Here is a 70,086-nt window from a genome sequence, read left to right on the forward strand (position 1 = left end):
ACCCCTTCATTACCCCGCTCTTCCTTTTCCCCCTCCCTGCGGCCGCTCCTGCCCTCCCGCCGGCCGTCGGCTTCCTCTTGTAATCTGTCCCCGCTGTGGTACGGCGGTGCGGATCCTGCCCGCGTCCATATGTCCGCATCCATATGGATGTGTCCCGCAGGCAGCAGCTGCCGGCCGGGAGCGGGGTACCGGGGACGGGGTGGTCCCCGGCCCTTCTTTTGCTTCCCCTGCCTCCCCTGCCTCCCTCCCTCCATCCCTCCCCTCAGTCCCGCGGGGCCCACGGCTATTGCAGGGCGTGGACCGGGTCCTGCGCTTGGGACGCTTCTACGGGGAAGAAAAAGTTTTTTCTCTGCCCACAGTGATGCTCGCTGGGGCTGCAGACGGTCGGGTTCCCTTTGCATAGTACCTCGACAAAGCAGAGGGGTTGGAAAAGTAGGGAGGATGCTTTGGGCACCCTGGGACTGCACAGCCGGGAACTTCTCCCGCGTTATCTTCTGCACCCCAGAGAAGGCACATGGCAGCGACCGAGATAGGTATTTCCTGGGGTAAACCCAGGAACAGCCTTCTCTATTTCCCCTGTGCCAGAAAATCCCAGAAAAAGCTGCCTTTATTTCCGCTGAGCCTGGAAATCCCGCACACGGAAGGGAGTGGGCTTTAAAACCGAGGGCTCCGTGACAGAAGGAAGGGAAAGCCAAAAGCTGCGTGCGAAGGGAGCTGTCGGGACCGGCCTGCTGTGGTCTCTCACCGCTTAGGCAGGGACCCGCCCGCAGCTCCCCACGCGTGTGCGCGGCCGCTTACTCCCCGCGGGGGTTTCGGCCCGGGCCCGAGCTCGGGGCGGCTGCCGGGGGGCGGCTCCGCCGGGCCCATTCCCTATGGACATGGCTGTGCAGCACTTTTTTAATATCGTTATCCCGGAGTTCATACAGTTCCGCCACAAATTCCTGCCTGCACGAAGGGCTGAGCCGAAACTGCGGCTGATTTCGGCCGGGCAGGCCCCCGCGCACGGGGGGAACCTCACGCCCCGTGAAGCCCGCTGACATTTGTCTTTTAATTGTTCGCCGTGCTGTCCGTGGCAGCGATCCCGAGGTTAGCTATTGAATCTCTTCCTAAAAAGTCCTTTCCTGGAGGAGAGCGAGCCCAGCCGGCTTTGGCTTCCAAAACATGTCCCGAAAAGGGGGGCTGCGAGCTCGTGTGAATCCCCTGCTCTTTCTTCCAGCACCCCAGACAAAACCAACCTAACCAAGCGGGCAGCATTGGGCTCTTTTCCCGCGATTCCACTTTGACGGTGCCAACTGCAACTGGTGGCCAGCTGGGTCTCTGTGCAGAAGTAAATTAACTGGAAAGCCTCAGTCGGTGCTGCGGTGAACTGGAAAACGGGCCGGGGACCGCCCGAGCGCTGGCGGCAGCCCGGGGGCACTCCGGAGGGCCGGGACCGGGCTGCGGGGGAGCGGGGCCGGCGGAGTGGCCGCCGGGGGAAGGGGCTGAGGGTGTGCGGGCGGTCCTGTCTCGGCGGAGACCCCCAGCCGGGCTCCGGCCGGTCCCCACCTCTGTGATCCGGACCCCACGGCATTTTGATTTCTCTCCCGCCGCCCCGCAAAACCCGCGGGGAAATCGTAACGGCGTGAGCCGGCAGGGCCGAGTCAGCTCTGTGGGAAACGACCGGCCTTTGCCTTCCTGCCTTCACAACGAATCGGGAAAGATGGGGGTGGGGACGGGAGTGTCGGTGGACGATGGGCAGCCCCTGGTACCTCGGTCAGGGAGAGCCGGGGCAGCCGCGCCGAGGCAGCCGGAGAGCGCCGGGCTCCTTCCCTTCTCCCGGCCCCGGCATTGTGTGAGCTGAAAGAGGAATAAAACCCTGCTCTACTTTTTTTTTCTTTTTTTTTTTTCTTTTTTTTTCTGTTTAGAAAATTATTCCCAAATAGATTTTTTTTTTCCTCCAGAATAGCTGGCCCTTTTTCTCTCTAATGTCAGTGATTCTGTTTGCTCTGCTGGTCCTTGGGAGGAAAAAAAAAAAAAGGCGATTGTTTCTGGACTGTTTAGATATGGAAATGATCGCGCTGGATAATGAGTTTCAATTTAAAACAGTTGTTCTGGTATTGGGTCTATTTGTTCTAGACGCTTAGCCGGGCTCTTATTTTATCCACTGTTTTCTTCTTGGAAAGCAGTTTCTTTCCCATAATAATGGTAACATTCTGTCGTTAATGAAACCCTGCGTCGCCCACTCTGAAAAAGTTGAAACAGCCTAATTTAGGCTGAGCCGAACTGCTCTAGTGGTCGGGTGGAAACTGCCTGCCCGCTCACGTCCCCAAACAACCAGCGGCTTATTTTATCTGTATCCTTCTTGAACTCCCACAACAAAATGGTCAACTTCCATTAAAAAAAAAAAAAAAGGCGCCCAAACAACAAAAAATCTTTTAACAAATCGAATATCAACAAAAAACCCTACTACTAAGAATCAACAACACACCAGGAAAATTATCTCTTCTTTTTTTTCCTCCCCCTGTACCGTGGTTTCATTATTTAATCTCTGATAAAATGAGATTATCTGTACCCTTTAGTGAAGGCAGCAGACGTCTTTAAACTGGTTTAATTGATTTATCGTTTTGTTGTTTTGTTTTGTTGTTTTTTTTTTTTTTTTTAACAGAAAGTGCATTACATTTAACTGGTCTTGCAAAGGGCTTTTCTTCTCTTTACAAACCGAATTATTTTTAATATAAATTAATAAATGTTAAGATGCTCTATCACGATATATCATCGTTATCAGCTTTAAAAAAAAAAGAAAACAATTTACATTCTCTAGTATTCCGTATGATACAAAAGAAAACACACTTTAAATTCAAATACAGCAACTAAATGAATTTTATATTTTGACTGACAGTGGTTGTGACAATTCCCACCAGCTACTTTTTCAACACGCGGTTGATTGGAAACGGTGTAAATGAAAGCAAACTCTGTCCCTCCGCCCTCTCCTCCCCCTCCCACCCCTCCCTTGCACGACGACCGCAACAGAAAGTGTTTCAAAAATACTAATAAATAGCACGCGGGGCCGCTGCAGTTTCGGCCCGAGGGAGGGACCGGTGGCGGCCACGGTGGCTTTTTCCTCGGCGGCCCCGCTGCCGCCGTCCCGGGGGCTCCTGCGGTGCCCCCGGTGCTGCCGGGACGGGCGGGGCGGCTGCGCCCTCGGCCCCCGCTGTACAAAAAAAAGAAGGTATTTTACATTTTAAATATTCACAGTAAGGAACGCCTATGGTCGCGGTTGACTCACGGTTTATTTACAAAGAGCCGGCAAAGACACGGCCGGGAGCGGGGCCGGGGGGTCGGGGCAGCCCCCGCCGCTCCCTCCGCCCGCCACCCTACAACAACACGCGGCGCCGGGGGCCGGGCGCGCCTGCCGGGGCCCGCTGCCCGCAGTCCTCTCTGCTCCCCCTCCGGCGTCTCCTCCTCCTCCCGGGCGCGTAGAGTCTAGAAAAATAGATCTGTACATCTCCGAAAGCGGCGGCGGGCGAAGCGGGCTAGACGGAGGCCTCCCCCTCCGGGGGATGCAGCAGCAGCCCGCCGCCCCCCGGCTTGTGTTTCTTCAGGAGCTGCGTTATCTTCTCGTCGTCCGAATTTGGGTCCAGGGGCTTGTTGTAGTCGTCGTCCTCCTCCTCGTTCTCCGAGGCGCCCTTCAGCCGCTCCGTCTCCGAGTCCTGCTTCTTTTTTGCCGTCGCCATCTCGGCCGCGTGCTTCTTCCGCCACTTGGTCCGTCGGTTCTGGAACCAGACCTGCCCCCGCCGCCACCGTCACCGTCACCGTCACCATCACCGGCACGGCCACCGCGGCGGCCGGCCCGGCCCGCTCCCATCCCGCCCGCTGCCCGGCCAGTCCCCGGCGTGCGGCAGCGGCTCCCGCTCCGCCGCCCTTCAGGCGATTTCCCCGCAACGAAAGCGGCCGAGCCCCGCGGCCCCGCGCTCCCGGCAGCCGCCGACACCCGGCCCGGCGCGGGGCCCGCCCGGCGTGGGCCAGCAGCCGAACCCAGCTCCCCCGGGACCCGCGCCGGGCCCGGGCCGCTCCCTGCCATCCTGCCTCGGGCGGGGAAACACGCGTTTGGGGCTGATTCCTTTCCCAGCTGCCCCTGCCCCGCCAGATGTATTTACTCTCCGGCAGGACGCTGCCAGAGGAGGGGGGCATTTTCATTGTAGAAACTGCAATAATTTATTCGCAACCATCGGGACGTATTTGCAGTGACAAAGGAGGCTCTGCGGATCAGACTGAAAGCGTGAGCACCGCCGAGGGGCCCCTCGGGCCCAGTCCGCCGAGCAAACGCCTCTGCATGTTCTTGGGGAGCTCAGCCCGCTCTCCCAACTCCTCACACCTCCGCTTTGCCCAAAGCCCCCAGTTTTTAACCAAAAGAGCGTGGGTGCGACAGTGCGACACCCCAACATCACCCTTTCCCTGGCTTTCTCAGTGCTCTGACCACCCCCGTGGTGTTCGCGGCTTCTCAGCCTTGCTTGGGTTTGTTTGGTTCAATTTGGTTGGTATTTTAAATGCCTTAAAATAACCTTCTCGGCCCCGCAGTAAGGCAACAAGGGGAGAAGCGCCGGTGGTTGCCGGGGAAGCCCTCGCCGTGTGCCCGCGGGCTCGGCCACGCCAGCCCGCAGCATCTCCGGCCGGTTCGGACGGATCCCGTCTCCGCGGTGGAGCCCTTTTGTTCCCCGCTTCTCCAGCCCCGCACCGCCCGGTGCGTGAGCCGCTGCTCTCACCTTGACTTGGCTCTCCGTCATCCCCAGGGAATAGGCCAGCCGGGCTCGCTCCGGGCCCGCCAGGTATTTCGTCTGTTCGAAAGTCTTTTCCAGAGCGAAAATCTGCTGGCCAGAAAAAGTGGGTCTTGTATGTTTTCTCTTTCCGTCCTTATCCAGCAAAATTGAGCCTTGATCTGGCGAAGGGAGGGGGGAGAGAAAGGGAAGGCAGGGACAGACAAGTTAATCTACGGATTTGGGAAAGCGCTTCACTCTCAAGCGGCCCCAGGGGACCGAGGGGTCTCTAAGCGGGGGGTGCGTGTGTAAGAAAACTACTGCCTAAGCAAGGCTCTGGCCTTTCGGCTCTCCCTGCTTATTTTTCCTTTAAGGATCAAAAATCTGAGCGGCCAAATGATTTTTTTTTTTTTTCTAAAAAAGCCACGGCCGGTGTGAGCGGGCGGTAACAGAAAGTCCTGCTCGGGGAAAGTTTGTGCGCGCCCCTAAAGCCAATCCCGGCCCCGAGAGTCCCCAGCAGCGGCGGCGGCGGCAGCGCGGCCCCTTCCCCTCGGAAGGCGCTCCTCTTCTCGCCGGCGACAACCAGCGACATATTACAGAGTTTAGCGCTGACCAGGGGGGGGACGGAGAGAGCAAAGCGAACTTAAGAATCGAAAACAAAAAAAAAATCGAGGCAAAGCCAGCCCCCTCGGCTACGGCCGGGCCCCGGGTGGAGGGGCAGGAGAGTCTCACAGCGATGCCGGAGCGCGGGGACTCCCCAGCACCGCCGGCACTCCCTGGGCCCTCTCCCCCCGCTGCCCCGCGACGCTGGGTACTCACGGGGGGCGCAGGCGAGGCGGGCGTCCCTCCAGGGCGGGCTCTGCATCACCCCCGGCCAGAAGATGGGCGTCCGGCCGGGCAGCTCGGCCAGCGGCTTGGGGTAGCGCCCGGCGGCCACGGCGGCGGCGGCGGCTGCGGCCCCGGGGCTGAAGTAGAGGGCGGGCGGCGGCGGCGGCGGGGGGCTGAGGCTGCCGAAGCGGGGCAGCCCGGCCAGCAGCCCGGCGGGCGCCGCGGAGGAGGCGGAGGGCGAGGCGGAGGCGAGCGCGGCGCCCGGCAGGGGCATGGAGGGCCGGCTGAGGATGTCGTTGATGCCGTGCGGGGTGGCGGCCGAGAGCTGCGGCGGGGCCGTGCCCAGCGCCGAGAGTCCGCCCGCGGCGGCGGCGGAGGCGGCGGGCGCCTTGAGGCCGGGGGAGCCGAGCGGCGGCGAGGGCGAGGCGGAGGCGGGCGAGGCGGAGGCGGAGGAGGAGGAGGCGGGCCCGGCGGGCAGGGGGTACGCGGGGTACAGCGGCGCCTTCATCTCGGCCATGCTGTGCAGGGCGGCCAGCGGCGGGCTGCCCAGCAGGAAGGCGCCCTGCCGGGGCGCGCCGTCCATCTGCCCCAGCGCCAGCATCCCCGCGCCGCCGCCGCCGCCGGCCCGGGGCGGGGGGCCGGGACGGCCCCTAGCGCCGCGGGGCCCCGGCGGCCGGCCCGGGGGTGCCGCCCGCACCGGCGACGCGCATCCAGCCCGCGGGGGCCGCCGCCTCTAGCGGGGAGCTAAGCGCCCGAGCGGCGGCCCCGCCGTCCCTTCGGGCATCGGGGCCGCGCCTCGGCGGACGCTCCCGGGGCGGAAAGCGGCGCTGCTGTCGGACGGCGGCCGTACGCGGGTGTCTGCGCGGCGGCCGTGCGCCTACGCGGATATACCGCCGCTCCCGCTGCCCGCCGGCGGCCGGTGGCTCACAGCGGCGCGGGGACCGCGATCGCCGCCCCTGCCTCCTCCCCGGCGCCCCGCATCCCTCCCGGCGCGGTTCCCGCTGGCTGCTGTCGGGGCTGCGGGCGCGGCTCGGGGCGCACTGCCGCGCCGCCCCGCTCCCTGCCTCCTTTAGCGGGGGCACGGCCGGCAGCGGGCGCGGCGGCGGCGGCGGCGGCGGGGCGGGGGCGGGGCGGCTGCCGGCCCTGCCCACCCGCGCCGCGCCCGCCCCGCCGCCAACTTCGGGCTCGCCTGGCTCCCCTCTGCTCCTGGCTTTTCTTTTATTGTCCCCTCTTCTCTCTTCTCCTTTTCTCCTCTCCTTTTTCCTCTTTTTCCTTTCCATTTTTCTATTTCCTCTTCCTTTTTCTTTTCTCTCTTTCGCCTTCTTTATTTTTCCCCTTTTCCTCTCCTTTTCCTCTCTTTTTCTTCTCTTTCCTTTCCCTTTCCTTTTTCTTTTCCCTTTACGCTTTTTCTTCTCCTTTTTCTTCTCCCTTTTTCTCTGTTTTACTTTCCCTTTTTTCTTCTCCTTTTCTCTCTTCTTTTAAATTTTCTTTCTTGCTTTCCGTTTTCCTTTGTTTTCTCCTTTCATTTTTTATTTTTTTTAAATTTTAATTTCTTTTTCTACACTTTATTTAATTTTCCTTTACTTTCTCGGTTCCCTTTTCCTTTCTCCTTTTCTCTCTCTTTCTCTTTTTATTTCCCCTCTCTCATTTAACTTTTCGTTCTGTATTCCTGTCTTTTCCCCATCTTTTTATCTATTGGTGTTACTCTTTCTTTCTTTCTTTCTTTCTTTCTTTCTTTCTTTCTTTCTTTCTTTCTTTCTTTCTTTCTTTCTTTCTTTCTTTCTTTCTTTCTTTCTTTCTTTCTTTCTTCCTTCCTTCCTTCCTTCCTTCCTTCCTTCCTTCCTTCCTTCCTTCCTTCCTTCCTTCCTTCCTTCCTTCCTTCCTTCCTTCCTTCCTTCCTTCCTTCCTTCCTTCCTTCCTTCCTTCCTTCCTTCCTTCCTTCCTTCCTTCCTTCCTTCCTTCCTTCCTTCTCCCTTTTTGCTTTCTCTCTCTCTCAGTCCATCTGTCTCGGTGCCTTGGGAGCGACTCCAGAGAGCGGAGCCGCTCGAGTCCCGGTCGGGCTAGGCCTGCCCCGGCTCTTCCTTGGGATGCGGGTGGTGTGAACTGACTCGGCCCTTCCCGCACGCTTCTGGACCGTGTGGATGCTCTCTGTCCCCGCTGGAACCAGGTGGTTTTGTGCCGCTGGGCACTGCTCAGTGCTGTACACCCGAGGCCCTCGGTACCAGCGAGCCCCCTGGACACTTGTGCCCAGCGTCCCCGGCTGCTCACGGCTCTTCCCGTAGCCTAAGACTGGAAGGGAAAAAAAAAAAAAAATCTCATGTGTCCCCTAAAAAGCATTCCACGGAAGAGTGATACAAAATCACCCTGAAGAATTTTTACCCTGTACTGACTGTGCCCGTGTGTTGTACCTGTGAGGAACTCTGTTTTCCTCGAGCGTGGAAAAACGGGATGGTGTGAAAATTAATTTCATTTTTATTACGAATCTTAGCTAAAGCGGAGGCATGTTGGTCCTCTACCTGAAACTATGCTTCCTTCTATTTCTAAATAATTCTTTGTTGCTCTGAATTGCTTTGGTTTAAATTCTAAAGCTGCGGAATACACTTGGAGAAAGGACGCGTAGGAGCTTGTCTCGCCTTAACTTTGGCACAGCCAGGCAAAGGGCACCTCTGGGAAGCTCGAGTTAAATATCCGAGTTTGATTTTTTTCCTCTCTATTTTCGTCCTTTTGTCAGTTCGCAAATATTCTAAAAGCAAAACAAAAAAAAAAAAAAAACAACAACAACAACAAAAAAGAGTGCTCTCCTGCTGGTTGCAGAGGAGCCAGCGAGTGCTCGGCCGCGGCAGCTCCGCACGGCCGGCCCTGCAGCCCCAGCCGCGCCCGGGTTCGGCTCCGGCGTCGGGCGTGGAGAGGGGGGAGCCTCCTCTGAAAGAGACCGATTTGCATCTGAATTGGCGGGGAGAGAAATGTTAAACCGCGTTTGGAAGTGCTGAGGCAGGCGCGGGGCGGCCCCGCTGCGCGTCCAGTACCCAGGGGAGCCTCTTTTCCTCCCTTCTGCAGAGGAGACGGTGCGGGGGCAGGGGCTCCCCCCGGCCCGGACCCGCTGCCTCCCTCCTCGCAGCGCCTCGAGGGAGCTCTGCCAGGGCCGGGTACCGGCAGCGGCGGCAGCTTCGGCCGCGGGTCCGCGCTGGCGAGGGGGAAGCGGGCCCTGAGCCCGCAGCGCGGTCCTGCCGGGCCGGCCCGAGCTGCGGTACCGCCCGGGGCTGTGCGGGCGGCGGGCGCTGCCAGCCCCGAGCTCGCCCCGGCGGTACCGGCGGTACCGGCCCTTTGCCCTCGCTCCGCGCCTCCTTCCCGGCCCGGCCGGGAGTTCGCCGCCCCGCACCCCTCGGCTTGTCTTCTAGCGGATGAAAAACAAAACAATCCCTCCAGCACAAGCGCTTTTCCTCCCTTTCTACTGTAAGGAACTGATGGCAAATTGAAAAAACGAGCGTTTAGTTGGGGGAGTCCTCACGCAACTTCTTTCTTAAAGACAGCATCGCCGGTGGGATGGCGCCCATAGGGCTGCCCTTGCGTGAGAAATGGGTTCTAAAGCAGACACCAGAATTACTTTCTCTCTGTCTTTAATAACCGAAATATTCGAAAATATTAATATTTGTTTTCTTTTCCATACTCAGCGTCTGTTTTCCCGAAGCTAGGGCAGTCAGTCCCTGAGCTAAAGTAGTCAGGCGAAGTAACTCAGTAGGCAGCCGGGGCTGTGCTGCGCCGCTCAGCAGCTGAGCAGCGGCTGGGGGACACCGTGAGCGCCCCGGGCAGCGGTGGGAGTGAAACCCACCCCAGAAACAAACTTCACTAACGGGGTGAGCCAGCGGCAGCCTGGAAACGCCGCAGCCGGAGCAGATGGGGATTGCTGACCGGACCGGCTGCAGCCGGGGCTGCTCACCAGTGCCCGGCTGCGTTTCACCAATTTCACGGGGTCTCATGCCAAGCGCCTCGCCGCTTCAGACAGAGCAACCACCAAATCCGATAATGAACGAGAGAACAGCCGCCAGGGCGGGCGGAGAGGAGGAGCGAGCGGCCGGCCCGCGGGGCAGCGGGGAGCGGGGGCGAGCGGCATCCCGGAGGATGGAAAGCCGCGAGAGGAGGGCAGCTTCCTCAGAATCCCCTCGGGGCCTCGGGGGAGCAGCCCGCAGAGCCCCGGCGACGGCAGGGTAGCAGGGACAGTGGGGTCCCGGGCTGCGAGGGGCGGGGGATGGGAGCAGGGAGGGGCTGAGGTGTGATGGGGAGCCCGGCCTCCCCGGGAGGAGGCGAAGAAGAGATGTGGATGAATTCACAGGTACATAGAAGAAGCGTTGTCAGGAAAAAAAAAATCAAAACAACAACAACAAAACCGCCCCTGTAGTTATTTGTTTCCTCGTTCGAGGCGGAGGGAGTACGAGTACTGGAGCAGCTGTGTCTCCAAAATTCACTTCGACCGGAATGGTTCCAACGTATCTGAAAGGGAAAAAACCCCAACCAAACCATGAGGACGCCTAAAAGTAAAAGGTCGAGCGTGCTTTGGCTTTGCAGGGTCAGATGTTCTTCAAGCTGGCGAGAGAGAACCCGCACTGCAGCGCCGTGCCGCCCGCGGGGTCCCGCTGTGTGCTGCCCTCGAGGGAAGGGCTGGCTCTGCCCCACAGAGCTCTTTCAGCTCCCCAGCAGCGGGGACAGCAAGCACCACCTTGCCCAGCTTTTTCCCTAGTAAGTCATCGTGGCTGTGAGGGGGGTCTGTCGGAACTAAATCAAGCAGTCGCTTTATTTAGCAAATAAAATATTTTGCCACTACCATATGTTCCTCATTGCACGCAAGCAGCCGGTTACTTTCCCAAAGTGGTGGATAGGTATATAGACACCTTTTTGTTGTAAAGCCACTGATTCATTTGTTGCCTGCCCTACATCGTGGGAAGGAACTGAGCCAGGAAAGCATAATGTTCTTCTGGGTGCTAATTCGAACTCTTAATCAAGATCTGATTACCAAAAAGGAAGACAGAGCATAAAAGCGCTATAAAGATTTAAATTTTTTTCTATCTTGGCCATAACTCTCCCCACAAATGTGTCCATTATGGCATTCACTCTAGCAGGAAAATTGTGGTGTTGTCGCAAGATTCCCTACAGCAGAGCTGCTGCCAATGATGATGAATAATCTCGGTCCATATGCTAGCTCTATACATCTCTACAGCACCAGCCTGCTCTCATCCTCTTTCTGCTTCCTCAAAAACACGGGATATTTGAAGAACAGTAAAAGCTAATTAAAAATAGTTAATAGGTTAATCAGACTTGGTCTTATATTTATCTAATGCAGAGCACTGATTCTTTAGTGATGTAGCCTGAGGCATTACCACGAGCCAAGAAAATGAATCAGACATTTAATGGAGATGGGGAAACGGAAATTTCTTGTAAGACTACAAAATCGCACGCCAATAATACACTAAAATATAATAAATTTATCATTAAAATTCCACGCATGAAATGCCATCCTGTGTCCTCTTGCAGGGCGATAAACTGAGACAAAGCCGGCCAGAAAGATTTTCGGGAGACGGGCCTTTGGGTCCATCTCACCCGCCTTTTAGCATTCTTGTCCCAGAGTGTCTGCCCGCGGACCTCTGGTGACAGCTAAGGTCCGAGGCGTCACTTCGCGGGCGACCCCACTGCGGACTGCCTGGGTCGCTCTTCAGGGTGCCGAGGACCATGAAACGCTGCCAGCTCTCTGCGGGGGTGTGCTGGAGGCGTCGCGCTAGGACTGGCACCGCTCTGCGTTACTTACTTGTTCTGACCGCGCAGGAATGGAATTTGCTCGGGGAGCAGCTTTTCCTTCCCAGCCGGTGGCGGATGCTGCGAGCTCTGCCTTCCCCGGGGGCTTCCAGCCACTTCTGAGGACACGCTCCCGTCACTTGGCCGCGCTAACGCTATGGTCCGCGCACTCTGTCCGAATTTCTCTTTGCATTTACACTGAAGCGTATCCAGAGTAACTGGGAGCGGAGGCTGAGACTGAGTGGGAACAGGACACGGTCATTGCGTTTTTAAAACAGCTGCGAAGAGGAGGGTGCTGCAGGCTGCTGCCTGCACTCGCCTCTGTTACCACTTCAATATTTCTTAATATGCTTTGCTTAAGTGAAATGTTCAAGCATTTTCCGTACCCTCAGGAGGGCAAAATATTTTTCTCGTTTCTGGAACATTGAGAATATTTGCTGCTGAAGCGGAGCAGTTACTTTTACTTTTGATTTGCGATCGTTGGTTCAGCCTGACCCCTGCTGGGGGAAAGCCAGGAGGAGAGTTACCGAGCGTCTATCCAGAATCCACAGGTTCACCGGAGACCATTCCTGGCGCAGTCCTGCTCCGAGCCCTGTTCCCGCTGCAGGCCCGTGCCCTGCTCAGGTTCTGCCCACGCTGCCCGCTCCCCTCTGGGCAGTACAAGCCCCACCTGAAGTTTGTCCAGCTCACACCTCCAGAACCTGTCAGCACCTCCACTGGCACACTGCACGGTGTAACATCACATAGCGATTTAATATGGCCACAGGGGTCTGCTGGAGCTGCACCCACCCCTCTGCTGGCATCCTGGCTCCAAAGCCCTGCTAGCAACAGCCCTGTGGCATCACTGATAACTAGCCCTCCGTCTATTCTAATTAGTGCACAACAGATTTCTCAATATTCCCGTGTTTGTGTATTCCTGTGTGGTGCTACCAAAGGCTGCAGCCAGCACAGATGTGCCCGTGGTGTGACCTGGCACTCAGATAAGGCATTTCCCTCTAACTTGCTGAGGACTGAAGTTCCTGTGGTAGGGATGATCCTTCTCTCCATCTGGGAGCAGCAGCAACGGGGCTGCTGCTGCCTCTGCACAGCTCAGTCTGTGGCGTGCTGCCTGGTGAGAGGCCTGCTCCATTTCCAGGTGGGAACTCCGTGGGGACTGGACGCATGTAACTGATCAGCCCCAGGCAAGGAAACGATTTTGGAAACCCACTGTTAACAGTGATGCCAAATTGTACGTGCTGTAGGCCAGGTGTGCAACAGCAGGGACGAGAAACACTGGTGCTCCATCTCCCTCATTCATCTTTGCCTAAGGACTCTGCAGGTGCCACTCTTCCAAAGTTACCTTCCTTTCCCCTTCCATTGCGCATTGCTGCGCAGAAACGTCCCACTCTGCAGTGTGTGTGCATGTGAGATGTGGATAAAGATGCAGTTTAGATCCAACAGAAGTTCACCTATCATCCCCCAGCCCTGGCTGACCAGTGCAGACTCCCAAGAACCTGCAGGGCAGTGAGTCCCCCCACAACTGTTGGATATGGATCAAGGCACTGCCCTGGCATCCACGTGAGGGATTTGTTGGTGTGGATAACCACATATCCCCTATGGCTAAAACTAATGTCTGGCTTTACTTCGGTCCCACATTAGCAGCAAAAATGTATGGAAATCTAATTGGCAGAGCTGGAGCTTTTATACAGTTTCTTTCACTCTGTGAGACAAATATATGTACACTAGGCCATCGCTGCTATTGATCTTTAAGCAGCCCCATGGAAATCAGCAGTGAGAGCTTTGCTTAGAAATTGTTGGCATGGGGTGGTCCAGTGTCAGGGAACTGAAAATCATTAAACTGATTATCTAAATGGGGGTGGGAGGGGGAAAGCAGAGGCGGTGGCTATCATTATGTGCATAATTTTATGGTTTTTAGAAAATCGTATTTCAGCATTTTCTGACACATCAAAAGCAGACAGGGCCACATTGATTAGCAGATTCAGCCCAAAGGACGGAGAAAACCACTGAGAGCGGTATACTTCGTACCACGACTTTGTTTAAGAAAAGATGTCGCTTTCTCCGTTTCAGTCTCAGTGTATCCGAAAGGAGTCGAGGAGCATCGGCGGTTTCAGGAGCACGGGGAGCTCGGGGCGCAGGGCTGGGACGCGGCGCGGCTCGGGGAGCGCCCGGCGATCCCGGGGCTGGTTCCCGGCGCTGCCGTGCTCGCTCCGGCAGCTCCACCTAGCGAGGAGTGCTCCCAGCCGCTGGAAACCACAGGAAGATTCAAATCTATTTGTCCAGCCAGGAAGGGCAGTATGCATCTGCCTGCCCCGTGCCGGTGGAGGCTGTTGTGCAGTCATGGAAGGAGCAAGAGCATCTCCCTGGATGGGCCAGGGCTGGAGCCTCCACCGTTGCTTTTGGTGTGCACAGTTCCTGCTTTTGGGACTTCCTGAAGCAGGAAAGAGTTACTCCCCTCCCTCAGAGGTGCAGTGTCATCCAGCCCGGCAAACTCCACTTTACTAGCCCCAACAACAGCACGGGAGTTGTTAAAGGGAATTGCGAGTGCTGTGCCATAGAACTGAGGGGACGTGGTGGCTTCTGTCAGGCTCGACCCCGTTCTCTGGTGGAGAGGATTAGGTGCTGCACGCGACAGAGGCAGCAGGCTCACAGCTGGGGATAACACTGTGCAGGGAAGATCAGGATGGCTGAACCTGCTCTCCAGAGGTGCAGGGGAGCTGCTGAGGAAGCAGGAAACAGATGGTCAGATTTTTCTGTGAGAAGCTGAATCCTTAGGGGAACTTTTCCGTATTTTAGGTTTGGTTTGGTTTGGTTTTTCCCATGCTTTTCCCTCTCTAGTGAAGAATTGGATGCAGGAGGACAAATCAGAGATGGTGCTGAAGGCAATCTTGCCCCCGATATATTGCAGCTGTGTTCATTACCAAAGAGTGGGAGCAGCCTTGCCCTCACAGCCATGGGTGTGATAAAAGAGTGAGTTAGCTGGTAGGGGGTTGGTTGAAGTTTGCTGTCTGTGCTGTGAGGAGGGAGGGACAGGAGGTCATGTAAGGGACAGAAAGGGTAAGATATTGTACGAGGGCCAGACAGGTGTAGGTGGCTGTGCTAGGGGCAGGAAGGAGTGAGCCAGAACTGCAGAAGGAAGAGAGGAGAGAAAGAGCCAGAGCTGTGTGGAGCTGCCCATGGGAGGCTAGATAGAAAAGGTATTAGAGACTTTTAGACAACAAGGAGCTTGGAGCCTTCTTTGGTGTCAGTCATACCTCCTCCATCATCTGGGCAAGTTTGCCTTCAGTACTATCTCTATGTGTCCCCCCACAACAGGAGATGTAGACCAGTAAGAAGCCTGCATCCAGAAGAGGCGATTTCCCACTGTGAGAGTTTGAATCCTGGTTCTTGCCTCAGTTTGCAGTGGCAATGCCAAGAACTCTTGGTATAAAGTATATTGCCATTTATTGCTTGACAGAGGAAACTGTCGTTTTTCTACAGGTTTCTCAGTCATCTCTATCAGCTCCTGCTCTGATTACATTCACACTTTCCTTTTTATCTCTCATAACCAGTGATTTCAAGTCATGTTCTGCAGTTTGCATGAACCTCTGGTGGCACTGGGGACAGGACAGCAGGGAATTCTTGGCTGTAATAAGATACCCAGGTAATTTCTTCCAGTACTATCTTTGGCTAGGTGTCATGAGGGCATGAAGGATGCTGTTCAGAAAGCACCGCGCTGGTACAGCAGCTGGCTGAAACTGAGTCTTCTTGTCCTGACAAACAGGGAATTTCTTTAGTTTGCAATTACATGGGAAAAAATGACCTAGATCAAAGAGTGAGTGAGCCTGAAGATACGCTTCTGGACTTCTTTCCCTTGTTCTGGCTTTACACTGTGAGCTTTAGGTAAGCAGACATTTGTCTGGCACAATGATAGAAGCAGCAGAAAGCCACATTCTATGGTTGCTTTCCATTCCCACTTTGGGTCCTGCTCTTCTGGCAGGTGCTGGGTGAGGACCTGCAAGTTTGGTCAGAACTCCCATAAGAGCTAAAAATATTAAAAAGCAGAACTGGTGCCTCTTTGGGGCAACTAGGACCCATTCCTCCTGGTGTTGCAGACCCCTCCTTCACTGTGATCAAGGCAGCAGCCAGCTGGGGGGGCTTGGGGGGCAGGCAGTAGGCTGATGGGGCCCAGATGCCTTTGCCTGTTTAGCACACAGAGCAAGCCTCCAGAAGAAGCTTTCCAAGATCAAGTGCTTTCCCAATAAATCTGACACCTTCGGGTAAGAAAAAGAGGCATAAGAAGAACTTCCTAGGAGCTGCCTCTGCATGTGTTGGTGACTTAGGGAGGAGAAAGGTGAGATCAGTAATGGGAGTGCTGTGGCATATATCCAAAAGTCATTGGTCAAGATTTATTGAGAGGCTTTCAGCCACAAACCTGGAAACACGGAGAAAAAAAAGAGAAGAGGCCATAAGTCTCTGTCTTTTGGAGTCTCTCACTTTGTCTTGGCTCCTCAAGTATGGGGAGGATGCTTCTCTCAACATGTATCCCCCTAGTAAAAACCTCAGGATCTCATATAGCACAGTTCCAGCCCACAGGGTTTGGAGAAAGATGGAAAAGATGTATAACCAGCTGGTAATTTCTAGTGTATTTTTGCACCCATACCACTGGAAGGTAACTTTCAGAGAATTCACCTAAGTGAACATGTGGGAGCGCCTTTGTAAAGTACGAGATGTACTTCAGTCTGAAGACTACCACAACAAAGTGGCAGCAAACCAAGACTTTACAGGGCAACCTTTCCAGATCATGACTGTAATATTTGGCTTAATTACATCCTGTCGGCTGCTCACCGCTTATAAAATACACTCTGAGTGTGCCATAATGCTCCTCCTGTCCCTTGAGGTAAGGTAGTTAGATGGTATTGCTGGCAAAACAGAGTAATATTTCATAAACTGCTAAAAATCAATGGTGATATGCCTGATCATACCTTAGATGAACTTTTCTCATGAACTGAAATGTAATGGAGTGGGTAATCCTGGAGCTCAATTAAATGAAATGATATAAAAGTTGTTGAAAGTGACACAAAGAGGAGGGGAAGAAATCCAGTGGCAGAGAGCAGAGACAAGTGCAGGCTGTGCTCTGTGCACCACAAATCCGGTAAACAGGAAATACTTCCTGTGGAAGTTACTCTGACCTGATATTGCTGAAGCTGTTAAAGAGCTTTTGCCTCGACCTAAGTTGCCAAAATTCCCACTGATGGGACCAGGGCTCAGCTTCATGTGTCGTGTGGGGGAGCCCATGACTTTTGCCAGAGGATAAAATGGGGATTGCTCATAGTGTGGTATGAAAGCCCATTCCCTGAGAGTCTGTCCATCAGAGAGCATCATGGTCTGCTCAGTTACATAGGAAGAACCAGAGCGACCTGGGATTGAAGAGGGAAGTTTGGGCACAAACACTGCTCCCCTGCCATCATACAGAAAGGATTCTCTTGCAGCTGGCTGTAAATTGCAGGCAGTTGTGGTGTTAAGGCTGGTGCCAACCATATATGTGTTAACATAAATGGTCTCCACCTCCAGGGAAACCGCTGGAAAGTGGCATGAGCACAATCAGTTTGCTTGGCCAAGTTCCTCCTGTCAAGGAGGTGTTGCTAGACAGAGTGATGGGAGCTGTGTAGGAGGTAATCACTTTCCTCTTCCTTTCTCCTGCCCTTTCTGCTGCAGGCTGTGGGTTAGGGCTCCTGGCCTTGTCCTGTGAGGGCTCAGGTGTCCCAACACCCTCTGAGTCTCCACCAGGCTGGTACTGATCTGAAGGTGCTGGGGAGCTACCGTGCATGGGGTCACCTGAAGGAGCTATTGTGTATCCACTGGGGCCTTTTTGAAAGCATCTTAGGAAGCTTTTTGAAGAATGGTTTGCTCTTCAGTCCTGCCCAAAGCACACAGAGGGTAAGCTAGTTCCTCCAAATACTTTAGACTGAGTCTGTTGGGAGACAGCTGATTCTGCCGTTGCTACATTTTGTGGGAGTTGTCTAGAATGGAGCCAACTCCTTTATTTTCTCCAGCAGCTGCTTGTGTTTTGACAGAGTGGTGCCATTTGTCCCTTTAAACAATCTAGTGGTTACCCTTTTAGCCTTTCCCAGTTGAAACTGTAAATGTATAGTCCTTACCCCTGGCAAGTCTTGTTTCCTCATCAGGCTTGTCTCCACCTTTTTCCGTGCCCACAGCTCCTTGCAAAAAGAAGACATGCAAGTTACGGTACTCCGAAGGGAGGCTTGTATGAAAAGAAAGGATCTGAATGGATAATGTAACATACAGTGCACATGTGATTGCACAGGGAGGGTGTGTTGTAATTTCATGGCATGTTCAGACAGCCTCAACAAGCTCAAGAATTAATTTCATGTCTAATCCAAGAATAGCAGCAGCTTGCTGAGTGCCCACCACATATGAACCCTGTTTTGTTGTTTTTTTTTTTTCTTCTTTTTTTTTAAGTACAACCATCTCTGGGATTATGGTAGAATAAAGGAACAAGAATAACTCAGTAGCTGTGCAATACTCAGTCACTTGGACCAAACAGAAGGTGACAGCTGCCTAGGGCAAAGGTTTCTGCTGCCAGAGCTTTCACAGCGGTCACTAGATTATGTTCCTCAGACTTTGGTGCATAACTTGGAAATAATGAGGTCAGTTTGTTTTGTTGCTTTGTTTTTTCTGGCGTACAAGTGGCCTATTTTATAAAGTTCAAATGTACAACTAATAAGCAAATAGTCGTCCACAAATGCACGGACTACAAGGTTTTTATGCCAGACTAGCAAATGTAAACAGATTACATGACATATTAACTAAACACAAAAGAACAATTCAGTGCTGTCAGTGGATTTAAATTACTAAAATACAGATATGTATGCACTCTTCAGGATTCCTTGGCAAAGTATCACTGGCTTTTGACCCCTGTTAAACCCAGTAAGACAGTATTAGAGCTCATGCTGTATTCATTTGAAGAGGAGAAAAGCAGCTTCTTTATTGACTCATACAAGCCCATGTTTCAGTGCAGCTTTCCCTTTTTCTAGCATCTGAGTCTAGCACCTAGAGCTGGAGGAGGATTCATCCCAGAGTGCACAGGTTGTGTAATAACGAGCTTCTGACCTGGAATTTCAGCTTTGAGCGTATCCTAAACACCTGGGCTCCCATGCACTGTCTCAAGGCAGCACCAGGCAGTGTTTTGCAGCTCTTGGTTTTGTCAGGGGAGCACAGAGTATTAATAGCTAGCCTTGTGCTTTGGAGAGCAATCACAGAGCCCGATTAAGGCTGTTGTATTGCTGTTTCCTCTGCTTCTTTCTGACTTGGGGTTATCCTCTTTAAAATGATTTAGGGATGCAAAAAGATTATAAATTGATTGAATGCAGCACATTACAATATTGTTCATAATTGATATTATTTAAGAGGATACTGAACTGTTGCTGACAAGGCCTGACATTGCTATCTGTGCTGACCAGTAGGTATTGACATTTTCCACTTGTCTCACCTCTGTGCATTAGTAGGAATCCATTAAGAAGAAACCCCAAACCCTGCAAACCACTTCTGTTTCCGAGACTGCGGGCAATAGGGATCCTCAGTGTTATAACTGCAGGCATACTGTTCTTTCCAACACGTGTTTTGAGCCAGATACTTTCCGTTCCCCAGCCTCTGACCAGACAGGGAACCAGTTCCTTCTATTTCCTTCTACTGCAGCAGCCATGAAGCAGCTCTGCTCTGCCTCTTCTCCATGCAAGGGGCTTACTGCTGCTCAGTGGAGACAGCAGCAGCTCCATGCCGGCTGCCTTTCCAGGAGGCTGGATGCAGCTTGTGTAAGGGCTTATATAACTCTTTTAATGTCAGGGCTCCGGCTTTGCGTCTGCCTGCAGAAAACTCCTCCTTTTGTACGCAGGTCTGGGCAGAGAGCAGAGGCAGCTCCGGGCTCAGCCGCCAGCAGGCGAGGCAGATCTGCCTGCTGTGGATAACCGGAGTGCAGGGGGCAGCATAGCCGGGGCAGGTGATGTGTCCTAACTCGGGGCAGCTGGGGGAAGTGCAGGGATTTGCTTGTTAGAGGCTTCCCTGTGCTGCAGATAATGTTGAATAGGTAGTTGAGGTTTGGGTTGTTTACTGGCAGCTTTGAGCCACTAAATTCATGCGGGAATACAAGGCGAGATAGAGCAGCACAAACCTCTGAGGTCTCACACATCAAGACAGTGAAATCCATTCAGGAGAGGTGACAGTATTTGAATATCAGGAGAGTTGTCAGCTGATGTGCTAATCCCTCTGTCCTGGGAGCATATGGAAGTTTCAGCCACACATTGTGAAACCATGCCCGGTCACAACATTTGGAGAAGTGATGTTACATTCCAGCCGGTGTAGTTACTTGCCCCAAAGGAACCTGAGTAACAGGGTGTTGACTTGGAAAATTCCCATCCGACCAGTCTAACCGGGTGCTGGGCTCCCATGGCTGCAAGGTGCTGCAGCTGAGAAGCGGGACAACCACACTGCCAGGATCTGCTTCATCCCTAAGCCCCCTGCCCCACAGCTCTTCTGGGAGCACCTTGCCTCTTTCCTCTGAGCTGGAGAGGCTTGAAATGCACAGCTGTAATGCAGCTGGTTTTTCTGTCCCTCCTCGCATTTCTGAGCACTTCGTGGGTGAAAAGGTGCATGACAGGAGCAGGAACACCCGTCTGGGAGAGAGGAGTGAAGCTAGGGCTGGATTCTTGCCTGATCCCACTGGGGCCTAGTCCTTGTTTTTAATTGTCTCTCTCCCAGTGGCCCTGCCCAGAAGATTGTTCACTCCCTCACCCCACTGTTACCAGTTGTTCATTGCTTGCTGTGCACTGACTCATCTACTTGAATTGCTCTACCCATTATTATGCATCGAGTACTTCACCTTTTCCTTCTTTGATATTATTGCTACTTTCTTCCAACACACCATTTGCTAAACAAATATTTTTTTTCCTCTGAGCTTTTCTAAACAAATTCTTTCCCCTTCACGGTTTGGGTTAAGGATGGAGCACAGATGTAGAAAAAATGGAGGTTCTTACTCTTCTCCTAGATGGGATGTAAAGATCTGCCTAATGATCTTTGTACAGGCATTGAAGCATGCTCTCTGTCTCATGATTTTTTTTTCTGTTGCAAAAGAAATCTAGTCATTCTAGCCCTGTAGTTTTCACTCCAGTTTTACCAGGAAAGGCTGTAACAAGGCATGTACTTCTTCAGCTAGACCCAGCTGCTCCACAGTGGAAATAGGGCAGTTGGTGTTCACCCCAGTCCAGGCTACTGACCAGTGTGTGGGACCCGCATGCTGGGGGAAACAGCCTGTGTGTCTGCTCCACACGCTGCAGCAACCATGGGTGGCAAAGCCGTGGGGACCAGACAAGCCACTTCTTATTCTCCCTACACAGAGAAAAAAAATGTTTATGCTTTACCCCAGACAGCTCCTCCCATTTGCAGGGTCAACAGGGTAAATGCACATCTTGCACTTGAAGTAAGGGGAACTGGTTTCTTCTGAGAGCTTTGCTGGAGGGACGCTCGCAAGGGGAAACTCAATAGGAGAAACATACTGAAAGAGGAGAGAATGGAAAGGATGCCTCCTTATTCACTGGGGTCCCCTCTGCTCACCCTGTATGGTTTAGGTTTCTGACCTGCTGGGGATCTGTTTCCCACCCTCTCCTATTCCGAGCAAGGAGAGCTGAATTTTTGCAACTCAATTTACCCCGTAATATTTCACTTATAGAGAAATACACCAAAATTGTATTTAGCAGGAGCAAAGTGTTGGAGAGGCCTGGCTGTATCACTGACCTGAGGTGAGCTGCTGCTTTCACCTTTGTCCTTAAGGGACACAATGCCAGGAACTGCTGTGTTGGCCTGTCTGGCCTGGCTTTGGGTGTCTGCTTTGCCTGGTGCTGGACTGGCCCTTCTCTTAGCACAGCATGTTTTTGCAGATTTTTGGGGGAATGCTGCAGATATACTACCCCTTGACACTGTCAGCAGTGCCCAGGTAAAATCTTTCACATAAATGGCTGTTTTTCTGGAATACTGGGGTGTCCACACCTCCTGGCAGCAAGACTGGAATTGTTTTACTAATGTCATAATCCATGTCCACCCACAGCATCAGTTCTGAACCGTGGCGTTTACATTAAAAACATGCCAAGCATACTTTGGGAGGGACATAATAATAATCTTGTTTATGTAATAAAACTAAAACAAAATAAAAAGAAATAAAACCAATCAAGCTTGGTGAAGCCAGTCACCATATGGATAATGTAAATGACAGCAGGAGTGGCTCGACACTGCCTTGCATGATATGCTGGCCCTGTGTTTGCAGGCACAGTAAGCCAGCGTGTGGACATTGAAGTGACAACTAGACTGAGTGTCTTTACAGGAATGCTCCCAGGCAGCCAGCTGTTACCATGGCCAGGCCGAGAGTAGCCACACAAACATGGTGCAGTGGCACAAGCACCGACACAGGGTGCTGCAGGAATTCAGCACGTGTGGCCGGCCTCGCAGAGCGCTTTTCTCGTAGCTCCTAGGCAGGCGTGTTTCGTTTCTGTGCAGGCTGGTGGCACCGCGCCCGGCAGGGCACATGGCACAGTGGGCCAGGGACGAGCCAAGCACCGCACCTGCCTTTATAAATGCATACAGAGCAGGAGGGCATGAGCATCCCAGAAGGAAACAAAGCACTCTACAGCTACCCGGCGATGCCCGCATGGGCGCTGACACCGGGGCTGCCTGGAGATGCCTGTCTCAGGCTCCCTGGGGATTCCACCGGCGGGCTACAGGCACGCAGCGTCCCGCGGCCATTCTGGCATGCAGGAGAGAACAACCTGGAGCTCCGGGCCCGCGTTACGGGGCTGTGCGAGTGCCCACCGCCGCAGCCGTCCGGCCTGGGGCGGACGGGCTGCCGCGGCCCGGGAGCCCCGCGGGCCCGGCCGCTCACTCCCGCCCCCGGGGGCGGTGCCGGCGGCGGGGGCGGAGCGCCGGGCGCACCTGGGCGACACCGCCCTCCCGCTCCGCTCCGCCCCGGCCGCGGCGACGCGGGCGCTCCTCCGCTCCCGGGGCGCCGGGTCCGGCCGCGCCCCCGAGCTGCGGCGGCGTCCGCAGCCGGAGCGCCGCCTCCGCGGTGGTGGGGACAGCGCCGGGCTCCGAGCGGGAGGAGGAGGAGGAGGAAGGAGAGCCGGCGGGCGGGTTCCGCGGCGCGGCCTCCGCGCCCTCCCCGTCCCGACCGCGGCCCCGCCTGCGCCCGCTCGCCGCCGGGTGGGCGCTGCGCTCCCGCGGCGCGATGTCGGCGCGGCGCCGGCGGAGGGCGGCTGCCGAGGAGGAGGAGGAAGAGGAGGAGGAGGAGGAGGCGGCGGAGGCGGGTAGCGACAAGGTGAGGACGCGCGGGGGCGGCGGCGGCTTTTGGGGCAGGGGGCAGCGCTGCCTCCCCCCACGGGCCCGGACCGTGTGTGGAGCTCCGCGCTGCGCTCCGGACCCGGCAGCCGGGACCCTCCCGGGCTGGAACCCGGCCGCGCTCTCGGGTGGCGGGAGTAGAGAGAGGGCCGGGTGCCAAGTTAGGGGTTGCGGGCCCACGCGTGTTTTGCCCCATTGCCATTCCCCCATGGCGAGACCGAAACGGGAGCGGCCGGGCTCTCTCCGGGCCCGCAGCGAAAGCTCAGCGCCGTAGCTGCGTGTCGTGTCTCACCTCTTGACGAGGGAGCTGATGGCGTGGTGTGACCCCAGCCGGGTGCTGAGTACCACTCGGCCGCTCCCTCACACCCCTCACTCCCCCTGCCCGGTGGGCTGGGGAGGAGAGTCGGGAAAAAAAGGTAAAATCCGTTGGCTGAGATAAGAACAGTTTAATAATTGAAGTGAAATAGTAATATTAATGAAAAAGGAGATGACAAAAAGATGATAAAACCCCAGGAAGTGCAAGTGGTGCAGAATACGATTGCTTCACCACCTGCCCAACAACGAGCAGCAATCGGCCTTTCTCAGCCAATACCCCCCAGGAGAGCCTTCGGCCAGGTCAGATCAGCTGCTCTGGCCATGCTCCCTCCTGGCTTCTTGTGCGCCTCCTCACTGGCAGAGCACGGGAAACAGAAAAGTCCTTGACTTGAGCTAAGCACTGCTCAGCCAAGCAAACACATCAGTGTGTTATCAACATCATTCTCCTGCTAAATCCAAAACACAGCACTGTAGCAGCTACTAGGAAGAAAATTAACTCTATCCCAGATGAAACTGGGACACTGACCCAGGCAAAGAGTGTGCTTCTGTGTGGTAGGGCTAGTCCAGTAGCACTGGAACTAACTCAGAACAGTGATCTGCTCCATTTAAAGGCTGTGTCAGCATTTCCCCAGCAACTCTCTCTGCTTTATGGCCTGTTAAGTGATAGGCATTCACCTCTGGCCTGGAAAGGACTTACAGTATGACATTTCTGCTAAGGCAAGAGGTTTTTGAAATACTAAGTCTATGCATCAGGTTCATTACAGTGGCAAAACAGCCACAGTGCTGTTCTTTTGTTTGCTGTGGAGTTAAGGCTTATCTCTACAAAAGCTAAGCACATCACCACATCACAGTTGCTAATTGTCTGAATAAAATGAAAGAGAAGGTCTCATTTGGGTAACTGGAATTAAAGTTTTTTAAAAAAAGCTTTCTGACTGCTAAATTGAGGTAGCAATACGTGTCTTTTTACTTGAATCAGTTACTCTTAAACTTGCATGGATGTCGATGTTGCAGAGTGTGTAGTCTGCCTTAGGCATTGTGGCAAGGAACTGGAAAGTGAAACTCAGGACTGTTTATTCCTTGCTTTGGTTGCTTTAACTAAAAGCAATGAACTTGCAAATTTGTAGTGCTGTATTGAGGGCTGTAATCACATAAGATAGTGTTTAGATTATAGCTGTGCACAGTATTTCTCTGTAGATCAAAATTAACTTTTAAATATAATTTCTCATCACAGTGTGCTCGAAAAGCTGTTTTTCTGTGGAGATACTCTGGTTTGCTTTGTTTTGCAGAGTAAGTTTATTTCTGAGGTGTGCAGTGAGCTGCCTTCAAAGAATTCTTGCCATTCAAAGCCTCTGCTACTCAGACCTCCATAGGGTGCCCCTAATCTTGGTTTACCTGTGTGATTTTCAGAAAGGAAAATGCTGTTCTAACTTACAGGCCTGCTGTGGTTTTACTCTAGCTGCTCGACAGCCTAGTGTTTCATCCCATTTGGGATGATGTTGGGCAGCCAGGAGGCTGGTGCTGTGTATGCAGCCAGGATGCTGGTTACAGGAGATGGATTTCAATGTGCATACATTTGTGTTCACTTGAATGACAGAAAAGGAAAGCCTTTTCCACTGCACAGGAGACTTTCTCATGGATTATTTGTGGGACCCTCCATGTTCCCGCTGGAGTTGTTTAACCCATCTGCAATGCGCCCAGCACTGGTGACCCTTGTCGTGGCTCACAAGTGACAGTAAGGATTGTTTTTACATATTAAGCTGGCTTTAGTGCCATTGTGGAGATGAACCAGTATTTTGTATGGAGGTTTCAATCAATGGGTCACAGTTTGGGACTCTGTTTTGAATATGAGCACACATGTAATGTTTGCTGCAGGTGATTTGATGAGCAGCATCTGGTCATCAGGATTCACAGGTGTCACATTATACAGCTTCCTAGATGGTTATCACTCTGCTCTATCTCCTGCCTGGACTTTACAACAAGTGGATACTTTTGTTGTCCTCTGGCTATTTTGAGATGCCCCATTTGGTGTGGTGATCTTGTATTTGGACTCAAAACTAGTTCTTTGGCTGATAACTACTCAGGATAGCCAGGCTGCAGTGGGTTTGCACTGCTTTCTCGAAGGCAGCTCAGGAACATCACCCTCTTCATCACTTGCAATGAAGGAGAAAACTTGTTTCTTTGGATTGTATGTGCTTTATTCTTCTTCTGCTCTTGTTGGCCCAGACCAAGACTTCCAGATACATAAAGGCAACATGCACCTTTTTTTTCCCAAGTAGAGAAGCCCTCTGTGTTTGTTGAAGAACTCCAGAAACACTAAATACTTCTGAAGGTTTTTCTGTATTCTACTTGGAGCCCTGTTTTCTGTGTGCTATCTGGTACTTTTCATGTTACACTTGCTATGTCCATAGATGCTCATTTCCTACTGAATTTAAGCGAAGCTGTTGGGGGTTTTCTTCCTCATCTGCATACCTTTTTGTCACTAATTGGAAACAACTGGTAGCTATTTCTATATTGATAAAGTTTCAAAGAAAAGTTAAATTCCTTGGTTTTGTGTGAAGGAATATGGTGTACCCTTTCTGAAAGCTTCTTGAAGTTCCCAAGCTCTGCAAGTCTTCGTGTCTCCAGTTGCTCACTAGCTTGTTGAGCTGGTGCCATTTTGCAAAATTGCTGTGAACATGCCTTTGCCTTATAGGGCCCTGCAATTTCATTAGTTTGTTGTTTTCTTTGTATTGTGCCGTGGCATGCAGGAGTGATTTTTTTGGTTGTCTCTTTCTTACTTCCTGCTGCTTGCCCTGGCTGCACTTTTCCTAAGAGTATCTGGTCAAAGTGCCTTCATAAATACTCTGAGAGCATTGGGGAAAAGAGAAATGACTTGGCATTCAGATACTTAATATGTATAAATCAATTAAAAATTTACAGGGTGATCTGCATGTGTTCGTGAGTCTTTTAAAATTTCAATTATTTGCATTCTTTGCTAAAAAGTAAGAGATAGTGCTTTCAAATGCTTCCAAAAAAATTAGTGTATCATACAGTTATTCCTCTTTGTACTGTACAGAGTTGTCGGAGTAGGACAGGGAGGGGAAAGTGTGATCATATTGCATTGCTGGCTGTTAATTATTTGTAACTACAACAAGCTTGGAATCACTGAATGCTGTTTCTCTTACGGTATTGAAAAAGCTGTTTCTGTTCTGTGGGACAGCCCTTTCAGGGAATCAATTGCCAGATAAGTTGCCCAGACCTGTGAAGCTCAGTTTGGCACTTGGATCTTTGATGTCCAAACCCCCACAAACCTGCTGGGAGATAAATTAAATTCCTAATTACAGTATAGCCTATAGATCTGTCTGTCTGCCATGGATCACTTAGTTACTTCATTGGGATTATTTCTCTTGGAGTACCCCGAAAATGGATCATTTTAATTTTCACAGAAAAGTCTGACCTCTATGCTTTCTGCTACAAGCGTGGTAATTATAATAAGGGCAGACTACTTCCAAGCTTCTGTTTTCTTGGAAATGGCGGTGAATTAATACTAATGCAGAGAGCAAAGGGTCTGTAGTTTCCAGTCATTGATTCAGTATGTGTAGGTCTCTCCCCTGTGTTTCTGCATATGTCAGGCTTTAATAGTTTGGAAACAAAGGTTTCATTATTCAGGATCTTACGATACTTTGATTCTTGGCTTCAGAGGAAAGTATCAAGGTACACCTAATTAAATACTCTACAATGTGTTCTAACTGAACTGTTGACTTTACTATGGAACCTGTGAGAGAGACTGCCAAAAGATCAAAGAGGAGAAAATTTACTTGGAGTAACACTTGGGCTTATAAAATGACAATAACTAAATGCTTTTGCTCATTGACTTTTTCACATAAATTCTTGGACAATGGCTTCATTTTTTTCAGTTGCTCTTCATGGAGACGCTACATTCTCAAAGAAGAACATATTTGCTGTCTACTTAGGAGTTCCTTGCGGCGTCCTGGAAAAACGCCGTACAAGAGGAACATTGCGAGTGCCTTTGTAACCAGAATAATTCTGCTGCGTGGCTTGCTTGGCACGTATTAATTGTCGTGGAGGGCGTGTGGTACAAAACAGCAATTCAGAAGTGTGAGGCCTTTTAGGTGATGAAAGATAGAGATGTCTATTTTTTTCTCCATGACACACAGCTGTATTTCATGAGCTGTTGCAAAATAGCCGGCAAGCAGACATCCACATGGAAGTGTAATTTATGGCGAGGTGTCACATGTTCTGAATTCCTGGTATGGAGACTCAAGCTCTTGACTAGCTGAGTTTCTCCCTTTGTGTTTGTGGTCTTGTACAGAAGACCTACCACAAGGATGAAATTCTTGTCTTTTGAGAATACCAAACTTAAACCACTACCCCTTACAGACACTTTGCGTGTGAATCAAGCAGGCAGGAGTGGCACACTCTCTGTGTATGAACAGTTCTGTCACCTACAGTTTGAAAACTCTAGAAAAAAATCCAAACCCCTTGGATAAAACTCTTAATTTGGAGTTGAAAGGTTTCCTAGGTACTTAGGACAGTACAATCTGTGCTGGTTTCAATTAGCCTTTGAAAACCTCATAAATACCTGCTCACAGTGTTGTACCCGCGGCATTTCCCATGGACCTTCACAAGTCCTTGATGTTACAGTGTACTAAGCTTGGCCACATCTCAGATCTGAAGAGCAGGAGAAGGAAGGGCTGCTTGGGTTTGTGCTAAACTTCAGAACTGCTTCTACAAGGTCAAGCTGCATTAACAAGGCTCTTGATGATTTTTTTTTTAATGCTTTTATAGTGATTAACTTAGTGTTTCCTTCCGTAATGACTGTTGTTATTTGTGGCTGTAAACTGGAATGTTTGTAATCAATCACGTAAAATAATTTAGAAAATGATTAGCAAGAAAGTCTCGTCCCCCAGTGATGAGGTTCTAAGCACCTAATGATGCAGAAGACAATTAACTAGCTTTTAGTGAGCAATGTCCTCTTTGGCTCCTGATTTTACAAATTAAATGCCTTATTCAGGAAATTGTTGTGGCTGTGATAACAGTTAACTGGAAAATAAAGCACTCATGGTAATTTTTGAAGTATGTTGCACAGGGAAATTGAAGAGAGTTGAGGTGTTGATTCCCACTGGTTATTTTAGAAATGTAAGGTGAAAAAAAGCACCAAGTTTTAAGCAACTTGCAGATTGCACCAGCCAAACTCCCATGAACTACTGAAAATCACATCAGATAAACACTGAGTCCTTCTCCAGGCTGGTTAGGTACTCTGAAGACAGCTGTGCCCTTGTGAATTCAGATGTTAGAAGTAGCAAATTTAAAATATTGCCGATAATGAGATGCTTATAAGTGATAGTTGTGTGCTAAAGATCAGAGGGATAAAACTAAGTGTGATTTTTTTTATATATATTGTTTAAACACAATTGTTTTCTGCAACACCAAAGTGGAATAAAAAAGTTTGCGGATATTCTTAGTTCTGAGTGCTTAGAAGGGAGAACATCTCTGCCATCTGCAAGCAGGGATTAATATTAAATACGCTAAGTCATGGTCTTAGGGCCCGGATTACTGCCCGTCATCTGCACGGTGAGTGGTGTCTCCCAGGACTGTACTGACAGCCTGCTGCACTCCAGAGCAGCTCACAGGGGTTGGAACATGCCTTTAGGAGAGAGCTGTGATCCCCCCCAGTTGCATCTATAGCTATTTTCCTGGGCTATGGTACAACACTCTGAATAGCAGGGTTGTGAGTGTGGTAATTTTAATTTATTTTTGTGCTTTTTCAGATGTTCCGCAGACTTTTTGAAATTTGGACCACAGCTTGTTTGCTCTTGTTACTTGTGTTAATTATAGGCAGAGTCTGCCTAATAATTATTCAGCTGTGGGGTTTCAAGGTCTGAGGAAGCATTGATCACCTTTTTGAGAGAAGTAAATGCTGTAAAATCGAGAATTTCATCTTGGGCATGTGGGTGGTACGTCAAATGAATGAGAAAAACCCGGGCCTAACTTAAAAAAAGAGAGAGGCAAGTACCCACTTGCCTTGTGCATGTGTATATTGTCAGCTCACTGCCTCGGGTTCTAAAAAGTTAAAAGCCCTGTCTAAGTGGAAAGGATGGTGTTTTCCCTCGGATCGGAGTCCCTGGAGAGCCAGGGGAGGGTCCGAGTTGGAGCCTGCCTGCAGCACCCTGGTCAGCTCCTGGCCCCTGGCCCCTCCGCAGCCAGCCCCGAGGTGTGGGCTCGGCCCTTGGCTTTGGGCGACCAGCTTTGGAAAACCTTATCTTCTGCCTCGTGTTGTTTGCAGAGGCCAGGCACTGGGACAGAGGCTACACCGAAGGGCAGCTGCGGGGAAAAGGCCACGGATTTTAAACAGAGTAACCATGCTGGGGTTGGGTGGGATGGCTGGGGGTGTAGGCATCTAAATTCCGTGGTGTCTTGTAGTGTGGGCAAAAGAGAGGCTATACCCGTGCTGGCTTAGAAAAAGTGACAAAAATACTCAGAACAAGGGAGGAAAGTAATATTGTTAAGGAAAAATAGGAAAGAAAAGCAGAAGTTTCTAATTAATGGAAATAAAGGAGAATGGAAATAAAGCAGAGAGAATGGAGATGAGGATGTTGGAAAGAGGGGGAGATGGAGAAATAGCATATAGCAGTGGTGAAGAAAGTTTTAAAGCACAGTGACTTAACAGTCCTGAGAATTGTTAAGAGCTGATGAACTTGAGGCAGCAGGGCAGGCTGGAAGCTGTTTGAGATTGTAAGAAGGTGAGGCGAGTCAGGGAGGTCAGGAGGAAGTTCATGTCTCAAGAGAGCCAGACACTGAGCTAGAGATTGCTCTCTGCATTACTGCTGTGCCAGGGCTGAGTGCAGATTTCCAGCTCCCTGGAGCTGTGATGTTTGCAACTTTAGAACGAGTGAAGTCACCCTTAGTGTTGGCTTTAACTAAGAAAAAAATAGTCCTGACAGTGTGCTCTGAGAGTTGGTGACAATTTGTACATTGTCACCAAAATATGTAGTGCCTGTTTTGCATTCGGGTTAGACACACAGTCTGTCTAGATGGTGTCTTCTCTAGCAGTCCTCAGCGAATACTGAAGGAAGAATCATAGTGCTGCAGTCGCACACAAAATTATTTTGAGTAATACAGTGTCCATGGGACACTTGGTCGCTTCACAATTTGGTTTTGGATTGTTCTTTTCAAGCCTGAGGGTTCAAGCCCTACCTTGTATAAAGCTGCTAGCAACTTCTTCTCATTGGATAAAGGGATGCATGTTTCTTCATGCATTACATCTCCTTTCTTTTCTTCTTAATGTGACATTAAGCCTTACCCTTATTCCATAGAAGGGTAGTTGGAGATGTAGATGAGGGAATGTGTTAGAGGCTTGGGGATTTCTGGCAAACTTCAGTATTCTGTGTCAGCTGTAGTATTTCTGGAAACGTATCCATGAAAAAGTGATGCCTAGAATGGAAAGTTTCTTGAATAGAGCAGGTAATGTCACAACATCCATGTACAGAGCTTCCTATAAACATTTACTGGCATACATTTGTCTCCTACAACATCTACAGTTTCACTAGTACACCTTTGCTGTCTTTTAGAAGGTAATGCAGATATTATCAGTTCCTAAATTAATGTTTGACTCAGAATACTGTTTTCTGACAAAATCGCTGATGATCTTTCATTTTGTATTGAGTTTTCTGATAGTTTTATTTTTCTTTTTGTGATAGGAAGTGGATTTGGAAGAAAGACTTCATGAGTTGGACCTTAGAAGTGATTCAGATATTCCTGATGTTCCTCCACCAACAGACAGCACTCCAGAAATCCTCAAAAGGGCTTTGTCAGGCTTGTCTGCCAGGTACAGTGAAACAAAGAGCTCTCAAATTTAACAGCTGGTGGCTAAAATTCATACAGATTATATTGCAGTTTTAAGTCTTGTACCGCAGTTTTAGGTTTCGTATGGTAGATGTGAAAATTTCAAGGATAAATTGTTGCTGGATATTACTGGTTTATTTATGCTTTGATAGTCCCTTCAGTGGAATGTTTTTTGCATAAACACCTGTATTTATCCATTGCGTGTTTTTCTAAGTAAACACAGTTTGCATAAACACCTACTGAGTCTGAGCATTGCAATAACATGAGCTAAAGAATTTGAATTACAGAATGATTATTTCTGGAGGTTGTAATAAACTGATTTCCTACCTCCAAGATTGAGAGGGAGTTTGGTTTATGAACAAAAAGATGTGTAAATTCTCCAGATAAGGTTTGCTAGATTTTTTGTGACATTTCCCCTTCTAAATAATTTGCTGTACAGTTAAATGCATCATGGCTGATACGTCCATACTTTTTAAAGCAGTGCTCATTTTTTCCTGCTGTTTCTTTTCAAACTTAGGTTTCTTCCTCCAGCCTCCCAGAAGCTTGATGGCCAACAAATGTGGGGGGATGTGTATGTGTGCAGATAGACAGATAATTGATAATTGTGTGGACCTGCATATTCATGAAGGCTGCTGGATAAAGTTCCTTGTATATTTTTTTATGCAGTCCCTTTACAACACCTGATCAGTCAAACCCTTTTGGAGCAAGCAAGTTGGATTGTTTTTTTCACTTATGCAATGAAAGAGCATTAGGTGATAGCAAAAAACTACCTACTAAAATGAATGTGGGTAATAATAATTATATATAAAATAATATATACATTATGCTCCATAAAACAAACTAAGCAATATACCGCGTATATTTTAGAAGCAATTTAGGTCTTGCAAGAGTCAAAAGAAGGATCACTAATCCAGACTATAATTAAAACCTTCCAAATCCCTGTAAAAAACCTGATCTCCTGCAGGTATCTCCAACAGCACTGCAAAATGAGTTTTTTTCCTTGCTCATTTTCTAATGTGTGGTCTGTTTCTGTTGTGTCCATGAGCTATAAGCAGATGTAATGTTTCAGGTTTTAAAAAGCCTGTGTCTAAACTGCAGCACCTGTGAGCAGAATGTGGTATTCTCCATTGCCATCACACTGCAAGGAGTGTCTGTTTCAGAATTCTGTCGTTGTGTTAAATGTGGAAGTCTTAGGTCTCCAAATCAGACTTGTTCCAAAGGACATGGTGATGCCTCAAACCTGTGACTAAGAGGTGCAGGTGAAACCTTTTGTGTTTCACATGCTTGAAATTCTTTATTGGGGTGTTTGCACAAAGGTATACAAAGGGTGCTTTGAGTGAAAAATTAAATTCCTGGTGCTTTATGAATGCTAGAGTTGAAATTACCTGACAGTTCAGTAGCCATCAGTCCCAGCAGAGCCACTGTCATCATGTGCAACATGAGTGGGTTGCACTGTAACTCTCAGAAATATGGATACTCCTTATCTTTGACTCTTGAAAGAAATAGTATCTATAACTTTCTAGCAGAGAGTTAGGATACAATGCACTTGTCAGGTGGCTTCCTAAATTCTGGAGCTTCTTGTCTTACTGAAGTTGTCTTTCCAGGGCTGTACTTGCCAACACTCCCAAAATACTGTGTGGTATTTTAACATTACTCATAAAGGACGCAGAATTCTTCTGGAGGAGCCTTGCTCACTATGGATATGCCACCAGGGCCAAGCTGCTACTGTATATCCCACATCATAGAGCAACATTAAACATGTTGTGATAAAGCCTCTCCTGCCTCTGTCCTGGTACTTAAGGCAAATCCAATTAGTGGCTGTAGCTGCCATTAACCTGTCAATGAGTCACATCCTAGAAAATCAAATTATTGTAGTTGAAGTTTACATTAGAACTGGAGTCTGATTCAAAACTAACACTGAATCAGATCTCTCCTGAATCAGGTGTATCTCTTGATGAAACAGTGAAACACAACACTGATGCAAAGCAAAACATTAGAAAGAATGTCTTCAAGCTGTAGTATGGGGCTTTGTGTTTAGCAGTAGCTTGTGATCAGTTGCTTCAGCGGACACTTAGAGGAAATGGCCTTAAATTGTGCCAAAGGACGTTTAGGTTGGATGTTACAAAAGATTTAATTTGGGAAAAAGGTTTGGAATTAAACCTTTGGAGAGATATAAATTAGGAAAAAGGTCAAGCATTGGAACAAGCTGCCTGGGGAACTGGTGCAATCACCATCCCTGGAGGTATTCAAAAGATGGGTAGATGTGGCAGTCAGGGACATGATTTAGCAGTGGACTTGGCAGTGCTAGTCTAACAGCTGAACTCGGTGATCTTAAATGTTTTTCCAGCTTAAATTATTCTATAGTAACAGATTTTTTTACTCTGTTTTCCTTAGGTAGCTACCAGCAGCTGCAAAGGTCTACAAGGACCAAAGAGTACAGCTAATGTGACCCATCAACCCCCATTGTCACATATTCTCCTGTGCTGGTTCCAGTGCTCACAAAAGCACTGGAATAGATATTCAATAGATAACCCTCTACCTGGCCAAAGAGCTACTTTGCAGCTGTAGAAAGTTGATGGTCATTTGTTTGGAGGTTTTGTTGTGTGTCTGTTACTCCCGAAAGAATCATTTGCTTTTTACCTGGCAGCCTTTCTTTCAAATGCCAGCCTTTGCATGGCTGGGCCCCCATCAGTCCTGCAGCTGACGTGCTTTTTCAGGGTCCTGATGTGTTTTCGCAGCAGCTTCAATATGGGGTTGTACCAGTTCATTGCAAAGAACATTTGGCAGGACTGAGGCAGCACAGGGGAAGAAGAAAGGTGTCTAACTTTAATTTCTTTTACTGTGCATCCTGTTTAGCGGGATAGTTGCTTGATTCTGTGTTTCTTGCTGTGCATTGATTGAAGACAAAAACTTCTGGTATTTCCACTGTTTCTAATACAGTTTAATCTCTAGTTAGCAGAGGAAGTGGAATTTATTTTCATTTATAACTGCTTGCTTTTTATTTTTTAATAGATGGAAAAATTGGTGGATACGTGGAATTCTCTCCCTAGCTATGATTTCTGGGTTTTTTCTGATTATATATCTGGGATCATTTATGCTGATGCTTCTGGTAAGTCTATTTAAATGCATTCTTCTGTGCAAGAGTTATTTGATCTCTTCATTCATCATGCCTAAGCTGAAAGTAAACTGCCTGGACAATTCAGAGTTATTGTCTTTTATTTCTGTAAATGTAAATGCTTTTGAAAAACACTTGAGGGATTCAAAGCTGGACCTTATAGATTAAGGACTTATTATATACTGTAATTACTTTTTTAGGTTTTAAACTAACTCCAAGAAGTTGTATTACTCTTGCCTTACTTAACTACTACTATTTCATTGACTAGTTTGTACCACCTACTGTTGCATGTTGAGGTTTGTTTTCAAAAGCAAACAAACAAAAAACAGACCAAAACCAACTCAAGAAAAACCCCAGACCCACTAATAACAGCAAAAATCTAAAGAAAAAAAAATTAAGAAACAGGTGCAATTTTGAGGCTAAGGAAAGCTGGCAGCCCTGGCCTTCTGTCTGCAGCTGGCACTGAAAGTCCTTCCTCAGACGTGCTCCTTTAATTCCATATTTCTCTATGGGGCTTCATTGTGGCTTTGCGTTTATCTGTAGGTTGGAGCTAGATCCCTTTCTGAGGTACAGACAAAGTGCATTTTTAGGTCATGAAGTGAAATGCTGATGAGGATAACAATAAAAAAGTTATCATATTCTTCATACATGCTGTACGGCAAGTCAGCCTTTGCTGCTTCTTTGCACCATTTTAATTGCTGGTATTTTTATGGAATGATGGTTTAACTATCTTTCCCAGTCTTGGCAAAGGAAAGGACAGGAATTTAGCTTTTAATGTGCTGAAATTGGTCCTTCCTTCTAGGTAACTGCTTCAGTTTTTAAGTTTGTTCAAGTATCTTTTTTTTTTTTTTTTTTAACTTTTTTCTTGGCCTCCCATGAGGCAATTTTAGGATTGTATTCCTAGAAACATTTAGGTTGGAAAATACCTTTAAAATAATTGAGTTGAGCTGTTAACCCAGCATTGCCAAGTCTACCACTAAACCACATCCCCAAGTCCCCATCTACACATCCTTTAAATATCTGCAGGGATGGTGACTCAACCACTGCCCTGAACAGCATCTTGCAATGCTTGACAGCCCTTATGGTGAAGAAATTTTTGTTAATATCCAATCTAAACCTCTGCTCCCTTCTAAACTTAGGCCATTTCCTTTCACTTGTTACTTAGGAGAAGAGATCAACCCCTGTCCCTGTCTCCCAGCTCAGGGGAGAAGGTAACCAGCTTAACAGCTGGTCTTAACATTAAAGAGGCAAAGGAAGCATTAAGAACCTCAGCCTTTTCCTCATTCTTTGTAACTGTGTTTCCTCCTGGGTCCAACAAAGGGTGGAGCTTCTCCTTAGCCCTACTTTTGCTTCTGATCCATTTATAGAGGTAGTTTTTATTGTCTTTAATGGCAGTAGCAGGACTAAGTTCTCATTGGGCTTTGGCCCTTCTATTTTTCTTCCTGCATAATCTCACAACATCCTTGTAGTCATTCTAAGTCGCCTGCCCCTTCTTCCAAAGGTCATAAAATCTAATGTCTTGAGAGACTGGAATGCTGTTTTGTCAGCATTATGGTCTGCATTACAGTTTCCGCACCTGAATTAGTCGGGTTAATATTTCCTGTTTTATGATGAATGACATAACGAACTACTAATTCATTGTCTCATTCATGGAGGATTTTCTTTTTTGCATGTGAAGAAACGAACAAACAGGAAAAAAAAGACCTTTTAAACTGCAGGTTGTTGTAAAAAGTTTTTTTTCCCCACAATCCTCCCTTTAGTAGTCTGTTACATTTGAGAATTATGATTATGAACAAAAAGGAGCTAATTAATTTGCAAGGTGATTTTGTGTATTCATGGTATACTGTGTGATTGCAGTCATGGGCAAGCTGTTAAGACATGAACAAAAAAGTAATTAAAGTTAGTATAGAATTTAAATAGAGTTCTTCTTTTGTGCCATAAAGCAAAACGTCTGTCTCCTAATGTAATGAGATGGTAATTAAGTTGATATTTGAGTTGATATTAAGTTTTCCCTTAACGAGACTACATACAAAGGAGAATGGAGGGAAAAACCAGTCTTGTTCATAATTATTTAATTTAACTGGAATAAAATAGCTTGTTTTTAAATAACAGTTGTTATGTTAAAACTGAACTTCAATACTGGGACTGAAAATGCCCAGAGCTTTGTGGGAGGAGTAATCCAGTGAGGTTTGGAGGACAAGACTGCTGTAAAGAGCTGGGATGTATGTTCTGCATTTGCTGGCTACTCGGGTACCAGACTTCCATGGCTTGGACTCTGGTGCCCTTTTCCACTGCAAGGTGTGATCCTGTAGTATTGCTCTTGCCTACAGCATTTAGTTTTATAAGGTTGGCCAAGCAGAAGGAAGAGCACAAGATAGGGGAGCTTCAAAATGAATTGGCTGGGGTGGTGTAAGCCTCTGAAGCTGCGTTCACAGGTTGAGCAAGATGAGCTGAGTTGGTGAGGGGGTGCCCAAAACCTTGCGTGCCGACACGCGCTGGCTGCCTGGGCGGGTTCTCGCTCCAACCCCTGCACGGGATCACCCCTGGAGGGAGTTTGGCAATTCCATACGTCTGGGTAGGGTGATCTGCTCGCAGCCTGCGGATTGGACAGGAGTGGCAGAGTCCTTTGAAACCCAAAGGCATGACAGGACATACTGCCCGACTCAGACAGGCAAGGCAGGGAAGCAGTGAGATCAGCAAAACAGAAGGAAGGCCTGGGAGGCTGTGACATTCCGACGTGGGTTAGATGACCTTTGCCTCTAATCATAAATGCTAATTCCCTTAATGAGATGCTTACAAGTGAAAGACCTGGGTGTCCAAGTTGTGTTGCACAGCTAGTTTTTTCCATTGGGTCCAGAAAATACTTCTAGAATTAAATGTAAAGGTAAAACTTAGCCAAAAGAAATAGGAGAGCTTTCTTTACAGGAAGCACTTCTGACCTGCTGCTGTCAAACTGTGTTAGTGCAGAAAGGTCAGGAGCCTTCCCTTGTTTCACGAGTATGTTCTTGAAAGTAGCCCAATGTAGGGTTTTTTCCCTTCATGTACAGTGGTTTGGAGATTTTTTTTGAAGTTTTGAATGGAGCTTAGTTTTTCCTTGGATTTGATTTGAAGCAGTTTTCTGAGTGAAATTTGACTTCAGAGTAATGTCTTCCCTTAATGCAGGCTACAGTGCTCCTTACTGCCTGTAAGAAACTACTGTAGCATATTTACCAAGCTTTTTATTTCTTTTTTTTTAGGTCTTAAGCATCCAAGTGAAGTGTTATCATGAAATCATTACTATTGGTTACAGAGTCTACCACTCATATGATTTACCATGGTTTAGATCCCTCAGCTGGTGAGTAGCAAACCAGAACATCAATAAGCCAGGATGTGAAACTTAAATCACCTTCTTCCTCTCCTGTTGTGGTGGAATGACAGCTCAGTGGGTCATGTGCAGACCCACATGAGACATCTGCCTGTAACGCAGAATTTTGTAATTGTGTTCCCCCAGTGAACTTGGACAAATCAGTTGGCCTTTTACTACTTCTTTCTTTAAGTTGTAATAAATAAATCCTTGTTTGTTTGTTTTGTTTTTATAAATTGCATATAATATTTATTGTCTTATTAAAATAACTGTTAGCTGTTGCATACTGCAGGTACTTTTTGCTGTGTGTGAACTACTTCTTTTATGGAGAGACTGTAGCTGATTACTTCGCTACGTTTGTGCAAAGAAGAGAACAGCTGCAATTCCTCATTCGTTACCACAGATTTATATCTTTTGCACTCTATTTAACAGGTAAGTGCAGGAAATCACAAAAATGAAAGAACTTTGTGCAGTATTTCTTTATTTAATTTAAATGTATATATAATTGTTCCCCATCTTTATACACTTCCAGTTTCTTTTTCCTCTGAATGCTTGAGGAAATAAGGTGGTTGCAGTTGCATTTTTCCTGTGAAAAGATGAGTACAAATTTTGCATTCACTGAGAAGAAGAAACCAACCTAAATAAGGAAATGGTCTTGAGACAGTTGAGACAATAGTGCTGAAAAGAGGCTGACAAGCATTAATTTTGATTGCTGAAGGGCTGGTGCTATTTTGGCAGGCTGTAGAGATGACTTCTGTGTGTAATTGCTGTACTGGGTTGATTCTTTACTGTGCAAGTGTTCTCCTAGGTCTCCAGTAATAGGATTTACTAATACATTTTTAAACTGATTAGTCAAAATGCCTGAGTCTTAATTTTGTCTGCACGATATTCAGATACTTGCCTCATGGAAAAATTTACTCCCCGTCCAGAGAAAACCTATTTAAAAGCCTTTTTTCTAGGAAGGAGAGACACAAGTTGGCACTCTTGTGGGGTATTGCTTTGTGAACATGTTACTATGCTTTTTCAGGAATGCAGTTTAGCAAAATTAAATCAGCTGAAGACTCAGATTGGCTTAAGGGACAGGGGCCTGTCATGCTACAAATATTTCTGAAGTGTACTGAGAAATCTGACCTTTGTGATGATCTGTCAGTTTTTCTTTTTTCTTTTTTTTTCTTAAACCAAATAAAAATTGAGCTTAGATCACAAACTTGAAACCAGCTTTGCAGAACTTGACCTTTTTCAGCTGGCTTTGGCTTGGAGAAACTGACTTTAAAAATGCCTTCTCAGTTTGTGAGGGGAGTCATGAGGCAGGCTAAGCAGGAGCAAAAAGAGGAGGCAGAGTGTAGCAGAGCCCATTGGGATTGTGGGGTCACTTAGGGGCTGTCCCCAGGGTTCAGGGTCTTTTGAGGGTCTCTGGCACCCTGTTAGTGCAGGAAGTTGCCATAGGAGAGAAGAGGTGCTCAATTAGCCACCCAGAAAATCCTTTTTGGTCGGCTGAATTCTCCAACACCTGTGCTTCACACTTGCATTGCGTGCACCCATATGCCTGTCTGGGGAAAAGGGGCAACTCGGTCTTTTCCTTTCATTTATTTCTGTTAATTATTCAAAACCAGTTTGTTAACCTGGCTTTTGAGTGGTTTTTAAAAATGATGATCTCCTTTACTAAGAATTGATGTCCACAATGGGACCTTGTATGTGCCTAGATGCATGTTCTTTACAGATGGTTTACTAGGGATGTTCATTACTGGTGTTAGCTAAACCTGTGTTAAATAAATGAGAATAACTCTATATGTACTTTTAACTGAATATAAGCCAACACTTCTAGCAGCAGAGGCATTAAAAACTGCTTCAAAGGAAGAGAATTACTGGTATATCACAGTTCAGTGTCATTAAATATAAGATGGTACAAACTGCACTTGCTTTGTTTTACAGGATTCTGCATGTTTGTTTTGAGTTTAGTGAAGAAACATTATCGTCTGCAGTTTTACATGGTGTGTATTACCCACTTTGCTGTGGTCATTCACGTTATGAGTCACTAGAAACAATCATGTCCATATGCTCATAAAATAGTTTGGAAGAGGGGTGTGGAAAATGTGCTTTAATTGGGAGTAACATGAAATCAAGTCATGCTGGACTGTATCTGTTCACCTTCCAGATGATGATGATGATTATTATTATATCCCAGGATGTGGCCTCTCAGGCAGTACAAGCCGTCCTTGGTGAGGCCTTGTGCATGTCCAACATGATATGTTTCCCTTAGTGATAGGCCTTGAGAGGCTACCTAGAACAGAGGCTAGACAGAGTTAAAGGAATAAAGTAGATATTTATTAAAAGGCCTTCAAAGGATACCGTTGGGCAGTACCAGAGCCTGGCCAGGGCTACACCCAAGATGGACAACGAGTCACAAATTTTCACACTTTTAAAAATTTGGGCCATTTACATATTGGGGTTAATCGTCCAGTTGCAGCTTCAGGTTATGAAGTCCCATCCCCCCAGACTGCTTTCCTCAATTCATTGTTGTTTATACTTTTTGGGCCTGAAGCTGCAACGGTGTCCTTGGTTCTCAGGCTGGAAAAGGATTGTTTTGTCCAACTAAACTGTGAGGAGAACTTGCTAACACTTTATATGAAGTTCAGAGTTACATACTAATGCGGTATAGAATCTGAAAAAATATGAAAGCTAAAACTTAAGGCATCAATATGAAAGAGGTTGCTGGAGAAGGGGGATGCCTCTCCCTGCCATGTCTGAAGCCGAACAGTTCAACATTGTGTGGAAAGTGGTTCTTGTGACTCTAGTGTTGTTTTCTGGAGGCCCCACTGAAGTACCATGAGGAGAACTTGATCTTAACCCCTGTATGGAATATTTATTCTGTGACACTTGACAGCTGTTCTGGTCTTCTGCTCTGCAGTGTCTCAATAGATCATTGATGTATTAAAAGAAACCAGCATTGTCCTCTTTCATATTTGTCCACCTAATAATCAGCATAGTAGCTAAGCAACTGCATTAACCTTTTTCTTACGTGTATCTTATACATTGAAAACTGATTCTGTAACATTACAGGTTAAAACCAAAGCAAATGAAACACTCAAAACACCCCACTGACAACGCCCCACCTCCCACTTCTATATAGGAATGATTAGAAATCACAGGGAAACAGCAGTGCAGTACAGCTCCTGTCTTGAAAGAACTTGAGCAATCAGGGCATTGCACAATTTAAAGATTTCCTAAAGCTTTGGGAATGTGGTTAACCCTGCTGTTTCTGCAGTGCTTTAGGTAGCACTTGGAGGATCCCCAGTTATAAACTAGGACTTAACTGAGCTATATAATAACATCTAAAAAAGTCCTTTACTTAAAATAATGTACCCTGTTTGTAGGAGAACTTACCTGACAGTGAGATGCAGCTTTTCTAGGAGGTATAGTCTTTATCTTCTAATCTGCAAAAAACCTCCTCATCTTCAGACTGGTACAACCTAAATATATTAACTTGCCATGATTTTTTTTTCCTTTTTCCTCTTCTGGAAAGAAGGTGAAAATGTGTCATGTCAGTCACGTGACTTGGTGTCTGCCCAAAAAGCCATTAAAATGTGATTACCCAGGAATTGCAACAAAGCAGAGTGAAGCCATGTATCTGCTGTGTAGCAACACAGTGTTTAGGAAGAAAAGGAGAGTCTATCCCATCCCTGTAAGTGTCCAAAGCCAGGCTGGATGGGGCCCTGAGCAACCCAGTTTGGTGGAAGGTGTCCCTGCTTGTGGTGAGGGGGTTGGAACTATGTGATCTTTAAGGTCCTTTCCAACCAAACTGTTCCATGATTCCAGTAGAGTAGGCATTTGGCTTTAGGTGGTGTTCCAGTGTCACCATACAAATAGTGAAAACTTTGCTGCAGAGCTGCAATAATTAACCAGCAGGCAGTCTTTTCAGAAACCTTTTGTCATTTCTTGTACCGTCCCTCCCCCTACTTTAAGGCTTCTGGAGTTGTCTTATCTGGAAGTAGAGTCTGGCTGCCATAGGTAAACACATGTGATAAGAGAATTAAAGAAGCAGGACATTTAGAGTGCTTAAGTTTGGTGTGTCATGAGAAAACTACCAGTTCTTGACTTTGAAGTGCTTGGAAAATAAAATCTATCGCAGAATCTTTACTGGTAACCTGTTTGGAAACCACTTTATTATACACTGGCTCTGCAGATTAAGCATCAAGTACATATAGTAGTACTGAACTAAATGGTTGTTTAAATGACCATGCCCTTAAAAACAAACACTTTATTTTTGCTAATCCTGAGAATTTTCGTGTTTCATAAGAATATTCTGTTAAGAGAGAAATCCACATCTGTGTTACATGACTCTTTCATGAGTAGTTCATTGCCATTTTATTGTTACAGTTCTAACATGTCTGTTACATGTATATACAGAATATCACATTGCTTAAACTTCTTTGCTGCTTTCATGCTGGAGGTGTATGTCTTATTAAATCAGGTGTTAAAACTGCATGTTAAAAAATTCTGGGTGGAGGTAAGTGATGAAGAGACCTGCTGAAGTTTCAGAACTTGCTTCAGAAAGCCAGCTCACCTGTGATATACTGTATGCACACATCTCTCACATTATCACTAGAACTGGTCTTCCCAGGGAGCTCCTCAGTAGCTCCTGTAGCTGATGTGCCAGGATTTATGGAGGTGCACGGGTCGGTGTTTTCACTAACTGTTGTGTTGTTGCACTGTTAACAGTTCGCATGGACTCATGTCACTTTGCTGATCACTGTAACTCAATCTCATCTTGTCATCCAAAATCTCTTTGAAGGCATGATCTGGTAAGGGGACAGTATCAAACTGATTTGTACCTCTATTGCATTGAAAGGTTGGTTCTTTTGCATAGATCTGTGCAGGGAATAACTGTGGGAACAGTTAAGGCAGTACAAAATATGGGAGCATTAGTGTCTAATTGGTAGGGGAGTTGGAGGAATTGGGAGTGATGAGGTAAGGCATACAGGAAGGGAAGCAGAAACCTCTTTATCTAGATTGACAGACACAAGTCTGATAGCTTTGAACAACCGCTTCATTTACTTGCAGGGAAAAGGATTGATTGCATGCTATGTCAAATAATTTCCACAGCATTTTGCTGAACGGATGAATATCCAGCAATTCTTTTGCAATTACTTGGGAGCTTCGGGTTGCTCAGAGCTATTGAAGTTGGACCATTTAATTTGAAATCCCCCATCTGGCCACGTTCCCTGCGGCCTGTCCTGTTCAAATAAATTCAGAGTACTTAAAATAGTTTAAGAGTTTTAATCTTGGTTATGGTTGGGCAATCTTTGTGCCTCATTTTCAGTAATACATTAAATTTTGGCAGTGCAGTTAAGCTTGATTATGTAAAGCCACTCCTCAGAGAGCGGGTGTGTTTTCCTACCCCTCACTTCTTCAGGGACAGGGTAAATTTCAAGTTGAGAAAGAAGAAGGAAGCACGTGGAAGATGGTTTGTGTTCTTCCAAGGACATAATGCTGTATGTTTTCCTCTTCCTGAGATATGTGCATCTGGGGAGATTATTGCAGACAAGGCATGCTTACAGTTAGAAAGAAAGCCCAAAGCCTTTGACAAAGTTTCTATATAGAAATTCTTTTAGTAGTGATTATGTTCATGTATCAAAAACTGAACTTAGTTGCTTTGCTAGTCTACTGTTTCATATTGCCACTCTTGCTACACAGTTTGGCAGATGATCAAAAAATCTGACTTTGAGCTTATTAATACATCCCTGCTTTGAAAGGAAGAAAAAAAAAAAACAAAAAGAGAGCTTAATAGGCTTGAATAACAACTTCAGATGCAACCTGCATGCAAAGAACACTTAAAAAGCCGCTCCAAACTGACAAGAGGGGGGAAAATATAAGGAAAACTATTTTTTTAAAAAAATTTAGCTGTCATTTAAACTTTTTGAGTAATTTGCTTGTTTTGATGTTACCAAAAACATTAACATGTTTATATCTGTTGATTTCTTCTTACTTATGGTACCAGTCTTTAAGCCTGATAGGAAAAAGCCAGCCTGTTCATGTTTAAGCTCATGCACCAAAATAACACTAACTTGAACTAACATGAATCTGTTATGATCTAGTTTGGCTGAAGACTAAAACCAGCTAAATGTGTAGCTAAATGTGGTGCTCATGGGGGAACAAGGCGAACACATTATGCAACATAATTCCTCCTAAATTCTGCAGAAAAAGTTCCCAGAAAGAAATTCTGCTCTTTCAATTTTTGTCCTGTGTTTAGGTTCAGGCAGTTTTTCTCTGTGAAACTTTTAATGTCTTTCTCTAGGTTTCTGGTTCCAATTTCAAGTGTTATCTGCAATGACATTACCGCTTATATTTTTGGATTTTTCTTTGGCAGAACTCCATTAATTAAGGTAGGTGCTTAGGCACTTCCTCGCTAACAAGCTTTTACAATTTATAGCAATTTTGTTACTTGTTCAAAAGCATGTTAATGGAAAAAAATACTTAACACTGTACTGCATGATTCACATCTCTGCTAAAAAAGCCCAAACTGACTATCCTGTTCCTGAAAATTTGTCTATGGGAAACTGGGATTTATGTGAATGTGATATTGGCATTACAGGATAATGCAGTTTGAGTCTATTATTGCATCATCATTTATCATTGCCTTATTTTTGGATTTCAGATGCAGGTTTGGCTGCATACTTACTGCACAGAAACTGTAATTTGAAATAAGCCACTAGGTCATATATACCTGCTCCTCTTGTTGACTGAGAAGGGCTCAGACATCAATCTTCCTATCTTGGTAGAATATGCAAGACCTCACAGAAAGCCATTAATTATTTTCATGATGTTGCCATGTTAACTTTTGAGGATTTAGTTGGTTCTGATACTAAAATGCTCTTTAATTGAAAATGTGATAGAATTTGGTGACTGTTTGGCACACTGGTCTCTCTAGCTATTTGCTGTATTGGCTATCCAGTGTGTCTGCAGAAAGCTGGTGTCTCCTTGGGAGCATCCACAACAGTGGTTGTGTCACATCCACATTTCTGGAACTATCTAAATGGACACTTGCTTGCAGAGCTCTCCAACAGAGCTGAGGTGTGCTCATGCATGTCTCCCAGTCTTCTGCTTGAAGGGAGTTCAGCTGCATAATCTGGGTCAGATGCAGCCAAAGGCCAGCAGCAGCAGCCTCCAGACAGCAGCAGCAGATGGGATGGGAGCTCTCCCTTCCCTCAAACTGGCCAGTGGTACCAACCAAATTGTGGCTTTTCCCCACCTTGCCTGGGACAGGTCGTGGCCATACTCTTCTATTTATCACAGTCAGTGGCTGCAGATCCTGGCATTCAATATTTCACACAAGCCTTTGAAAAACAAAGCAGCAGCTTAATTTTCACAAGTAAGATCAAGAAACAGAGTAAAAAAGGGTGCAGTGATTTAACTGATGGACTAACCCTGTCTCTTTTGTGCCTAGCTGTCTCCCAAGAAGACCTGGGAAGGGTTCATTGGAGGCTTCTTTTCCACTGTTGTATTTGGATTTGTTGTAAGTAACCGTGGGATATTCACAGAACCAAAGAATGGTTGTGTTTGGAAGGGATCTCCAAAATCATCTCATTACAGTCCCCCTGCCATGGACAGAAACCCCTTCCACTACCCTAGGTTGCTCAGAGCCCATCTAACTGGTCTTGAACACTTCCAGGCATGAGAGTCTTCTTCTATAGATTCAGTCTTCATATTTTGACTTGAACGAACCAAATTTATCACTGATTTTATCTCAAACTCCTGAAAGCCTCCGAGTTAGGGTTTGGTGGTTTTTGGGGTTTTTTTTTGCCTAGAGAATTCTGTCAATTCATAACTAGCTGGAAAAGCCAGGCAAGCTTTCAACCTCTCCTGAATAGACTGACCATTTTTTGCTGTTTCTGTTACAGTATCTGGAATAGTTTTATCTATTAAATAGTTTTATAGATTTAATAGTTCTCATACTTTCATCTATTGCATCCCTATTTTGAAATTGAAGTTTATCTATAGCATTATTTATGCTTTGTGAAGTACTACTCCTTCTGTGTTACATGCTTTATAATGCTGTTTCTCCTGGAAAGCAATTTACTGATATGCACATATGATAATACCAGCATAAATAACTGTTGTGATAAGTAATTTGTCACCAAGGTCAGCAGAACTCATAATAGCCAAACTTATCAGAAGAGATATTCAGGTTTTAATGGACAAGTGAACTGCAGAAAATTATGAGTGGATGACATTTCTGGATTTTATAATGCAGAAGATACAGTAGATACAAATCTGAGAGATAGAAAAAGGAAAACAATTGGGGAAATCATCACTAAGCTCATTGAACATCTGCCTTGTTGAGACATTCTCTAGTTTAAGCAGGCTGATTTTTCTCCATTCTGTGTCTCTTATTAGAAAGATTTTTATTACGCTGAGCTTGTGGTGATAAAGCCATTCATTAAAGCGTGATTTTTGAGTGCAATAACAAAAAATGCCTAATTCAGGGGTTCTTGTTTTGCTTTTCAGTTTTCTTATTTTTTGGCTCAACATCAGTACTTTGTCTGCCCTGTGGAGTACAACAGTGAAACCAACAGATTTGTGACAGAGTGTGAACCTTCAGAGCTCTTCCAGATGAAGAAGTACTCTGTGCCACCACTGCTTCAGGCTGTGTTGGGATGGGTAAGGAAAAAACCTCAGGCTTCGGTTAATATTGAAATCATGCTTCCCAGCTTAAATGTGTTTCCAAACCATTTTAGAAAGGTCTCTCAATGCTAAGGTAAAGCTTAAGGTTAAGAACTGAATCAATAGCATGAGCCTCTCCATTGCTCATACAGGGAACGTGGTCACCCAGTCAAAATCTCTGCTGGAGGTCACCCAAGGGAATCTGCCTGTGTTCTTGAGGCCTGTATTCCCTTTGTGCTGCACATGGATGCCACTTGACCATTTTGCAGACTTATCTTTAAAGAGCAACCTTTGAATTTTTTTGTGGGAAGTGGACAAAGGCTTGTTATGGCCTGAACTAGTGGCAAGCTGAAGTAAGCCTGTAGAACTTCATTCTCTTTTCAGCTAGTGTGTAACTGCTGTTAGGATTGGAGTTTTACTCTCTTCACCACACAGCATCCTATGTGTTAGTGCCTTTACTTCCATGCTGAGTGAAGAAGTACTACCAGCAGTAGTTACGTGTAATGTACTCTCCGACCCGTTGAATATGTAAGCTAAAAATGCCTACAATTGAACATATTAAAACACAGTGTTCATTATTTTTCTTGTAGGAAACGGTGAATATGTACCCATTTCAGATGCACAGCTTTGCATTGTCAACATTTGCCTCATTAATTGGGCCATTTGGAGGATTCTTTGCCAGTGGATTTAAAAGAGCTTTCAAAATCAAAGTACGTAATGAATCCTGTAAGCCTCTAAGTTTTGGGTTGGTTTTCTCTTAGGATTAGATAAATTAGTGGGTTAGGGTTTTTTTTAAATCCTTCACTGTAGTGTTTTTGCTAAGTTGCAACAATGTTTTGGCTGGCTTTTAGTATCAGAAACAAGATTTTGTTTTATCAGGGGTGTGTGTGTGTGTGATATTCTTCAAATCTTGCATAGTCAGCGTGTGACTTCAGTGCTGGAAATCTAAGAATAATTTGGTTACATAGTTTGGTCAATAATTACTCTTCCAAATCATGTTGCAGAAGTGGTTTAGACAAGCAAGATGCGAGATATTATACTTGACATGAAGGGCAATCTGTAGATAGCTCAGAAGGGCTTGACAGTGGTTTACCCTTCAGATTTTGGCTAGTTTTCACCAGTGATATTGGTGTCACGGGCAGATGCTGGTGTGTCAGGCTCCCCAAAGCATGCAATGTTTGGCTGCCTTTGCCAATATAGTGCTGCCTTGTAATGGGAGCGTGCATTGGCAAATTATGTGACCTGCTACCCTCTGTTTATTGCAAGGTGTGCACTGTTGCTTGTGGCAATGCTACCCTTGGCTGGTATTAAATGGCAGCAGGAGTATGGCAAGAGGGCAGCCCCAAATTTCTCCTGACCTTCTTTATGTCTTGGTAGGACTGCTGTAATTCTTTCCCTGTTGCTTGTTGTCGTTCATGTTGTTGTTCCATATGTCCACCAAGCTGGCATGTGCTTTGCACAGAAGTGTGTAAACCTCTCTGCTTGTGCTGAACTCCTGTACCTGTGCTTGTACTTACCCCTCTTGCTCATGCTGGTCCCAGCAGCTTGCCCAGCACTTTGCTGTCCACAGCACTCTCGTACCTGTATGGCCATGTAGCAAAAGACTGTTGGTGTGAAGAAGGAATTTGGGATGAAAAAAATGCCGCTAAAAAGCAGCACTTATTCTTAAAATAGAATATTAAAAAGCAGATTCCTTTTAAAACTTTTGGGCCCCGAAGTGATGACTTAAGGACTGTCAGGGATATTGTGGAATTACTGCTGAAGGCAGTGCACTGCATGCCTGCCCCACACTGGGCAGGACTAGTTTAATTTGCTGGCAGTCACCCCACGTAACTGACTAAGGTCAGAGAGGACACGAGTGAATGTGGCTGGCAGAAAGGATAACTGAAGGTATTTTGATTGATAAAGCTGTTCTGTAGACAAGACAGATAACACAAAGGTAGTGTATCGAGCTTTGTTTGCATCCGAATTTTTTTTTGAAGTAGTGACCATTTTTTCACAGTGTGTTTTTTGATTCTGTTAGATAAATTTCTATTGTTTGCACATATGGTTTTTAACTATGCTAGAGGATAAAGCAAAAAAGGTATTAAAGAGGAGAATTAGATTCTGCAGAGGCAAGATACAACAGCCAGTAGCTTAAGAGGTGTGCTACAAAATGAGGTGTGTATAGGCACACAAGTATTCTCAGTACGGGCACACCTGCACCTGACCTGCTGCTGTCCTCTTGTGCAATACTGTGGACAGATTGCTGCTTCTCCTCTTTTTCTTCTCACTCCTTGGCTCTCCTTTGCAATTGAAAACTCCTTTAGCAAAGGAGCCTCTTGCTAACTTTTGGCTCCATGCAGTGAAACCATGGCTTACTTGCAGCCCTAACATGCTGCTGCCAAGTGATAACATCATTTGTGTGTTTCTCAGGAACCACTGACCATCTTTTTTTTTTTTTTTTTTTCTTCTTTCCCCTTCTTGTCCTTCACACCCAAAAGGATTTTGCAGACACAATCCCTGGTCATGGTGGGATAATGGATCGCTTTGATTGTCAGTACTTGATGGCCACTTTTGTTCATGTCTATATCACCAGTTTCATAAGGTATGGACTTTTTACAATATTAACCACTGAAGCAAGCACAGGAGCTGTGCCATTATGAATGCACAGGAGTTATGTTAGCATAGTAGAGCTTGCAGGTTGCTAAATAGGATTTATCCAATCACTTCAAAAACAGGACTATTAAGAAAACAATGTCCCTGCCTAGGATTTGTGTTGGGCTCAAGCTATGCCTTAATGTTTCTGTGACTGCTGTTGAAGGTAACCTGTGCACCTGAATTACCAGAAAGCTTTATGTAGCAGCCTATTAGAAGTTTTACTGGAATTTACTGAATACAGAAGGGTGTAGGATGGGGTTTCAGGCAGGAGGATTGTGCAGCATCTGCTTTCCCTGTGTGGTCCCTAAAGAGCCTGTCGGTTGTGACATCACAGTTCTTCCCATGAGTTTCAAGATTTCTCAGTTGCTTGGCCTGGGATTTTCTGTTTAAGATGAAAATGCTATAGTTAAAGAAAGGAGACAACTGCCTAAAATACTGCTCATCTTCCCTGAACCACATCAGCTTTAAAGAAGAAATCATGGGAATCACAATTCTCTTAAAACAGACATTTTAGTTTCTGAGGTAGGGGTGGTTCAAGGGGCCAAATCAAAATATGCTCTTAGATTTGTAAATGTATATGGTAAAATAATTATTAGATACCTAATCAGCAACAGATTCTTTGCCTACATTTGGCTCATCTTAGAAGTAGATTGTAAGTAAGTGGCTAGCTAAAAATGAGGCTGATATTTAGAAAAGCGTGGTTTAATTTGCAGTTTTCTTTACGGACCTGGCCAATTTCCCATTTAGTTCAGTAGTACATAGCTTATCTGGCAGGCAACAGATACTAAATTAAAATCTGCTAATAAAAAATGTTGATTACAGTGATAAAGGATGAATCAAGGAATCTTATTTGTCAAAAGCCTTCTTAATATCCCCATTTGACAGCAAATAGAAATGCTTTTTAGTTTCTGTTTATATTGAGCTAAGAATACGCTTTGCCAGTAATACTGGCCCGTGCATCCTGAGGAGACACACTGGGAGAAATCCATAATTTGGTGCTCTCAAGAAAGGGAAGGCATTGTTTGGGCAGCAAGAAGAAATCTAAAAGACTCTTTAAAGCTGTGGTCACAAAAAAATACATATTTTTTTCATTGACAGGGGTCCAAATCCTAGCAAATTACTGAAACAGCTGTTGATACTTCAGCCTGAACAACAATTAAGTGTGTACAAAACCCTGAAATCTCACCTCGTTGAAAAAGGGATCTTGCAGCCGTCTCTAAGAGGGTAGTTTGTCAAAACAGAGGACTAGAAGAAAACTCCATCTACAAGAAGCCTGTGGAAAAACATTGCAAAAGTGCGCATAAATGATGGCTAAAGGAAGAGTAGTTTGTAGTCTGGAAAAGGTGAATGTTTCCTGAAATGAATGTGAATGCTAGGACTTCCTACTAGGACACGAACGATCTCTTACTCCTAAAATAATTCAAATGCTGACAGAGTAATGGTACACGTGCTGTGTATTTTGGTTCCTGAAGTGGATGGCAGCAGTCTTTGTTCAGCACCCAGCCTGACACTCTTTGTATTTAAGAAAAAAAATAATGAAATTCACTGTAAGTTTTTAATGAATTATTTAAATCTGTATATCTTAGCAATACCTTTTTGATCTCCAGTGGTTACTGAAGTGTAAAGACATCGGGGAGGCAGTAACTTCTATACAGGCTGATGCTGAAATTACTATTGGCCAGAAAACACTTGTTAGCCTGGTCAAAGAAGTACTTTGAGCCTGCTGTATCAGACTACCTGTATTTACTTAATTGTTATGAAGATTAAACCTAGCTCTGTTTTTAATTTAACAGCTTTCTTATGAAACCATTTCATGCTTTCAGGAGAAAAGTACATTTATGGAAGTACATCTGGACTTTGAAATACAGTTGGGCAGTTTGGGCCTGTGGAGCTGCTTTTTTTGTTGTTGTTGTTGTTAACATTACAGATAATAAACAAGTGTGTACCACCAGGAGTAGAGATTACCTGAGAAAACAGAATTCTTCAGCCCAATAAACAGATCAAGGAGAATCTGAAGCTTAAGTCCCTAGTTTCCATGGCCAGGTCGGTGTCTGAAGACAGTAATTCAAGCCTTATTCCTTGTGCCTCTTAACTGCTGTGTAGAATTGGGGTATTTCCTTCTTTTTAAAAGCACTTTGAGATCCTGAGTAAAAAGTGAGGTTTGAGTGGTGTTTATCAGTGTGTTACTCAGTGAAGGCAGAAACTTTTATCTCATGAATGTGCACAGTGCAAGACAGAATGCGTGGTTCTTCTGCTGTGTGTTATTATTTATTAAGAAGATCCTCAAGCAAGCTTGGGTAACCACAGAGGAGTTTGAATGGAGAATTTTTATAGAAAGCAGCTCTTCTGTAGGCTTAGTGGGGTATATGAGGAGAATTAATGCTTTATTATTCTCAATCCTAGTTGTTTTACAACTTTTTTCATCATGTAACGTCTTGATGCAAATAAAAATACGATTTTTTTTGAAATGATAAAAATTACTGCTGTTCAAACAGAAAGCACAAATGCCAATTTTGTTTTCATATACTGTAAATGGATACAATTTCATTTTTCCAACTAATTGTAAATAAGTTTCTCCACAGACCGATGCTACATCTATGTATGTGTATATAAATTATTAAAAGATGTATGTATATGTACTAAAGATGAAAATTTAAATGGTTGGTGCTACTTGAGGATACAACCATGGAGAAAATCACTTGGGTGGGTGAGAAGATTTATCTGTAAAATTCAAACTGCTTTTTGATGAATACCATGTAGCTGAGACCACAGTGCACTCTGTTTTGCACTTGGGCTGGTACAGCTTGTGTAAGGAAAGGCACCTCCTTGTACATTCAACACAGTCCTGCTCTAAAGTAATTCCTCTTGATGTCAAGTATTGACAGAGTTAAATTATGTCTGACCTGGAGATTGCAGTACTGTATTGAAGGAACACTCCAAGAGGTGAAAAACATCACCTGCTGCTTGTCTGTAAGTGGCTCTGTGACTTGGCGTATTAGGTGGAGGGGACTGAAATTCAGCCCTCACTCCAGATAAAGCATAACCTGAAGTTAAAAGGTAGCACAGCTACCTTTGGAAAGGTGTTTTAAAAAGAAGGGAAGAGAAAATGAGAGGGAAACCAAAGTAGAATATCTTCAAAACTAGCTTTTAGATGAGGCTTTGGTTATGTATGGGACTCTGGTAGATGTAATGATAAAATACAGCCATACTGGAGCTGGTATATCTTTATCCTGGGTATTCAAAAAAATCTAAATATTTAAAAATTATATAGAGAATATATATGTAAAAGGGTAATTGATACTTCAGAAACTTGAAATTTTTAGTGTAATTTTATAGCATGTACAATAAGGAAGTTAAATATATTTTAGTATTTAATACAACAGAGCATTTGAAATTAATTGCTATCTATGTGCACAATAGAAAATTCAACACTGCAATTCTGCTTTTCAATGTTAAAATGAAGATGGATCACCTGTGAACTCACTCATCAATTTTCTAAATAGAGTAAAAGCTTCCTTCTGGTTTAGGCTTGGTGTAAACACAGCTGAGCAGGATATGTCACTGTGAAGTGACACCTATGCTTGGTTACTATAAACAGAATTTACCACACTGGCTACTTCTGTTAATTCAAGCATTGAAACATGATCAACAGGGAAGCTGAACTTCTTACATCAGTGATTCTTTTCACTTGCACTTTTGTCCCAAGTGGCTATAATTACCTGCTGAGCAAAAAAGAAAAATGTATATTCTGTAAATATTGTAAATGGTATGAGCATATAATGTCTGTTTTAGTTTGACTGTTTCAATCTTTCATTGAAGCAGGTATTGTAAAAAAATAAAATAAAATTGGGACAGAAGCCCTCCTCTCTTTTATTTCCTATAGTGTGTACAGTGGGTGGAGTTTTCTTAACAAGAATTTGTAGTCCTGTAGATTCCTTACATTTGTGTTCTTAATAGAAAATCTGCTATAAATTTCCAACCTATTGCCCCTTAAGACTTCAAACCATCCATGTCTGTTGCTGAAACTTGTACAATGTGCCTCATGTCCAAAGATATGCAAGCTTGTCACCTTTTCCTAAAGGTGTTCACTCCAACAATACTGGTATAGACCTGTCAGTATTCACCATTTGTGGTGCTGATGGGGTGGCAGCTGGCAGCTACGTCTCCTGCTTTCCTGTTCCTTCCCTTTTAAGTCTTGGATTTAAGGCCCTTCACCTCCTGCAGCCTCAAACAAGCCAGGTAAGAAATGCATCATATTTCTAAATTACACAGACTGTAAAATCTGTTTAACACTCACCCTCAGCCAACTCCGTGTGTGCTGTGCACCTCCTTGGATTTTAGAAACTTGAGGAGAAGCACAGAGCTTTCCTGTGGTCTGCATCTACTTCCTAATGGTCTTCTGAGGAAAGGAAGGGGGAAATTAGCGGTGAGTTTTCTTCTGCTAGACAAATAAGGTTTGGGACTGGTACCTGCACAGAGTCCTTTTGTCCAGCTGGTACTACTACCTGCACATAGCTAAGTTGCAATTTCCCTTTCTTTTTGCAAGTAATTTCCCAATTATAAAATGGATATCCAGTTTCTTGTTTAGCAGTTTCAAATTGCATGAACTTAGGTGTGAGTCCTGTTCCTGACAGGATGCCAGAAACAGGTGGGAATGTGTCACCCATAAACACACACCAAATTTAGGTTGGAAAATACCCTTTAGATGATCGAGTCTAGCCATTAGCCCAGCACTCCAAGTCCTCCATTAATGTACAGCTGAGTCCTACAGGTGCTGGGGTTTGTTCATTGGATACATACTGCACCCTGACTTCTCAATATTGATGCTTCTTCCTTGAGTTACAGGGACACATTTTGATCCCTGAAGGATCCCTTTGTCACCTGACAAAGACTGGTATATAGATTAAAGATTATTATAAAGATTTTGTTAACATGTACCCTTTTTCAAGTGATTGTGTGAAGGCAACATATTTTCACAGGGAAGTCAAGGTGTAAAGCTTCAGCCCCCTTTAGTTGCCAGCAGGTGACTTGCACTTGGCTGTGTCAAGGTGCAATAGAAGCAATTTGCTTCCTCAAGTGGTTGCTGCTCCCATTTGAAGTGGCTGGGCCAGTTGTCCCCAGCTCAGCAGGAACTTGAATTTTGAGCTAGTCCCACAGAGTTTTCAGAGCAAGAGGCTGGATTTTCACTTTGGCTGTTGGGACCCTGCTCTTTGATTGCAGGAAGTGAAATACTTGTGCTATCTGGCAGATATCTTGCACACCTCTAAAGAAAACATACAGAGAGCTCTAATTGCCCAATAGTGGCATATATTACCTACCTAACTGGGGCTTATCATTGACGGTTGTATGCACTTGAAGGGTGTGTGTAGCTCTGCATACTTTGACCTTGTTTCTGATGTGACAAACTATGATACAAGCATAGGCTATTCTGGGACAGGGAGAAAAGCAAGCTCTGCCAGACTCCATGCTCTGTCATGTCCAGCTGCACAAAGCAAGTTTTGCCTCCAAATTCAGCTGGAAAAAAAACCTACAAGAGCATGTCTGTTGGCCCAGCTGGTCCCATGGACATCAAGGATGAGCCAGCCATATCCCTGAGTCAAATGTTGTCCAAGGGAGGGCAGGCCTGGCCCAGCCATCACGGGCAGCAGTACCCAGGCCAGCTCAGCGCCACCACAACCACAAGCACCAGCCATGCACATCCACTCCTTCCTGGGAAGAGCCCCCAGTGCCTGGAGTGCAGGCAGGACGTTGTCTGATAACTGCAGAGCCCCTTGATGACAGGTCTCTTCCCCTGTCCCGGGCACTATGGCAACAGCAGTCCCTGCTAGGAGGGCACTCAGGGCTGTGTGCAGGGCATTCCTTGGCATCCACCGCCCATGGCAGATGCACTGCCCTGCTCCCAGCGCCAGGCAGCTGCCTGAGGATGGCTGCTCTGAGCCTCAGCAGCGTCCTCTGGGAGACTGACACAGGGACACACAGCAGGGATGGATGCAGGGACAGTGCCTCAGGCTTCTGGCTGTCCCCAGGCCATCCTGCTGCCAGATCGTTCTCGGCCATGTCTTGTTAACACCAGCCTACGGTTCCCCTTCAGACACACTATAATTAGATCTGGTTCATCATTTTACCACTCACATTTTGCAAATAGACTGTATTTTATATGCATTTGTATAGAACAGGTTATAATTTTTCTTCAATAAAACTCTCAGTGTAGCCCGACTAACTGACTTGTGTGCATACAAAAAATCGGTTCAATTCAAAAAGCTGAGAAAAAGTACAGTTTAAAATTTCAGAGACTACTTTTATTATCTCTAAGCAGGTGACAGCTCCTGCAGGTATCAGAACCATCTGTCTTATAGTTCTTCTACCTGCTTAAGGTACGAGAAGCGAGGGATATAAAGGTTTTGTATATTTGCTTCTGTCTGTCATGGAAAAGGTGCAGTGGGAGCGGGATCTGGGCTCAGCTGCCGGGCCTTTGTGATGACGGGCGCTGCATCATGCCCAGAGACCACTGTGACATCGCAGGCCCGTGGGGGATTAGAGGAGCGCAGAGCCCTGGCGTGCCCACTCTCAGCAGAGCCCTTCCCACAGGCGGCTGCACCTCCCCTGGAGCCCCTGGCAGCTCTGCAGCAGAGGGTCACAGACAGACATGGAGAAGCATTTGACGGATGCCGGTTCTCCGACACACGGGGGCCTGCCGAGCCTGGACTGGGTACGCCGGGTGAGGGACGGGGCAGGAGGGACAGGCTCGTGGTGGGAGGGGGCCGCACGGAGCTGCCTGGGGGCCGGGGCTGGGCTTGCTGCCACTGTGAGGGACGCTGTGCCAAGGCAGCTGCCTTCAGCCCACTCCTCTTCCTCCTCCTGGTGTCGCTTCCCAAGGGGATGTCACAGGCAGCCAGAGGCAGCACCTCTGGAGAGCCAGGCCTAGGCCACGTCCCTCCATGGGGACAGTCTCAGACCTCTCCTCCGCCCACAGAGCTCGCAGAATGGAGGAAGCCCCCCCCAGCCATCATGTCAAACGAGCGGAAGCCTCTGCAAGGGTTGGATGAAACTGGCCAGGCCCATCCTCTGCAGAGGAATGCCATCCTGCCATGGCAGCAGGACGGCCTGGAGGAGAAAGCTCCCAAAGCAGGAACGCAAGGGGCAGCTTGCCTCCCTGACATGGTCTTGGTGGCTCCGTGGCAGACTCGGGCAGGTGACTTCCAAGGACAGGATGGGACAGGGCAGGATGGGACAGGATGGGACAAGGGAATGAGCCTCCCTCTGACCAGGGCCAGTTGCTGCACTTCACCACTGCAGCCCCATCATCTCCCACAGTCCTGCCCCAGCAGCTGCTGCTGCCAGGTCTCCAGCAGGCATTTCCTGGAGGGAGCCCGGTGACTTTTACAAATAACGGGATCACTGAATCACGTATAAAATCACAGGTATTAGGATTGGAAGGGATCTCAGGAGATTGTCCAGTCCAACACCCTGCTAGAGCAGGGTCACCTTGAGCAGGTTACACACAGAAAAGTTCAGCTGGCTTTGGAATGCCTCCAGAGGGGGACACCCCACAACCTCCCTGGATAGGCTATTCCGGGGCTCTGCCACCTAAGTGTAAAGAAGTTCTTGCTCAAGCTGAGGAAGAACTCCCCAAGAAATGCCCCTCTCTCCTTTCTCACCTGCCAGGGGAAAGCATTTCTCCACCTTGGGCGGCCATTGCCAGCAGGCCCGAAGGAGTTGGAGGCCGTTTGGAGGAGGCAGAAGGTGCTGTGGTGGCTTGAATTCTACGTTCCCAGTGATCCGGGGACCTTGGCCAAGGAGGACGAGGACTGCGAAAACAAGACTGACAAGGAGCAGACCCGTGAGATACTCAAAGAGGACATCACACGCCCGCTGCCCTCAGAGAGATGGGAAGACAGCGGCCAACGCCAGGAGTCCCGCCGCGTGTCAAAAGAGTACAATGGCCAAGAGCAGTTTCAGTGGGAAGAAGACGGGAGCACAGCAGCAACAGGAGAGGCTATCGACAAACTTCAGAGCACGTCTCCTGCCCTGGCTGGTTCCACGGGCACCAAGCATGAGCCAGCCACGTCCCCAACTCAAGCATCACACCAGCAAGGGAAGGCCAGCAGCACCGCACCCACAAGCACTGGCCACGCACCACGCACTCCATCCTGGAAAGTGTCCTCAGTGCCAGAAGTGCAGGCAGGAGCTCGCCTGCTGCCCTCAGAGGCCCCTGGAGACAGATCTCCTTCCCTCACAGCCGCTCGTGCCCCGGAGCAACTGCAGCCACCATCCCTGCTCAGGAGGGCACTCAGGGCTGTGTGCAGGGCGTTCCTTGGCATCCACCGCCCACGGCGGCGGCGGCGGCGGCAGCAGTAGTGCCCTGCTCCCAGCGCCAGGCAGGTGCCTGAGGATGGCCGCTCTGAGCCTCAGCAGCGTCCTCTGGGAGACTGACACAGGGACACACAGCAGGGATGGATGCAGGGACAGTGCCTCAGGCTTCTGGCTGTCCCCAGGCCATCCTGCTGCCAGATCGTTCTCGGCCATGTCTTGTTAACACCAGCCTACGGTTCCCCTTCAGACACACTATAATTAGATCTGGTTCATCATTTTACCACTCACATTTTGCAAATAGACTGTATTTTATATGCATTTGTATAGAACAGGTTATAATTTTTCTTCAATAAAACTCTCAATGTAGCCCGACTAACTGACTTGTGTGCATACAAAAAATCGGTTCCATTCAAAAAGCTGAGAAAAAGTACAGTTTAAAATTTCAGAGACTACTTTTATTATCTCTAAGCAGGTGACAGCTCCTGCAGGTATCAGAACCATCTGTCTTATAGTTCTTCTACCTGCTTAAGGTACGAGAAGCGAGGGATATAAAGGTTTTGTATATTTTCTTCCGTCTGTCATGGAAAAGGTGCAGTGGGAGCGGGATGTGGGCTCAGCTGCCGGGCCTTTGTGATGAGGGGCGCTGCATCATGCCCAGAGACCACTGTGACATCGCAGGCCCGTGGGGGATTAGAGGAGCGCAGAGCCCTGGCGTGCCCACTCTCAGCAGAGCCCTTCCCACAGGCGGCTGCACCTCCCCTGGAGCCCCTGGCAGCTCTGCAGCAGAGGGTCACAGACAGACATGGAGAAGCATTTGACGGATGCCGGTTCTCCGACACACGGGGGCCTGCCGAGCCTGGACTGGGTACGCCGGGTGAGGGACGGGGCAGGAGGGACAGGCTCGTGGTGGGATGGGGCCGCACGGAGCTGCCTGGGGGCCGGGGCTGGGCTTGCTGCCACTGTGAGGGACGCTGTGCCAAGGCAGCTGCCTTCAGCCCACTCCTCTTCCTCCTCCTGGTGTCGCTTCCCAAGGGGATGTCACTGGCAGCCAGAGGCAGCACCTCTGGAGAGCCAGGCCTAGGCCACGTCCCTCCATGGGGACAGTCTCAGACCTCTCCTCCGCCCCCAGAGCTCGCAGAATGGAGGAAGCTCCCCCCAGCCATCATGTCAAACGAGCGGAAGCCTCTGCAAGGGTTGGATAAAACTGGCCAGGCCCATCCTCTGCAGAGGAATGCCATCCTGCCATGGCAGCAGGACAGCCTGGAGGAGAAAGCTCCCAAAGCAGGAACGCAAGGGGCAGCTTGCCTCCCTGACATGGTCTTGGTGGCTCCGTGGCAGACTCGGGCAGGTGACTTCCAAGGACAGGATGGGACAGGGCAGGATGGGACAGGATGGGACAAGGGAATGAGTCTCCCTCTGACCAGGGCCAGTTGCTGCACTTCACCACTGCAGCCCCATCATCTCCCACAGTCCTGCCCCAGCAGCTGCTGCTGCCAGGTCTCCAGCAGGCATTTCCTGGAGGGAGCCAGGTGACTTTTACAAATAACGGGATCACTGAATCACGTATAAAATCACAGGTATTAGGATTGGAAGGGATCTCAGGAGATTGTCCAGTCCAACACCCTGCTAGAGCAGGGTCACCTTGAGCAGGTTACACACAGAAAAGTTCAGCTGGCTTTGGAATGCCTCCAGAGGGGGACACCCCACAACCTCCCTGGATAGGCTATTCCGGGGCTCTGCCACCTAAGTGTAAAGAAGTTCTTGCTCAAGCTGAGGAAGAACTCCCCAAGAAATGCCCCTCTCTCCTTGCTTACCTGCCAGGGGAAAGCATTTCTCCACCTTGGGCGGCCATTGCCAGCAGGCCCGAAGGAGTTGGAGGCCGTTTGGAGGAGGCAGAAGGTGCTGTGGTGGCTTGAATTCTACGTTCCCAGTGATCCGGGGACCTTGGCCAAGGAGGACGAGGACTGCGAAAACAAGACTGACAAGGAGCAGACCCGTGAGATACTCAAAGAGGACATCACACGCCCGCTGCCCTCAGAGAGATGGGAAGACAGCGGCCAACGCCAGGAGTCCCGCCGCGTGTCAAAAGAGTACAATGGCCAAGAGCAGTTTCAGTGGGAAGAAGATGGGCGCACAGCAGCAACAGGAGAGGCTATCGACAAACTTCAGAGCACGTCTCCTGCCCTGGCTGGTTCCACGGGCACCAAGCATGAGCCAGCCACGTCCCCAACTCAAGCATCACACCAGCAAGGGAAGGCCAGCAGCACCGCACCCACAAGCACTGGCCACGCACCACGCACTCCATCCTGGAAAGTGTCCTCAGTGCCAGAAGTGCAGGCAGGAGCTCGCCTGCTGCCCTCAGAGGCCCCTGGAGACAGATCTCCTTCCCTCACAGCCGCTCGTGCCCCGGAGCAACTGCAGCCACCATCCCTGCTCAGGAGGGCACTCAGGGCTGTGTGCAGGGCGTTCCTTGGCATCCACCGCCCACGGCGGCGGCGGCGGCGGCAGCAGTAGTGCCCTGCTCCCAGCGCCAGGCAGGTGCCTGAGGATGGCCGCTCTGAGCCTCAGCAGCGTCCTCTGGGAGACTGACACAGGGACACACAGCAGGGATGGATGCAGGGACAGTGCCTCAGGCTTCTGGCTGTCCCCAGGCCATCCTGCTGCCAGATCGTTCTCGGCCATGTCTTGTTAACACCAGCCTACGGTTCCCCTTCAGACACACTATAATTAGATCTGGTTCATCATTTTACCACTCACATTTTGCAAATAGACTGTATTTTATATGCATTTGTATAGAACAGGTTATAATTTTTCTTCAATAAAACTCTCAATGTAGCCCGACTAACTGACTTGTGTGCATACAAAAAATCGGTTCAATTCAAAAAGCTGAGAAAAAGTACAGTTTAAAATTTCAGAGACTACTTTTATTATCTCTAAGCAGGTGACAGCTCCTGCAGGTATCAGAACCATCTGTCTTATAGTTCTTCTACCTGCTTAAGGTACGAGAAGCAAGGGTTTTAAAGGTTTTGTATATTTTCTTCTGTCTGTCATGGAAAAGGTGCAGTGGGAGCGGGATGTGGGCTCAGCTGCCGGGCCTTTGTGATGAGGGGCGCTGCATCATGCCCAGAGACCACTGTGACATCGCAGGCCCGTGGGGGATTAGAGGAGCGCAGAGCCCTGGCGTGCCCACTCTCAGCAGAGCCCTTCCCACAGGCGCCTGCACCTCCCCTGGAGCCCCTGGCAGCTCTGCAGCAGAGGGTCACAGACAGACATGGAGAAGCATTTGACGGATGCCGGTTCTCCGACACACGGGGGCCTGCCGAGCCTGGACTGGGTACGCCGGGTGAGGGACGGGGCAGGAGGGACAGGCTCGTGGTGGGATGGGGCCGCACGGAGCTGCCTGGGGGCCGGGGCTGGGCTTGCTGCCACTGTGAGGGACGCTGTGCCAAGGCAGCTGCCTTCAGCCCACTCCTCTTCCTCCTCCTGGTGTCGTTTCCCAAGGGGATGTCACAGGCAGCCAGAGGCGGCAGCTCTGGAGAGCCAGGCTTAGGCCACGTCCCTCCATGGGGACAGTCTCAGACCTCTCCTCCGGCCCCAGAGCTCGCAGAATGGAGGAAGCCCTCCCCGGCCATCATGTCAAACGAGCGGAAGCCTCTGCAAGGGTTGGATAAAACTGGCCAGGCCCATCCTCTGCAGAGGAATGCCATCCTGTCATGGCAGCAGGACAGCCTGGAGGAGAAAGCTCCCAAAGCAGGAACGCAAGGAGCAGCTTGCCTCCCTGACATGGTCTTGGTGGCTCCGTGGCAGACTCGGGCAGGTGACTTCCAAGGACAGGATGGGACAGGGCAGGATGGGACAGGATGGGACAAGGGAATGAGCCTCCCTCTGACCAGGGCCAGTTGCTGCACTTCACCACTGCAGCCCCATCATCTCCCACAGTCCTGCCCCAGCAGCTGCTGCTGCCAGGTCTCCAGCAGACATTTCCTGGAGGGAGCCAGGTGACTTTTACAAATAACGGGATCACTGAATCACGTATAAAATCACAGGTATTAGGATTGGAAGGGATCTCAGGAGATTGTCCAGTCCAACACCCTGCTAGAGCAGGGTCACCTTGAGCAGGTTACACACAGAAAAGTTCAGCTGGCTTTGGAATGCCTCCAGAGGGGGACACCCCACAACCTCCCTGGATAGGCTATTCCGGGGCTCTGCCACCTAAGTGTAAAGAAGTTCTTGCTCAAGCTGAGGAAGAACTCCCCAAGAAATGCCCCTCTCTCCTTTCTCACCTGCCAGGGGAAAGCATTTCTCCACCTTGGGCGGCCATTGCCAGCAGGCCCGAAGGAGTTGGAGGCCGTTTGGAGGAGGCAGAAGGTGCTGTGGTGGCTTGAATTCTACGTTCCCAGTGATCCGGGGACCTTGGCCAAGGAGGACGAGGACTGCGAAAACAAGACTGACAAGGAGCAGACCCGTGAGATACTCAAAGAGGACATCACACGCCCGCTGCCCTCACAGAGATGGGAAGACAGCGGCCAACGCCAGGAGTCCCGCCGCGTGTCAAAAGAGTACAATGGCCAAGAGCAGTTTCAGTGGGAAGAAGACGGGAGCACAGCAGCAACAGGAGAGGCTATCGACAAACTTCAGAGCACGTCTCCTGCCCTGGCTGGTTCCACGGGCACCAAGCATGAGCCAGCCACGTCCCCAACTCAAGCATCACACCAGCAAGGGAAGGCCAGCAGCACCGCACCCACAAGCACTGGCCACGCACCACGCACTCCATCCTGGAAAGTGTCCTCAGTGCCAGAAGTGCAGGCAGGAGCTCGCCTGCTGCCCTCAGAGGCCCCTGGAGACAGATCTCCTTCCCTCACAGCCGCTCGTGCCCCGGAGCAACTGCAGCCACCATCCCTGCTCAGGAGGGCACTCAGGGCTGTGTGCAGGGCGTTCCTTGGCATCCACCGCCCACGGCGGCGGCGGCGGCGGCAGCAGTAGTGCCCTGCTCCCAGCGCCAGGCAGGTGCCTGAGGATGGCCGCTCTGAGCCTCAGCAGCGTCCTCTGGGAGACTGACACAGGGACACACAGCAGGGATGGATGCAGGGACAGTGCCTCAGGCTTCTGGCTGTCCCCAGGCCATCCTGCTGCCAGATCGTTCTCGGCCATGTCTTGTTAACACCAGCCTACGGTTCCCCTTCAGACACACTATAATTAGATCTGGTTCATCATTTTACCACTCACATTTTGCAAATAGACTGTATTTTATATGCATTTGTATAGAACAGGTTATAATTTTTCTTCAATAAAACTCTCAATGTAGCCCGACTAACTGACTTGTGTGCATACAAAAAATCGGTTCCATTCAAAAAGCTGAGAAAAAGTACAGTTTAAAATTTCAGAGACTACTTTTATTATCTCTAAGCAGGTGACAGCTCCTGCAGGTATCAGAACCATCTGTCTTACAGTTCTTCTACCTGCTTAAGGTACGAGAAGCGAGGGATATAAAGGTTTTGTATATTTTCTTCCGTCTGTCATGGAAAAGGTGCAGTGGGAGCGGGATCTGGGCTCAGCTGCCGGGCCTTTGTGATGACGGGCGCTGCATCATGCCCAGAGACCACTGTGACATCGCAGGCCCGTGGGGGATTAGAGGAGCGCAGAGCCCTGGCGTGCCCACTCTCAGCAGAGCCCTTCCCACAGGCGCCTGCACCTCCCCTGGAGCCCCTGGCAGCTCTGCAGCAGAGGGTCACAGACAGACATGGAGAAGCATTTGACGGATGCCGGTTCTCCGACACACGGGGGCCTGCCGAGCCTGGACTGGGTACGCCGGGTGAGGGACGGGGCAGGAGGGACAGGCTCGTGGTGGGATGGGGCCGCACGGAGCTGCCTGGGGGCCGGGGCTGGGCTTGCTGCCACTGTGAGGGACGCTGTGCCAAGGCAGCTGCCTTCAGCCCACTCCTCTTCCTCCTCCTGGTGTCGTTTCCCAAGGGGATGTCACAGGCAGCCAGAGGCGGCAGCTCTGGAGAGCCAGGCTTAGGCCACGTCCCTCCATGGGGACAGTCTCAGACCTCTCCTCCGGCCACAGAGCTCGCAGAATGGAGGAAGCCCCCCCCAGCCATCATGTCAAACGAGCGGAAGCCTCTGCAAGGGTTGGATAAAACTGGCCAGGCCCGTCCTCCTCAGAGGAATGCCATCCTGCCATGGCAGCAGGACAGCCTGGAGGAGAAAGCTCCCAAAGCAGGAACGCAAGGGGCAGCTTGCCTCCCTGGCATGGTCTTGGTGGCTCCGTGGCAGACTCGGGCAGGTGACTTCCAAGGACAGGATGGGACAGGGCAGGATGGGACAGGATGGGACAAGGGAATGAGCCTCCCTCTGACCAGGGCCAGTTGCTGCACTTCACCACTGCAGCCCCATCATCTCCCACAGTCCTGCCCCAGCAGCTGCTGCTGCCAGGTCTCCAGCAGGCATTTCCTGGAGGGAGCCAGGTGACTTTTACAAATAACGGGATCACTGAATCACGTATAAAATCACAGGTATTAGGATTGGAAGGGATCTCAGGAGATTGTCCAGTCCAACACCCTGCTAGAGCAGGGTCACCTTGAGCAGGTTACACACAGAAAAGTTCAGCTGGCTTTGGAATGCCTCCAGAGGGGGACACCCCACAACCTCCCTGGATAGGCTATTCCGGGGCTCTGCCACCTAAGTGTAAAGAAGTTCTTGCTCAAGCTGAGGAAGAACTCCCCAAGAAATGCCCCTCTCTCCTTTCTCACCTGCCAGGGGAAAGCATTTCTCCACCTTGGGCGGCCATTGCCAGCAGGCCCGAAGGAGTTGGAGGCCGTTTGGAGGAGGCAGAAGGTGCTGTGGTGGCTTGAATTCTACGTTCCCAGTGATCCGGGGACCTTGGCCAAGGAGGACGAGGACTGCGAAAACAAGACTGACAAGGAGCAGACCCGTGAGATACTCAAAGAGGACATCACACGCCCGCTGCCCTCAGAGAGATGGGAAGACAGCGGCCAACGCCAGGAGTCCCGCCGCGTGTCAAAAGAGTACAATGGCCAAGAGCAGTTTCAGTGGGAAGAAGACGGGCGCACAGCAGCAACAGGAGAGGCTATCGACAAACTTCAGAGCACGTCTCCTGCCCTGGCTGGTTCCACGGGCACCAAGCATGAGCCAGCCACGTCCCCAACTCAAGCATCACACCAGCAAGGGAAGGCCAGCAGCACCGCACCCACAAGCACTGGCCACGCACCACGCACTCCATCCTGGAAAGTGTCCTCAGTGCCAGAAGTGCAGGCAGGAGCTCACCTGCTGCCCTCAGAGGCCCCTGGAGACAGATCTCCTTCCCTCACAGCCGCTCGTGCCCCGGAGCAACTGCAGCCACCATCCCTGCTCAGGAGGGCACTCAGGGCTGTGTGCAGGGCATTCCTTGGCATCCACCGCCCACGGCGGCGGCGGCGGCGGCAGCAGTAGTGCCCTGCTCCCAGCGCCAGGCAGGTGCCTGAGGATGGCCGCTCTGAGCCTCAGCAGCGTCCTCTGGGAGACTGACACAGGGACACACAGCAGGGATGGATGCAGGGACAGTGCCTCAGGCTTCTGGCTGTCCCCAGGCCATCCTGCTGCCAGATCGTTCTCGGCCATGTCTTGTTAACACCAGCCTACGGTTCCCCTTCAGACACACTATAATTAGATCTGGTTCATCATTTTACCACTCACATTTTGCAAATAGACTGTATTTTATATGCATTTGTATAGAACAGGTTATAATTTTTCTTCAATAAAACTCTCAATGTAGCCCGACTAACTGACTTGTGTGCATACAAAAAATCGGTTCAATTCAAAAAGCTGAGAAAAAGTACAGTTTAAAATTTCAGAGACTACTTTTATTATCTCTAAGCAGGTGACAGCTCCTGCAGGTATCAGAACCATCTGTCTTATAGTTCTTCTACCTGCTTAAGGTACGAGAAGCGAGGGTTTTAAAGGTTTTGTATATTTTCTTCTGGCTGTCATGGAAAAGGTGCAGTGGGAGCGGGATGTGGGCTCAGCTGCCGGGCCTTTGTGATGACGGGCGCTGCATCATGCCCAGAGACCACTGTGACATCGCAGGCCCGTGGGGGATTAGAGGAGCGCAGAGCCCTGGCGTGCCCACTCTCAGCAGAGCCCTTCCCACAGGCGCCTGCACCTCCCCTGGAGCCCCTGGCAGCTCTGCAGCAGAGGGTCACAGACAGACATGGAGAAGCATTTGACGGATGCCGGTTCTCCGACACACGGGGGCCTGCCGAGCCTGGACTGGGTACGCCGGGTGAGGGACAGGGCAGGAGGGACAGGCTCGTGGTGGGATGGGGCCGCACGGAGCTGCCTGGGGGCCGGGGCTGGGCTTGCTGCCACTGTGAGGGACGCTGTGCCAAGGCAGCTGCCTTCAGCCCACTCCTCTTCCTCCTCCTGGTGTCGTTTCCCAAGGGGATGTCACAGGCAGCCAGAGGCGGCAGCTCTGGAGAGCCAGGCTTAGGCCACGTCCCTCCATGGGGACAGTCTCAGACCTCTCCTCCGGCCACAGAGCTCGCAGAATGGAGGAAGCCCCCCCCAGCCATCGTGTCAAACGAGCGGAAGCCTCTGCAAGGGTTGGATAAAACTGGCCAGGCCCGTCCTCCTCAGAGGAATGCCATCCTGCCATGGCAGCAGGACAGCCTGGAGGAGAAAGCTCCCAAAGCAGGAACGCAAGGGGCAGCTTGCCTCCCTGACATGGTCTTGGTGGCTCCGTGGCAGACTCGGGCAGGTGACTTCCAAGGACAGGATGGGACAGGGCAGGATGGGACAGGATGGGACAAGGGAATGAGCCTCCCTCTGACCAGGGCCAGTTGCTGCACTTCACCACTGCAGCCCCATCATCTCCCACAGTCCTGCCCCAGCAGCTGCTGCTGCCAGGTCTCCAGCAGACATTTCCTGGAGGGAGCCAGGTGACTTTTACAAATAACGGGATCACTGAATCACGTATAAAATCACAGGTATTAGGATTGGAAGGGATCTCAGGAGATTGTCCAGTCCAACACCCTGCTAGAGCAGGGTCACCTTGAGCAGGTTACACACAGAAAAGTTCAGCTGGCTTTGGAATGCCTCCAGAGGGGGACACCCCACAACCTCCCTGGATAGGCTATTCCGGGGCTCTGCCACCTAAGTGTAAAGAAGTTCTTGCTCAAGCTGAGGAAGAACTCCCCAAGAAATGCCCCTCTCTCCTTTCTCACCTGCCAGGGGAAAGCATTTCTCCACCTTGGGCGGCCATTGCCAGCAGGCCCGAAGGAGTTGGAGGCCGTTTGGAGGAGGCAGAAGGTGCTGTGGTGGCTTGAATTCTACGTTCCCAGTGATCCGGGGACCTTGGCCAAGGAGGACGAGGACTGCGAAAACAAGACTGACAAGGAGCAGACCCGTGAGATACTCAAAGAGGACATCACACGCCCGCTGCCCTCAGAGAGATGGGAAGACAGCGGCCAACGCCAGGAGTCCCGCCGCGTGTCAAAAGAGTACAATGGCCAAGAGCAGTTTCAGTGGGAAGAAGACGGGCGCACAGCAGCAACAGGAGAGGCTATCGACAAACTTCAGAGCACGTCTCCTGCCCTGGCTGGTTCCACGGGCACCAAGCATGAGCCAGCCACGTCCCCAACTCAAGCATCACACCAGCAAGGGAAGGCCAGCAGCACCGCACCCACAAGCACTGGCCACGCACCACGCACTCCATCCTGGAAAGTGTCCTCAGTGCCAGAAGTGCAGGCAGGAGCTCACCTGCTGCCCTCAGAGGCCCCTGGAGACAGATCTCCTTCCCTCACAGCCGCTCGTGCCCCGGAGCAACTGCAGCCACCATCCCTGCTCAGGAGGGCACTCAGGGCTGTGTGCAGGGCATTCCTTGGCATCCACCGCCCATGGCGGCGGCGGCGGCGGCAGCAGTAGTGCCCTGCTCCCAGCGCCAGGCAGGTGCCTGAGGATGGCCGCTCTGAGCCTCAGCAGCGTCCTCTGGGAGACTGACACAGGGACACACAGCAGGGATGGATGCAGGGACAGTGCCTCAGGCTTCTGGCTGTCCCCAGGCCATCCTGCTGCCAGATCGTTCTCGGCCATGTCTTGTTAACACCAGCCTACGGTTCCCCTTCAGACACACTATAATTAGATCTGGTTCATCATTTTACCACTCACATTTTGCAAATAGACTGTATTTTATATGCATTTGTATAGAACAGGTTATAATTTTTCTTCAATAAAACTCTCAATGTAGCCCGACTAACTGACTTGTGTGCATACAAAAAATCGGTTCAATTCAAAAAGCTGAGAAAAAGTACAGTTTAAAATTTCAGAGACTACTTTTATTATCTCTAAGCAGGTGACAGCTCCTGCAGGTATCAGAACCATCTGTCTTATAGTTCTTCTACCTGCTTAAGGTACGAGAAGCGAGGGTTTTAAAGGTTTTGTATATTTTCTTCTGGCTGTCATGGAAAAGGTGCAGTGGGAGCGGGATGTGGGCTCAGCTGCCGGGCCTTTGTGATGACGGGCGCTGCATCATGCCCAGAGACCACTGTGACATCGCAGGCCCGTGGGGGATTAGAGGAGCGCAGAGCCCTGGCGTGCCCACTCTCAGCAGAGCCCTTCCCACAGGCGCCTGCACCTCCCCTGGAGCCCCTGGCAGCTCTGCAGCAGAGGGTCACAGACAGACATGGAGAAGCATTTGACGGATGCCGGTTCTCCGACACACGGGGGCCTGCCGAGCCTGGACTGGGTACGCCGGGTGAGGGACAGGGCAGGAGGGACAGGCTCGTGGTGGGATGGGGCCGCACGGAGCTGCCTGGGGGCCGGGGCTGGGCTTGCTGCCACTGTGAGGGACGCTGTGCCAAGGCAGCTGCCTTCAGCCCACTCCTCTTCCTCCTCCTGGTGTCGTTTCCCAAGGGGATGTCACAGGCAGCCAGAGGCGGCAGCTCTGGAGAGCCAGGCTTAGGCCACGTCCCTCCATGGGGACAGTCTCAGACCTCTCCTCCGGCCACAGAGCTCGCAGAATGGAGGAAGCCCCCCCCAGCCATCGTGTCAAACGAGCGGAAGCCTCTGCAAGGGTTGGATAAAACTGGCCAGGCCCGTCCTCCTCAGAGGAATGCCATCCTGCCATGGCAGCAGGACAGCCTGGAGGAGAAAGCTCCCAAAGCAGGAACGCAAGGGGCAGCTTGCCTCCCTGACATGGTCTTGGTGGCTCCGTGGCAGACTCGGGCAGGTGACTTCCAAGGACAGGATGGGACAGGGCAGGATGGGACAGGATGGGACAAGGGAATGAGCCTCCCTCTGACCAGGGCCAGTTGCTGCACTTCACCACTGCAGCCCCATCATCTCCCACAGTCCTGCCCCAGCAGCTGCTGCTGCCAGGTCTCCAGCAGACATTTCCTGGAGGGAGCCAGGTGACTTTTACAAATAACGGGATCACTGAATCACGTATAAAATCACAGGTATTAGGATTGGAAGGGATCTCAGGAGATTGTCCAGTCCAACACCCTGCTAGAGCAGGGTCACCTTGAGCAGGTTACACACAGAAAAGTTCAGCTGGCTTTGGAATGCTTCCAGAGGGGGACACCCCACAACCTCCCTGGATAGGCTATTCCGGGGCTCTGCCACCTAAGTGTAAAGAAGTTCTTGCTCAAGCTGAGGAAGAACTCCCCAAGAAATGCCCCTCTCTCCTTGCTTACCTGCCAGGGGAAAGCATTTCTCCACCTTGGGCGGCCATTGCCAGCAGGCCCGAAGGAGTTGGAGGCCGTTTGGAGGAGGCAGAAGGTGCTGTGGTGGCTTGAATTCTACGTTCCCAGTGATCCGGGGACCTTGGCCAAGGAGGACGAGGACTGCGAAAACAAGACGGACAAGGAGCAGACCCGTGAGATACTGAAAGAGGACATCACACGCCCGCTGCCCTCAGAGAGATGGGAAGACAGCGGCCAACGCCAGGAGTCCCGCCGCGTGTCAAAAGAGTACAATGGCCAAGAGCAGTTTCAATGGGAAGAAGATGGGCGCACAGCAGCAACAGGAGAGGCTATCGACAAACTTCAGAGCACGTCTCCTGCCCTGGCTGGTTCCACGGGCACCAAGCATGAGCCAGCCACGTCCCCAACTCAAGCATCACACCAGCAAGGGAAGGCCAGCAGCACCGCACCCACAAGCACTGGCCACGCACCACGCACTCCATCCTGGAAAGTGTCCTCAGTGCCAGAAGTGCAGGCAGGAGCTCGCCTGCTGCCCTCAGAGGCCCCTGGAGACAGATCTCCTTCCCTCACAGCCGCTCGTGCCCCGGAGCAACTGCAGCCACCATCCCTGCTCAGGAGGGCACTCAGGGCTGTGTGCAGGGCGTTCCTTGGCATCCACCGCCCACGGCGGCGGCGGCAGCAGTAGTGCCCTGCTCCCAGCGCCAGGCAGGTGCCTGAGGATGGCCGCTCTGAGCCTCAGCAGCGTCCTCTGGGAGACTGACACAGGGACACACAGCAGGGATGGATGCAGGGACAGTGCCTCAGGCTTCTGGCTGTCCCCAGGCCATCCTGCTGCCAGATCGTTCTCGGCCATGTCTTGTTAACACCAGCCTACGGTTCCCCTTCAGACACACTATAATTAGATCTGGTTCATCATTTTACCACTCACATTTTGCAAATAGACTGTATTTTATATGCATTTGTATAGAACAGGTTATAATTTTTCTTCAATAAAACTCTCAATGTAGCCCGACTAACTGACTTGTGTGCATACAAAAAATCGGTTCAATTCAAAAAGCTGAGAAAAAGTACAGTTTAAAATTTCAGAGACTACTTTTATTATCTCTAAGCAGGTGACAGCTCCTGCAGGTATCAGAACCATCTGTCTTACAGTTCTTCTACCTGCTTAAGGTACGAGAAGCGAGGGATATAAAGGTTTTGTATATTTTCTTCCGTCTGTCATGGAAAAGGTGCAGTGGGAGCGGGATGTGGGCTCAGCTGCCGGGCCTTTGTGATGAGGGGCGCTGCATCATGCCCAGAGACCACTGTGACATCGCAGGCCCGTGGGGGATTAGAGGAGCGCAGAGCCCTGGCGTGCCCACTCTCAGCAGAGCCCTTCCCACAGGCGCCTGCACCTCCCCTGGAGCCCCTGGCAGCTCTGCAGCAGAGGGTCAC

The 70,086-nt window shown here is 48.9% G+C and overlaps 2 protein-coding genes across 2 annotated transcripts; one reads left to right on the forward strand and one right to left on the reverse strand.

Annotated features, from left to right (window-relative positions):
- Nucleotides 1-3,000: 3,000 nt before the first annotated feature.
- On the reverse strand, nt 3,001-6,588 carry NKX6-1 (NK6 homeobox 1). Its single transcript, XM_066185032.1, has 3 exons — nt 5,553-6,588; nt 4,743-4,915; nt 3,001-3,764 (listed from the first exon to the last, which is right to left on the reverse strand). Exons 1-3 carry the CDS (start codon nt 6,160-6,162, stop codon nt 3,513-3,515), a joined length of 1,035 nt encoding a protein of 344 aa, XP_066041129.1. The 5' UTR covers nt 6,163-6,588; the 3' UTR covers nt 3,001-3,512.
- A 15,902-nt stretch (nt 6,589-22,490) lies between these two features.
- On the forward strand, nt 22,491-52,513 carry CDS1 (CDP-diacylglycerol synthase 1). The gene is made up of 13 exons (XM_066186484.1): nt 22,491-22,701; nt 30,737-30,864; nt 33,894-33,990; nt 37,233-37,330; nt 37,632-37,771; nt 39,272-39,330; nt 42,059-42,141; nt 43,635-43,722; nt 44,784-44,852; nt 45,845-45,997; nt 46,591-46,710; nt 48,484-48,587; nt 49,739-52,513. Exons 1-13 carry the CDS (start codon nt 22,612-22,614, stop codon nt 49,866-49,868), a joined length of 1,359 nt encoding a protein of 452 aa, XP_066042581.1. The 5' UTR covers nt 22,491-22,611; the 3' UTR covers nt 49,869-52,513.
- Nucleotides 52,514-70,086: the final 17,573 nt, after the last annotated feature.

This window comes from Chamaea fasciata, unplaced genomic scaffold (genome assembly GCF_029207755.1).
Source record: "Chamaea fasciata isolate MVZ Bird 193981 ecotype frontalis unplaced genomic scaffold, bChaFas1.0.hap1 SCAF_6, whole genome shotgun sequence".
Taxonomy (NCBI): domain Eukaryota; kingdom Metazoa; phylum Chordata; class Aves; order Passeriformes; family Sylviidae; genus Chamaea; species Chamaea fasciata.

Coding starts and splice junctions, on each gene's coding strand:
- NKX6-1 (XM_066185032.1), bottom strand. CDS start 6,162: ATGCTGGCGCTGGGGCAGATGGACGGCGCGCCCCGGCAGGGCGCCTTC. Junction 4,916..5,552: donor CCGCCTCGCCTGCGCCCCCC/GTGAGTACCCAG, acceptor TCCCTTCGCCAG/ATCAAGGCTCAATTTTGCTG. Junction 3,765..4,742: donor TGACGGAGAGCCAAGTCAAG/GTGAGAGCAGCG, acceptor CGGCGGGGGCAG/GTCTGGTTCCAGAACCGACG.
- CDS1 (XM_066186484.1), top strand. CDS start 22,612: ATGTCGGCGCGGCGCCGGCGGAGGGCGGCTGCCGAGGAGGAGGAGGAA. Junction 30,865..33,893: donor TTGTCAGGCTTGTCTGCCAG/GTACAGTGAAAC, acceptor ATTTTTTAATAG/ATGGAAAAATTGGTGGATAC. Junction 45,998..46,590: donor TTCAGGCTGTGTTGGGATGG/GTAAGGAAAAAA, acceptor TTTTTCTTGTAG/GAAACGGTGAATATGTACCC.